This window comes from Eucalyptus grandis, chromosome 4, assembly GCF_016545825.1.
Source record: "Eucalyptus grandis isolate ANBG69807.140 chromosome 4, ASM1654582v1, whole genome shotgun sequence".
Classification (NCBI taxonomy): Eukaryota; Viridiplantae; Streptophyta; class Magnoliopsida; order Myrtales; family Myrtaceae; genus Eucalyptus; species Eucalyptus grandis.
Window position 1 is genome coordinate 25,785,118 of NC_052615.1, and position 72,089 is coordinate 25,857,206.

Below are 72,089 nucleotides of genomic sequence, written 5' to 3' on the forward strand. Positions count from 1 at the left end.
CAAAATTGGAATATCTTCCCTCCTTATATTTTGATGAATCCGGTGTATGTTGATGCCCTTGTGGTAGGTTGTAAATCGACTTTTCTCTGAATATATTGTTTCCTTTGACCAAAAAATAAAAATAAAAATAAAGAGATTCTCTAATCCTAAGAAAACGGTAAGAATACCATTAGGGTGTCGGCGAAAGACAACAAAAACATGAAAGATGTACACGATAAAAGTAAATTAGTGATCGGGTGCGCTTAACAGAAATCTACACAAAGCAATGAAAATCGCGGACATACAGAAAATAATGTAGAATACTCACGATAAAACACTCAAAAAGAGTCCAAGGCGTTTTTGCCTAACAATTCGAAGCTGCTTCAAAGATAAGTCAATAGAATAGATAATTCTCATAATGGTAATGGATAGTGCTTTCAATAATTTTGTGAGCACATATTTTATTTTGATGAAAATTGGGAAGTCAATAGAATAAGTTACGATAAATCAAATGTAGCAACCATTAAAATGATGAGTATATTCGTCGGATAGTGTTATCTCTTCCATCCCACATGAAATTGAACCGTTTCTTCTCTCACAAGATTTGGATTGGTATCTTCCATCTGAAACGGTTACAACGCAGTCAATAGAAAGAAGTCTTGTTACTTGTTAGGGATTGGACTGAAAAAATTTAAGAAAGTCAGGGAAATTTTAGAATTTCTTATTCACATCAAGGACCACTTCAGAAAAGACCATTTCTAGAACAAAGCAAGAAATTTCGAAAAAAATAATCCTGATTTAAATCCATTTAGTGGTTATAATACAATAAATTTGTCTTAAGTATATGGATTCAAGGACTTTTAAAGTTTATTGGAAAGTTTAAGATAAACCTATTCAAGAAGGCATGGCTTAGGAATTTTTCATTGGTTTTCTCAAATTGTTTTGGCGTAACTACTATCTTGACTCTTTTATTTATGAGGAATGCTTATGAAAAAAGGATCGATTTCTCATTCCGAAAATGCAGAAATTGGTATCTTATGGCAAAATTGGAAGAAAAAGAATCATATTGCAATTTTGTTTGATCAACAGAAAGTAATTGATCATGTATTTTTTTTTTTCGGAGAGAATCCAATTGGGTATTTCTACATCACAATAAGCTTATGTTGATAGAGTAGCTTTGGCGCCAGGGTTTTCCGTCGCTGATGGATAGATGGAGCGCTACTCTGAAGGTCCCGATCCACGCCAAGGGCGCCGCTCGCTGCAGAGTCGCCGTATCTCTCCGCCTCTCGCTGTCTTCCGAGACCCTACTCGTACGCCCCCCCGCCCCTCTGCTCGCCCCTCTGCTCGCCCCACTATAAAGCCCTAGTCGCACTCTTGATTGATTCGCGCTTCGCCTTGATGGGGACAGGCGCCGTCCGCCAACGCGGTCTTCTTCAATGGGGATCGAGTCGGAGGGACCGGGAACCCCGTCGTGGAGAGGCTGTCGGACCCGCAGGCGATAGCCGACGTTCTCGTCTCGAAGTTCGGCGGCGCCGTCAACGCGTGGGTCGTCGAGGCTTCCACCTTCAACGGCCCCTTTGCCGTCTATAAGGAGTTCGTCCCTTCGGCGAACAAGTATGGGAGCCGAGATCGTATAGCCACGTCGGGTTCCCTGCTTCTTCGTCGACCGTCTCGCTGTTGTCGAATTGCCTTGAGGAGGTGAAGTCATTCCTGGTGCTTATGCTCTTTGGAGCATTTGAAAAAACTGAAAAGTTGTGTCGTTTGCTGATGTCTTTGTGAAGCGATTTTGTGGATTTGTTTGATGTGATATGTTTCTGTGAATCTTGTCATAGGCAGTGTGATATGGGAGGAGCCAGTTGCTTGCTAGGATCTTTGTTTGGTTTTTCATGATTCCAAGGGGGTTTACAAGTTACAAAGAAAAATTGGAAAATCTTCCAGAAAAAAAGAATAAGATAAGGAAAATTACCCAAAAGTAAGGAAGATGACTGTACCATGAAATTGGGAAGAATTACTAATTTGCAGAGAAAATCGCTGTGTATGGGACATGGAGTCATATGATATGTGTTCTCAGGTACATGCCCTTTCACGCGTTGTCATAGTATATTATCTGTTACTTCCTTGAGTGGTCTGTTGCTGATTGAGCACATGAGGAACATGATGGATATATGAAGCATCTTGAGAAATGGTGCCTGTAACTAAATTTCTTTTCTAGGCAGGTCGACACCTGAATTTGGAAATGTATACAGCATGATAGAATGTGAGCACCAAGTAGAAAAAAAAGCTTGAAGAAAATAGCCTGGAAAGCAAGTATTTGGGGAAAAAAACGAGAAGGAATGAAGTTAGGTGACAATTAGAAGTGTACTTATTTTGCGACTTAAGAATATGACCTCTCCTTTTAGCCATTTAAGATCCTATGTGTTTGTTCTTTTTGAAACTCGAAAGTTGTCTCTGGTATGATGGTTTTCTCATGCTAACTAGTTGGGCATTTCAGGCGAAGAATGTTCTTTCAAGGAAAAAGAATCTTGTCTCCACAAGCTTATTACCACCACAGGGACATCCACCGAAAACTGTCATCCTCGGTTTTAGCAAAGGTGGCACTGTGCTTAACCAGCTTGTGACTGAGCTCAGCCATTTCGAACCTTCATCTTCTGGACATCTATCTTTTGCTGGACAAGAGCTATTGGGTCATGAAGCCCCTGATAGTCGGGTGGGGACTCAAATTTTACCTACTACAAAAGAAAGATTTCTGAACAGCATCCAAGAAATCCATTACGTTGATGTCGGCTTAAATTCCTCTGGTGCATACATCACCAATCCAAATGTGATTGGCAGACTCTCCCAACGGTTTGTACAACGAGCTCAGGCATTGCGATTCATCCTTCATGGAACTCCTAGGCAATGGTGTGACCGTAATCGCATTTGGATTCGCCATGAAAAGGATAGACTGCTGCACCTGCTTGAATCTGAACCACAGAAGGCCGGAGGCAAAATACAGGTAGCAGAGAAGTTTTATTTTGCTGACAGGCCTCCAGATCTAGAGATGCATTTTGCGATAATTGAAAATTTGGATGTGAGCATCTAACTTACAAATGTTACGGAGTGGTATCATGACTTGTACAGCGTTGTGTTTAGACAGAGTTGAGGGCTGCTTGTTTGTGCCTGTTCACTACACTTTACCCAGTTATTCTTACTCTTGTTGCCCCTTCACAGACACATAGTTTTTACTTGGCAAAATATAAAGAGTAATTCAGAGTATGTGTAAGACCTCAGTGTAATGAAAAATGATCAGAGTATGTATAAGGACTACCTCAGTGTAATGAAAAATGAAACAGTCTCATCTTTAAGGCTATCTATTTGGGTTTCAGCGCGTGTATTTCCTGATCCATGGGATAGGAAACCTTGGACTTACATTTAAGATTGAGTTTCATGTCAAAGGAGAAAGTAAAACGGTAATGGAATGTCCCCTATCTGGCGGGAAAACTTTTCCCTTCCTTACAGTCGAGCTTTAAACTATCCTCTCTCCTTGAGATGAATTTGTATGTTTAGTCACAAAGCTATTCCTTACTGGAGGTTCAGTGATCACTCCTTTTCTAACTTATCAGACACTTTAATAATAACTGAGGGATAACACAACCCATTGTCCAATAGTAACCAACAATAACCACGTTTAACCTAATAACCAACAATGAGAGCCAACGCAGACTGACTGCTCACTTTAAGCCAAGTACATGCTTGTGCGGATCGGGGCTTGATTAGTGATGGTTTCAGTTATCATCACCACACTCGTCACGGCATGATAATACTAAGTATTGCCAAGTAGGATTACAATCGGTTCATGAGGTTTCTATCGCAACTTTTCTACATATAGATCCGCGTTCAATCTCAAATTGACTAATGCAGTGGAACAATCTCAGGGGGAAATATAATTAAAGAGGTAAAAAGAGGTTAATTACGTTCCAATTTTAGATTTGGTAATTCAAGGTGTGGAAAAACCGAAAATTTGGTTGAAAAATTTTCCCTTAGTAAAAGTTTAGCCGACATCATGTTGCTGGAGATCTAAGTAAAAATTGGCTGGAGTCAAAGTCGGGGATATGATCGCAACGGATAAGCGGGCGCTTTTTGGTTCCCATATGAAATATACATGTCCACGTCCCGTTTGCTAAAATGACTAGCTTCGGCTTGTAATTGATTCCAATTATGAGTAATTTATGGACTCAAATGTTAATTTACGGTATATAAGATAATTTTGCATTTATAAATATTTACAAATCAGAAGGTAATTTTCGACGTTGAAACTAATTTTATGAACATTATTTTGTTAGTAATTATCTGAGAATTAGTACAATTACGATCGTTAAGAATCAACACTCGCTCCATTTATTTATTACAAGGTAAGATGAATTATATCTTATAAGTTATATTACTACTTTGAATTTCTTCTTATAACATACTTTGTCTTAAGAAATGTTACCACTTTGAAGGTAAATTACTCCTTTTAAAGATTATAAAAGTAATTCACTCTTTCGCATGAGGTGAATACTACAATAATAAGTAAAGTACAATAAAAATTACCAATTGTGGAAAAAGCAATTTACCATCTCACAAGAAAACATTTGCAATTAAATGGAAATTACAAAACGATGACCTTCACTACATAACTTATACTTAAACTCACTTCATAGGAAAATATATGAGAAATAATTTTGATAGGAAATTGCAACAAGGCATTTATTTTGTTATACTGTAATTTTGCTTAAATAGTCGAAATCGAGATAGTTCTTTTTGTGTCGGTCGATGCTTACTTCGACGAGTCTGGAAGTTAGTTGTCCATGGAGCAGTTGAAATTCGTCAGCAAAAAAACGCTTCAAGTGCCATAAGTTTGCACAAAGAGACACTTAAGTGTCATAACTTACGAAATGTATGCTAAAGTGCCACATTCAAAGAAAAACGGATCATAAGTGTCACTCCGGCAAAAGTTCGGCCAAAACGCCGATGTTGCATTTTCTAGCGACGAGCCCAAAACAACACTTTGTTTTGCACGTTGACGTAGTCAAATAATGCAAAAACAGCGTCGTTTTGGGCGACATCAGTAAAAAAATATAAAAATTAATTAAATTAAATTTAAGATTAAATTTATTTAAAATATTAAAAAATAATAATTTTAAAATTAAAAAAAAAAAAAAGGAAAGGGGAGGCGACTGAGGGATCAGCCCTAGTTGCCTCCCCCTTTTTTTTTTAAAAAAAAAAAAATTTAAAATTATTATTTTTTAATATTTTAACTAAATTTAGTTAATTTTATATTTTTTATCACGTTAACCCAAAACAACGTCGTTTTTGCATTATTTGGCCACGTCGGCATGCAAAATGACATCGTTTTGGGCTCGCTTCGTCAGAAAAATGTCATGTCGGCGTTTTGGCCGGACTTTGGCCAGATTGGCATCAAGTGATCATTTTTATTCCGATTTTGACACTTTAAATATACATTTCGTAAGTTATGGTACTTGTCTCTTTGTTATGGCACTCCAGGGTGCGCACGTCGAAATCCGTCATTTGGACTGCCCTGGAACAGAGATGTCTCTACCTCCTTCACCGGACCAGAAACTCTCAACCTGCTCTGCTCCAGATCCACGCCTTCATGCTTTGCCACGCTTTCGACCTCAACGTCAACCTCCTCACCAAGCTCGTCACCAGCTGCGCCTCCGTCGCCTCCGTCTCCGACCCGCTCACGGGATTACGCCATGCTTGTCTCCTGTTCGATAGAAGTCCTCACAGAGATGATGGGTTCCTCTGCAACGCCGTGATCAGAGCCCACGTGGGTCTGCGCCAGTTTGACGAGGCTCTTGTTCTTTACCGTGATCTCCGGAGGAGCACCGGCTTTTCGCCCGATAACTTCACGTTCACCGCGCTGGCAAAGTGTGGCTTGCTGGCTACGTCCTGTTGGGAAGGGCTGCAGGTGCAGAGCCATGTTGTTAAGATGGGGTTTCGGTCGGACTTTTATGTGTCCAGGGCGTTTGTGGATTTGTATGCGAAATGGGGGAGCGTGGAAGCTGCGAGGATGTTGTTTGACGACATGAGCGTGAGGAGTCTGGTCTCGTGGACAGCTCTGATAGGTGGTTATGCGAGGAGAGGGGATATGGGGAATGCAATGAAGTTGTTCGAGGAAATGCCTGAGAAGACTCTGCTGCATATAACTTAATGATTGATGGCTATGTTAAGTTGGGAGATATGGACCCAGCCAAGGATCTGTTTAATGAAATGCTGGAGAGGAATGTGGTTTCTTGGACTACAATAATTAATGGGTATTGCAATGTTGGTGACATAAAATCTGCTCGCTCACTCTTCAATCCCATGCCAGAAAAGAATCTGTATTCTTGGAACGTGATAATTAATGGATATTGCCAAAATAAACAGCCCCATGAAGCTTTGAGACAGTTTTCTGAGATGCAGTCAACTGCATTGGTTGAGCCTGATGAAGTCGCTCTTGTATGCGTTCTTCCAGCTATAGCTGATCTGGGTGCTCTAGATTTAGGCTATCAGGTTTACCATATTGCACAGAAAAAGAAGCTTGGCCGAGCAAGCAATGTGGGCACGGCACTTGCGGATATGTTTGCCAAATGTGGTGAGATTAGTAAAGCCAAATGTGTGTTTAATATGTTGCACGAAAGACAGGTAGCTCGTTATAACATGCTTTCACCCTTTATCGATGCTACAATTTGCATCCTTCTATAATTAGGACTAAATTGGATTGCAAAACAACGATGAATGTATCTAATTGATGCACTTACTTGCGGATCAAGCTTTACATCCAAGGTTGGATTGGATTAAAGACCCTGGATGAAGCTAGGAAAGTAAAGGTGTATTTGGTAACAATTCTATTTCCTAGAACAATTTTTTTTTTTATCAAAAATAGTTTTTTTTTTTCATTTTCCGGAAATAATTTCTAAGTATAAAAACACGCTTGGTAAATGTACAAAATTTTTATTCTCGGGATAAAAATGCGTTTAGTAAAATTATATAATTTTGTTGTTTCTTTTATTTTTAAATATTTTTATTATATTTTTCTTTTTTTCTTCTTTCTTTTTCCTTTTTCTTTTCTCACCTTATACCTCCTTTATGATCGGTCGCTAGCCATGGCGGCGGCCGACGATCAGCTTGGGCAAGGTTTGACAAGCTTGCCGGAGCCTCACACTGGCTGGCAAGGCTCGGCCTCGCCTTGGCTGGGCAAGCTCAAGCTTGCCTAAATCTAGCAAGGCCAAGCTCACTCAGCCATCGGTGAGGCTAAGCCTTGCTAGGCCACCACTGGGTGACGCCGTGTCGGAGCGTGTCTCGTGCTTGCGTATCGTGTCCGACACGTGTTGGAGCGTGTCGGACACCTCGACATGCTCGGATACGCGGTCAACGCATGTCAGAATTTTCGACACGTGGTCAACCTTTTCCCGACACGTTTCGACACGCGTGTCCGGGAGGGAGCAGACCACGAGCGACGGCGAGAGATGGCCTAGCTTAGACTGAGGCGAGGGTCGGCCTTGTGATGCTGCGAAGGATCCGACGAGGCTGCAGCTGCGAGGGAGAAAGGGCCAAAGGTGAGAGGAAGAGGAGAGGAAGGCGGTCGTGCGGCGAGCGGCGAGCGGCGAGGAAGGGGTCGTGCGTGCGGCGAGGAGCGGCGAGCGGCGGCGACGAGCGGCGAGCGGCGAGGAAGGGGGTTGTGCGTGCGGCGAGGAGTGGCGACCAGCGAGGAAGGAGGTCATGCGGCAAGCGGCAAGGAGGAGGAGGAGAAGAGGAAGGGTCGCGAGCGGCGAGGAGGAGGAGTAAAGGAGCTAGGGTTTCTGAGAAACTCAAAAGTAATTAAAAAAATGGGAGTCTATGGGTAACTATTTTGGGGGGAGGGAAAGTGACGGACAGATGGGGGGGAAATGGACGATTGTGGGAGGGAAAGGAAAAAAAAAAAAATTAGGTGGGGGAATGGACGATGGTGGGGACTGGGGAGGGAAAGGAAAATAAATTTGGGAGTGGGGAAATGGATAAGGAAAAGAAGAGAGTGGGGGAATTTTTTTTTTTAATCAGAAAAATAAATAAATGAGATTAAAAAATAAAAGTAAATTTGGGGGAGGGGGGATTTCGAAAATAAATATAAATTTGGGATAATGAAATAAAAAAAGTGTAAGATTTATTAATATTATTAGTATAAATTCATTGTAAACTCTTTATTTATTTATTTATTTATTTGTGAATTTGAATTTAATTAATTAAAAATAAATAAATTATTTAATATTTAACGTGTCGGAACGTGTCAAAATTCTCTACTTTTGAGAAATGACGTGTCGCGTGTCGTGTCGTGTCGTATCACGTGTCCGTGTCGCCGTGTCCGTGCTACACAGGCCACGGCGATGCTCGAGCCGACAAGCCTCGCCATGGCTTGGCGTCACTGGAGGTAGCGACGCTCCGGTGAGGTCACCGGCGCTCATCAGTCGGTCATCGGTCATGGTTGAGGTCAGTGACTAGCCAAAAGGAAGGAGAAAGAAAGGAAAGAGAAGAAGAGAAAAGAGAAGAGAAAGGAAGAGAAAAGAAAAATTGTCCCCAGAAATAAAAAGTTACTTTTTTTCTGCTTTTTATTTCTGTTCCAAATCTATTCCCAAAAACAAAAAAATAGATTTATTGTTTCTAAGAACAAAAGTTTTACTAAACACGTTTATATTCTCTTTTCGTTCATCGGAACAAAAGAACATAAATATTTGTTCTGGGAAATATAAATAAAATTTGCCAAACAGGCCCTAAATTTATTAATGTCTCTGGGAACCATCTCCAGATCTCTTGCCGACATGCGAAAATATGTAGTACCTTACTTGGTGGATGATGCAGCTTTAGCGAAGAACATGACAACAGGCACGGCTTCTAGTAGTTGGACCCCATGGGTTCAGGGTTTGCATTGAAGAATGGTTAGGCTATTTGAGGATCGGCTGCTGCCGCTTTTTGTGCATTAGCGAGTGACGTAAGTATTTGATGCACGAACATGAAAGACAAAGCAAGATGATTGTTTTTGGGCTGAGTGCGTGATTGAATTTTTATAAGTTGATACGGTGATACATTCTTGGCCATGTGTACCTAATTATTTGAGAAGTTACTTGCTGGATTGACCTCATAGTTCTGAGATCACACAAAAAGATGACATTCCCATTTATATGTAGGCTTACGAATTTTTGTGAATTTTTGGAAGGCAAGGATCTCGCATGAGCCATGATTCTCGCTCTCCATAGATGAGAATATTATGGTACTTCTTGCAGTCCTGTGCAACTATGTCATCAAAGAGCGATGCATAGAAATCTAGGCCAAGTCACAATTTAATGGCAACTTCAAATAGATAGAAAACATCACATTCTTCGGCAAAACCTTGTGCGCACTTAAAACGAAAGTTGGTGTTGGTTGCATTACGATATCGCTAACTCACTAACTTTTAACCGTTTCTACTTGTACAGCTCACAAAATGTTGGTAACTTAGTAATTCATTTGACAAATGGCATATTCATTACTATATCAATAACTTCTAATCCCTTATAAGATTTACTTGTAAAATTTAAAAATTATTGACTTACTAATCAATCTTACATCGGTAAATTCATTATGATGTCAGTTATTTATTAATCTCTACCATGTTCACCTGTAAAAGTTAAGTGAAGTTGATGACTCACAAATCAATTTAACACTGCGGATTTACATCATAAACTTTTCAAACATCTACGAAGGTTGAAGAATGTTGAAAGTAATTCATGAAAATTAAAGTAATGGCAACCAACAAGTAGAAACAAACAAAACTCAATAACGCTACGAAGAGCCATTTTTAAATTAAAATACCACCAACTCCAACACTTTCGTTTCAACCTAACGATTATCACCAAACATTTCCAACTTGACGTTCAATCGACTTGTACATCCTTCACACGCACGAGAAGTAAAACATGTTGGTCTTTGCAGCGCTCCAGTCATCTTGAGCATGGCAATTTTGCCGGCACGCAATCCAACGGGCCGGCAGTGAGAGGTTTTGAATTAGACAGCCAACATACAAGTGCTCGAACTCGACAGCTGACAAAGCAAACAGAAAATTTCACGTGCACAAGGTTACGGGACTATAGAACCCACAGGCCCAACTTATTTAGCAGCTTTCCTAGAGGATCCCATAATCAAACAATAAGCTTCGGACGTATCTTCTGGAAGGTTGCCAGTGCCTGGCCGAGGGTTCCAGGTAAACACCAATTAAATATATAATCACGAGACATCCAAGCATGACAGAAGGAACGATTCCAATCCTGACAGTTCTGGTCAAGACTACATACGTACCCAAAGCAAAGGCTAGCCCCATCGCGATTATCGCAACAACAATGCAACCTTTGGCGGTGTAAGCATACCTCATCTGTTGGCGAGCGCCCAAAATAGAAATATCAAATTGTAAGAATATCGCCAGGACGGATAAACTGAATGCAGTAGTGTTAGATATAACAAAGGCTTTGAAAGCTGCCCTGCCAGCAAGAGTAGGCATTCCTGAGTTGGGTCCATCATTGTTATAACCTCCGGGCATCGTAAAGGTCGCTGCGAAGGTAACTGTGGCTATGAGCATCGCCACTAGTACTTGAAGGTCAATTATTTTTTCTTTTGACGAATTATCATTTTCTCGGTTGGTGGTATTACTTCTTGTTGGGATAGACATAGCTGGTAGATCCTCAACAAATTGATGGTCTAACCTCTTCTTAACATGTTCAATAACCCAGCCTTGACGACCCGAGATTGCATTAGATTGTTGCAACACATGTTCAACTTTGGCAGCTTTGTAGCCGATCTAAAAAATGTACAGAAAGTATCAATTAAAGAGTGGTCTTTCCCGAAGAAATATTTGAAGACTCTCACTTTACACACCGAAAACCCATTTATAACAAAAAAGAACGCCCGAGGAGTGCTAAATATAATACTATAACTAAATGAAATGATCTAGGAGTTGGTTAAAAACCTTTTTCTAGATGGGACAGAGTGCAAGTTCTCTCTTTTACCTCAAAAACTATTTGAAAGGGGGCAGAAAAGAAACAGAAGGGTTTTAGCTAAATATTGTACAAAATATTCTGATTCTTTTGTATGAATATCACTCAATAGTCATTTTAAAGTCAAAAGGTGCGTATCAACTTTTGGATTGGGATTTTGAGAAAATTTTCTTAAGTTAAATCTTAAAGCTACCTCTTAAATGGTTGACACCTCAGCGCAGGAGCCATTAGACAGTTCAGATCTATAATGTATTATTCTTTCCTTTTCCTTTTCTCTTTTTTCCCCTTTACCTTGTCCCCTAACATTAGAGGAACCCAACCCAAAATGTTTGGCATTGCTTTCAAGATAAGTAGGACACGCTATTTCTTTTGAGCTGGTTGAAGAACCGCCTGTTGCATGTAATTTGAAATCTAAACTAATTGAATTTTGTTTTCACGATATAGTATGATCATACGAAACAATATTTACAAATGTCATAAATTATAGTTTAGACAACTAACATATATTTATTAACCAAACAACAAATTTAACTAGTACTGAACATTACTAAGTTTTTGTCTTAAACTATACCTTGTTATTGAATATTTTGTTACTAACAAAATATTCCAACTAATATTGATTCAAAATGCAGTTAACTATTGCTATTAATACGTTTTTTTTTTTTTTTTTTTGTGTATAATCAGATTTTTAAGTGGGTTTTTAATACGTGGGCATTCATTAGAAGGTTCAAGACTGTAAGTATTAACTGAATATATAAAGACTTATGTTTTTAACATTTTGACAATAATAACTACCCGAAAGATAATCAATTGGCCAACTGAAATTTGTATATGACAATGTAAATGCATAACTATGTTCTAGATTAAAAATAAAAATTTGATTGCAACTTTTTAGATTCAATATTGTGTTACTTTTGCGATACTCATAAATTTGTCTTAATAAGTTTTTCAAATAATCTAATTAATTTTACATTTCTTTTGTCTTGAACGAGCTCCTTACAGGTGATGATGGGACCATACATTTTACATTGTTCCTAACAATACCTTTCATTCACCAAAAATGAATAATTTAGAAGATTTTTTTAAATAATCGCTTATATTACTTATAGAAATAAATGAATAATTTTTTTTTATCATCCACGAAAATGTTCGGACATAAATTACCGATAATGATTATTTTTAATTACTAATTATTTCAAACGATACAAGTGATCATTTTTAGAAGAATATTTTCTAAATTATTTATTTTCTCTAAAACTCCATTTATTTTGTGAAAAATAAATGATTTGGAAAATATTTTACTAAAAATGATTGCTTATATTGCTTAAAATAATTAGTCAATAAAATATTTTTTCATTGTTGATGACAATTTATGTTTAAATATTTTCTTGAGCAATGAATTTTCTTTTGTTGATTCATTTTTATAAGCGATATAAGATAGCACTTTTAAGAAAATGCTTTTATTTATTTTCAGCTGAACAAATGCACTGGCATTTTTATGCAACATCCACTTTATAGATAAAATATTGAAAAAGAAAAAAGAGATTTGAGCCTAGACATTTAGTATATCATAAATATATACCAACTCATAAACATGAATGAACCAAAAACTTCACATGGCTATGCGAATCGATGTTGACATTCTGTTGTAGGAACATCAATTATAGATTAAACGGGATAAAAAGAGCCTTATTCTTTTTTTCCTGATTAATGTAATAGTTAGTGTGCTAATAAATCATAAGCAATGTCGGAGGGAATGAAGCTTTGCTGAACACGTGGTTTAACCATGGAGTTCAATTCTATTCAATTTTATAATTTAGATATGAAGTATGAAATGACTTCACTCTCAGTCCCTTTTCCTAAGATATGTCACCCTTAATAAAGCAATTTATGCTATGATTTGCTTGGAAAACTGAAATGCAGTCAATATGCTCAAACAATTGAATAAGCAAAACAAGTTGACTCCAGAAGATTTCAATTGGCTTGTTTGTTAGTACCTGAAATGAATATCCCCTGGGCCACAGTTTCTAAACGATAGTGAAGAAATGACTCTGCGAGTGAACAAATCTTACTATATGGTGTTCAAGCAAGCATACCTCTTCATGAACTTGAAAAATTTGAATGGCGGTCAAATGAGCCTTGTTTGTGGCCAAATGGTCCACCCTCTTGTCTCGTGCAAGTAAGTATATGATGTTGTACTGTTTATGAAGTGTAGCCAAATGGAGAGCAGTGTTTCCGTCAATGTCTTGTTCATTGATTAAATCCTCTAGGATTGGCATGTTCAATATGTACTTGACAACATTTGCTTGTCCTCCGATAACAGCTGCATGAAGAGCTGTTTGCCATTTGGTGTTCAGTATGTCACAAGGATCAGGACAGGATCTAAGAAGCTCGTCAATCACATTGACATGGCCTCGAAATGCTGCAATGTGAAGAGCTGATTGCCCCTCTTTGTCTACAACATATGCTACAGAATTATCATATTGTAGGAGTAGTCGAATTGTTTCGCCTTTGCCAAAGCAAGCGACAAAATGGAGAGGAGTCCATCCTATATCATCTTGTTCTCTGATCATTTCTGGTCTCTTGTCCAGGATTTCCCTCCAACCTTTGCAAACACAATACAAATATGTTATGATTTAGACTGTTTTTAGCATCTTGACATAGATATTTTACATTGCATTTCATTTCATTTAGCTTTCTCTTTTTTCTCCTTAATAAGGAGGAATATGTCATGGTTACTCTGAAGTTTCACTAGTGATCTAGTGTAACACATGCAGAATCTAACTACCTTCAATCTAGCATAATGCAGGACCTTGTAAAGTTTTTTTATTTTGATAAGTAAATTTGTCAGAAATTCGTAAAGTTAATTGAGAAGAATCTCATTTTTTATTCAGCAAGGCATCTGCTCAGTCAAGGGTAGAATTAAAGACCAAGGCTTTTTACTCTGATGCCAATCATTTTACTGGAGTATGGCACCTTCTACATTTTCCAATGGTAAAATCAGTGCACCTCCGTTTTTTCAAGTCGTCATAATTTTCCCTCAAGGGTTAAAAAAATCGCATTAATATACCCCGGTCTTTTGGAAATGTGTTGCAGTGTGCCCTATCATCAATTGTCAACTGAAAAGGAAGTAATCATAAGGAGAAAATGTCGAAACAAAGAAGAATACCCCAAAAAGGAAAAAAAAAAAAAAAAAAAAACGAACTGCATGAGAGAGAAAAGGGAAGACGTAGGAGTATGACGGTGATGGTGGTTGCTACCACTGCCACCACAGGAGAGTATTGATGATGATGGTGCTTGGAGAATAAGATCTAGAGAGAAATTAAGTTCTTGCGAAAAGTACAATCTTCATAACAATGATTTTTTCGAATGAAAAAGTAATCCCAAATGCACCTGGTTCCTTGGGAAATTCTGTCGGATAATACTATTATGTACAAACTCTACTCTTCTTTTAGTCCGCAAACTAAGAGAAGATGAACCAATTGGAACTTATGTAAATACTTTTAAAACATAAACCTCTAGCATAAGTGGTCAAGAGGCATGTCCTTCGAAAAAAGCATGACCTTTCACCAATCTAAAGTAATAACAAATAAATAAATGACTGCGCTTTTTTCACTCACTCTTTATTTAGACACTCCGTGTCACAGTATTTTTAATCATATCTCCCTTATGTGGCCGGTCAAATGTGTCGTCCCTCTCTTTTTTGGTCATTTCCTTTCCAGCGGGTGTCACTCTCCTACTTCTTGTCTTTCCACTCCTCTGGCGTCCCTCTCCATTCCCTCTTTTCCATTTTTGGCTTCCGACACAGCCATTGGAGCAAGTATAGACTCTAGAAGGAGCGTCGATGGAAGAGAGATTGGGCCAAAAGTTCCAGAACTTTGATGAGAAGTCGAAGTGAATATTGTTTTTCTTATTATATTTACAAAATACTAGTGCAGACGGGATCATCATTGATACCACCGGCAATCTCACCAAAGAGGAGCCTCGCGCTAGGGAGAGAACTTCGGTTATCATTTGTTAAGTGGGTTTAGAATCTCATGATACTTACCTGGTAGTTCGAAGTGCACTGCAGCATGCAGAGCTGTCAGTCCATTAGGGCCCTTGTGAGAGGATGGCGACGAGGAAGCGCATAAAATTGGCTCAATGACATCTGAACATTTTCGATGTGCTGCGAGATAAAGCGGGGACTCATCAGCAGCATTAGTAATATCACATAGTTGAGGATCTTCTTTAATCAGCAACTCCACCACCCCCTTGCAACCTCCTCTCACTGCATAGTGCAGCGAGGTATCCTTATATGAATTCGGTCTCCTAAGTAGCTCTTTGTATTCATTAGGTTGAAGCAGTGCTTTTGCCTGATCAGTGAAAACTTGAACAACTTCACGGCTTCCTACTTTAGTAGCAACATGTAAGGGGGTGTCTCCTTTGCAGTTACCTTGCTGAAGAAGGGACAATCTCGATGGATGTTGAAGAAGATCTCGGATGAAATTTATCTGCCGGTATTGAGCTGCAACGTGAAGAATGTTGTTCCCCTTTAGCGTTGTCTGGTGGAAAAGTTCCTCTCCATTTTCCAAAATTATTGTCGTTAGGGAAAGAAAGTGTCCTGACTTTGCAGCCTCATACATTTTAGGATGCATTCTCGCTCTCTCCCTCGTTCCCAGGACACAGAGTAGTTGCAAGTGAACTTGCCAATATAAACAATCAATTGAAGTAAGAGGAATTTTTTTGAGCTATTTAAGAGGACTGGTCTAAAGGGAGGATGCTAGAGAGGAAATTTAGTCGAGCTTCTCTGGAGTACTAGAAAGGAGACAACTATATATATATAGTGAACCTTCAATTGTTCCTATGAAATCGAAATAAATTTATCAAGTATATAGAATAGTTTCAAAAAAGTCAAATACGTATGCCCGTTTGGACTTTCTGTTATCCACACGCAAACAAATAATATGTGGGGGCAACTCTTGTTAGAAGGAAAGAGGACAAGTACAAACCAAAAATAATAATAACAAATAAATTATGACGACACTATTTTCACCCCTTATATTATTAAATACACCCAATTTTTACCGAGAAGACAAAATTGCCTTCAATGATTCAATTACTATTTAAAGTGGTTGTCCCAAATTTATTGACTTTCCTTTGTTTTAGTTTTTATGTTTCTATGTAAATTTAGTTACCAGAAAGACAAAATTACCATATATATCAAAAGGCATCTTTTAATGTCATATTTTACTTCCATAAAAATTAGTTCTGTCAAAAGAGAAGTTTCCAAGAATTCCAGTTCTTTTCTATATTGTCAATCAAATTTATAGATAACTTGTGGATTATATTCTAGAAATAATGTAACATGGACAATTTTTAGCACAATCATTTGTTTATAAATTTTTATTTTTGTTGTGTATATCAACATCAAATCCAATCTTATTGTCTTCTTAATAATTGAATTCTCCAAAATCAGAACCATCGCACATGCATGATTCGAACATTCTTCTTGAAGAATTGAATGTGATTGAATTCATTTACTAAAGTAATGGCATTCGTGGGCCCACTTTTAGCTGTAGTTTGTTCTTCTTCTTCTTTTTTCCTTTTATTAACTGGCAAGTCCTTTACTCTTTTCGGTCTACATGGTCCTAGTTTCTCGTGAGTTATGCATTCTCATCATGTTACACACGATGGATCCTAGCCAAACCAGGTCTCCCTCAAAGATTTACATACGTAAACTTTTTTTGGGTGCACGAACTTTGGTAATGTTAGTTGACGCGCAATTTGAGGATCACCTTTACTTCCCAATGGCAAAGTCAGAGCTCATAATCATTTGTTTTCTATTGTGATGTTTGCATAATGTACCATAACCAATAAAAATTTAAAGAAAAAAAATTAAGATAGTTCAATGGCTATCTATCAATTTTACTATGTAGAAGAGAGACGTGACAAAAGTTAAAATTAAAAAAAAAAAAGAAAAGGTGAAGGCAAGAGCGAAGCTGTTCTGCTTTGTCGGCGGGCCAGCAACCCTCATCGGACGCCTAGCAACTCCTGTTGGGGTGTCCGTGGGCTAGGGCTTGCAAGCCCTCGCCTACATCACACAAATGGTCGCCATTGTGAATATGTAGAACTGAATTCATACGACTACTCTTCCAATGTTTTGAACTTGTGCCTCTATGTAACATTAACTATAATTATGTCTGTTTATGGAATTGGTAATTATTATCCTATCTGAACCCCTTGCGACGTTATGTGTATGTAGAAATGTATACTCTGTTAAGGGCAAAACTGCATTGGCAATGGGTTATTATGTTTAACTTAACCTTTTTTTTCATGTATGTTGGTCTACACTTTGCTTCCCAATTGGTGCCATCATTTATCTTTTTTCAGTTCATTAGAAAATGGACTTATTTTTGTTGACATACACTTTCAACTGTCCCTTACTTGTAGAGAAATAGGAACGGCTCCTGGGACTTGTGGACGATACCACTTCTAAAGCAGGTAAGTTGTCACGTGACTATAGCTTGTCATCCGCAATTATTTGTATCTAATGAATCCGTAACAATCTGTCATGTACATCGCCTCTCAGACTGCCATTGCTTGCGAGAAGGTGTTGACAGTTTCTGCTGAGATAGATCATCTTCGGGTACCTGAAGTTCACTTTTTCTGGAATAATTTTGATATTACAGGTGAAGAACATGAGTGACCTTAAAGTCGTGCTTTCTCAGGTAATGACGTTGAATGTCGGATGTTGACCACATTATAAGTCGCTAACTATGCATTCCCTCATGTTAATGGAGACATTCTCCGGATTCTGTACAGTATTCCTGGACAACTGGGCAATTTGTTAAGTCTGCTAAAACAGTAATTCAATTGGACTGGAAATTGAACATATTGAGAAGTATGTGATACTTTATTTGATGCAAGAGAAAATCCGCAGCTGTCAGTCGAGTGAGTGAGCAAATTGGGTTGACAACATCAAAGGACTAGAGCCCGGACTTAAGCTCGCTTAAACTGTTAGGACAGGACTTAATTCTTGGTCATCTCTAGTATCAATGAGTTTCCCACGACATGTTAGGAAAGAGAGGCTGTTGATAATGACTGCACATGTTATTAACGCCAATCTTAGTTAAAACAAAATTTATAATTTTGAGTATATTGGGAGTAGTAAAAAAAAAATGAAAGGTGGTATCCTCGTGGAAAACTTGATGTATATCTAAAGTCTGCACAAATGCTTTTGAAAGCTTGAAAAATAACGTTATAGTAGCCATTATTTACCTACCAACATGTGGTTTAGATGCCCCAATGGTCAGCTCTTTACAATTATTATGTGCCCTTCTATGTTGTACTCCAGTACTTCTTAGGTAGTGTAACCAACATACGGTACTGATGCGGTATATTGACAATACAGTTAGCTAAATAAGGGGCGAAATGTATAAAAGATAATGTTGTAATCTGTTTATTCTTACTGTTGTCTCTGTCCTGTTGCCGGTTACCTAGTTTCTCATATTCATGATTAGAGTTATCTATCTACCATAAGTGCAACTTACCTGCCTGTTTATCGAGCACCATGATTGGTCGAGGCGTTGTTGAATTTTTGTGATGACTGGGTGAGAATAAGTTCTCCAAAGTGTGAATTACACATTTTTGTGTTATGTCTTCTTTCTTTTCGATATTGAGGTGACAACATGTCGTGAAGCACTATATATTGTTCGAAGAATTTATTCCCCTTTTTCCTTTCAAAAGTTTCATAATATTCTTTACTATAATTCACGGAAGTTCTCTTTCTTGTCTATTGTTTCTTTATAGATGTTGCAGCATAAAACTTTCAATCTGCAGAGAAAATGTGGTTCCACGTTGCAGAATGACACCTCATTAAGCCATGCCACCATGGTGTAAATTTCTACAACTTTTAGTTTGATGCTAGGAGGTAATACTTGACTTTAGTCGTGGGGCCTTTTAACAGCAATATCTTCCTAGAACATCGTGTGTGCTACTAATGCTGTGTGCCCAGACTAAGGACCTCGACTACGTTGGCATAACTCATCTTAAGCTGCTTCAATCTGTCTTCGTATTTCAATCATGAAATTGAGGAAAGAGTATATATAAAGAAGAGGACCAATATCTTGACGAATGTTTAAGGAGGAACTATTGACTGGAAAAATTTGTATGGGAGTTGGTACTAGTGGGAAATCAAAATGATTCATACCAAATATTTTTCTAGACTGCAGACATGAAACAACATAATGTCACACATTAAATCAACTGCAGAGCTTGCTAAGTTCTTTCTTGCTACAACTGAATCTAATATAATTGATGAATCTGCTACCCTATCTTCTTGATGCGACGGTCCTTTTTATTGTCACTAGAAAAGGGAGAATTTTATTGCTTAACCAGCAAAAAGAGCCACGTTCCTTTATTCTATTTCACCTGGATTGAAATTCACGATTCATTTAGTGAAAAATTTCTAATGGAAAGTGAAGAATTAGTCGACCTGTGAAAAAGAAAACGAGGATGAAAGAAAGAATAAAGTTATGTGTGCTTTTCCACTAATGAATCCTCTTTTCTAAGTGGACACTAGAGGAGGTTCGTTGCGGTGCTTCTGTTTCTTGCCATTGACACCAACTACCTATCTAAAAATTTTCAATTTGTCGTCTTATTCGAATACCAAGCAACGAGTCGTTCTCCTGAATTCTTTCATCCTTATCACCCAATTCCTAAGGAATCTAAATTACTTCTCAAGTGTGCTTTTGTTAATTGTTTTAACAGACTAGGCTTGTTTCTTTGTTCATGAAACTAGTGAAGAACTTCATATTATTAGTAGATACCCACACTCATAACGTTATAAATCTCGATGATAGATGAGCTTAAAGTTTCGAACACCTTAGCGGTAGTACCTTGAAATGGAGATATCAATGTCTTTACCTATCAATGTAGGAAAATGATACTAGAAGTACCCATAACCTTAGTAGGACACTTACTTCAATACTCAAAAATTTTGAGTGATTACTTGAGACCACTTAAACAAACAAAACAAAACAAAACAAAACGACAACTTCAGTGCTATCGACGATTTGGGTTGCCGAAAAATTCTACATGACAATATTTTATCGTATAAACTCCGACAGGCTTTCCTGGCATGGTGGAGTCAACAATTAAACCTCTAAATGATGTTGTTTAGAGATTGTTTGCCCCAAATTAAGGAATTATTCAATGTGTTCTTGAAAAACCCTAACCCTAACCCTAATTCCTCAAATTGGGGCGGAATCATCTTATCAAATCTCGTGCTAAGAAAAAGCAAAGTTAGGAAACGTTCAAAACTCGTCCACGATACGATTTCACTACAAGGCCTTATTTCCAATCCTCCACTCATGGCCTCATCTTCACTGCAAGGCCTCCTATTCCTCTTCCAAGCTAGAAGAACTGGTCCCTTCTTCACCCATTCTCCAATTTCATCGTCCGGAGCTGTAGCAAAGGACGATGGAAGCATCATGAAGACAAACGAGAGTTGAGAAAGAGGGCTCTGTTCTCTACTGAGAAAACAGAGCTCTATTTACGGAGCCCTCTTTTTCCATTGCGTTTGCTCTGTTTTCTCCTCACCGTAAGCGTGCACAAACGCAAGAACTTCGAGATTATTGTTGGTGTTATTATTTTTCTTTTGCCCTTTTGCTCATCACTTATGCAAACACTAAACTGAGTTTATCCAAAACAAACTTCCAACATGCAATTATTCCTCTCTTTGAAAACAAGACCGAACCAACCTCCCAATTTCTTTGACTTCTTCAGATCCACTCCTCATTTTACGCAAAACCAAACTCTTCTCCCAATTTTCTGTCCTGAATTCGTGATCTTCCGCTTCAATCATTTGGTTACTACAGTATATTCATTTTGAAACAGTTGTTGGTTGAACGCCGCAAAGATAATAGAGAAGAGTTTTACTTTTGCCCCCGGGGGAAGAGAAGCCCGTTGTTTTGTTCACTTTGCCATATGAAAAAATTTCCACGTTGGACTTTTTTTTAAAGCCACGTGAATAAAAATTTGTAAAAAAAAAAAAAAAAAAAACTTACGATCTGTTGGAATTTGTTGCTAGAGTGACTTAAGTAATTATTTTTTTACCAATATAACACTCAAGTAATCATTTGAAAAGTTTTGACATTATAAAGATATGGCATTTTTAATGTCCTTTTCCCCACCGATGCTTTCAGAAATAGAAATTAATAAGTGGTAAAGTATTTAAGCTAGATCATGGTAGAATGTCATTGTAATAAAAAGCATGCATTTTCAAAGGTTCCATTTTTTTCAGAATTATTTCCTATACTCAAATCAATTCCAAAATTAAGAATTCACTTGAGAACTTGTGAACTTGCCACCGATAGGTATGTGAAAAATTAGGGGATTGGAATATTTTTAATTACTGGCAACATTGACATTGACTTGAAATGAACTGTTCTATTTTTTTTTTTTTTTGGTTTATGTCATTAAAAATTTGAAACTTATATCCACATGACAAAAATATCCAAACTAAATTTCGTCTCACAAGAAACCAACAACTCATTTGCCACAAACTAATTTTTGTCTCATGAAAAATTTCAAAATTGGTAAGTTGACCGAAGATTACCCTCAATGTTAGATCCTAAACTACTAATGGATGCTAGATTTGGGTCAAGGTACCAATTTGGGGTAAATGTATCATAAAAAACTAGTTCAAGAATTTTTGTGAGATGAAAATATAGTTTGGGATATATAGTTTGGGATATATATATTATGGAATATCAGTTTAGGGATTTTTAAGATAATAACACTATTTTTATTGCCTCTTGTATGGCCAACCAAGACAGAACATATAATGAATATGAATGATTAACCATGTTGAATTAAGACCTTAAAAAAAAAAAAAAAACATGTTGAATTCAATGCTGAGGATTACAAAATCGTGTTTGCCAAGCTTCCTCCTTTACAATCTTATGGTGTAGGAGTTGTATTTTCTATGATGTAGTCCCGTGATTACATTTTGTAGTGATTAATGATTTTCATATGATCATAGAGCATTCAACTTTGGAAAGTGGGACAATTTAAGGAAATTGCATTTACATGAGAAAATGGACATAACACAATGGATGAAAAAAAATATACAATGATATATGGTGTCATCATAGTGGTGTAATGTTGCCATAACGTGCTTTTGCCCTTACTTGATGCTACAATTTGCACCCCTTTTTACCATTAAACTAGTGGAAAAAAAGAGGAATGTATCTAACCAATGCATTTCTTGTGGACCAAGCTTTATATTGATGATTGGATTAGATTGAAGACCTTAGAAGAAGCTGGGAAAGCCAAATTCATCAACATCTCTATATTGGCACCTGATTTTAGTCAACAATTTAAGTGTCGATTCTTGTAAAAATACCAAATCAAAATAAAAAATAGCAAGAAGAACCAAAAAAATAAATAGGCAAATAAGAAGCAAATCAATAAATTAAAAAAAAAAAAAGGAGTCTAATTTGGTCTTGATCTTCTATATGGCCCGCAAGAGGAGTTTTGTTCCATTCGCCAAACAGGTCAGCTTCAGCCTGGATCAGTTCGCACGGCCCATGTCCAAATTCGCTGATCACAAGAGAAAAAGAACAGAAAAATTGCCCTGGCAGAGAAGCTGCGTTCGAGAAGCTTGTGTATTCTTCACCCCGCCACCATTGGACGTCGCCTACCTCCTCCGGCCGTCGGACGGTGCTCGCCTCCTCCAGCCGTCGTTGATCCTCAGTCTCGGGAAGACACTGATCGGAGAGAGAACCATTTTTGAGGCACGCATGCACATATGAGAGAAAACACACCGGCAAGGACGATTGAAGAAGAGGGAAAAACTCGTACTCCCTCAGCGCCCTTCTTTTGAATTTCCTTTTCTTCGGTCATCCCTATCCGTTATCTGCCGGTAATTGCCATCGGTTTACCATCGCCGGCCATCAACTAACGTACGTACTGAAAGAGAACTAGAACAGAAGGCACCGGTTGAAATCGCTCGAGAGGTTTTTGAGCGTCCAGAATTCACTCTCTCAGTAATTTCTTCCGAATCCTTCCCTGCCTCTTCGTTGTCAATCGTGTTTTGGTCTTGAAGTCTTGAAGCAATTCGTCCCATACCATGCCTTGAACCCCCGACCTTGAGCTAGATTCTTATGTTAGACCCAACCACAAGGCCAACAGGCAGGCTGGTGAAAACTTCATTACCGGTGCTCATCCTGACCAGCGACGTTTTCCGGATCCGGCTCGACTAAATAACCCAAATGACCTTTAAGGCCCAGACCCCTAAAGTAGAAGTTTGACCATATGCGAATCCGGCTCATAGGCCCAGCCCATGCCCCTTTGGCGAGGGCTGTACAAGGCCGCCCCTCGCCAAATCTGACTAGGGCCCTTGCCAGCGGCCATGAAGGAAAAAGAAAAAGAAAAGAAGAAAAGAGAAGGAAAAAAATAAAAGAAAAAGAATCCAAAAAAATATTTTAAAACTTAAAAAATATTCACGTCAGCATTTACCATATCACGTAAGACTGGCATTGTTCACGTCAACAATTTTCGACTAAAATTGACCGAATTGACTCAATTGGTATTAATATGAAAATGTTTATGATTAAATTAGTCAATTAATATGTTTAAGTCTGAATTGATATCAACGCTATGACTTTTTTGGTACTTTTCTAATAAAAAATTTGTATCCATGAATGGTTACATTGTTCGAGATTGGCCACTAATCCTTCCCATGCATTAGCAAGTGATGCATATATTCCACACACGAACACCAAAGTCAAAACGAAATGATTGTATTTGCATGAGTGGGCGACTAATTTTTTATAGGTTGATATGGTGATATATCTTTTGCCTCATGTACCTAATCATTTGATGTTGTTACTTACTCACTGAATTGACTTTGAAAGTTAATCTCAGAAAGATGACGTTCCCACTTCCAAGAAGGCCTATGAAGTTTTTCAAAGAATCGGATAGGAAGGATCTTACATCGCCCACGACTCTTGCTCTTAACAGATGCTGAAAATGTTATGGCACTTTCTGTGGTTTTGCGCTACTGCGCCAAGAAGAGAGATGCATAGAAGTAAGAAGGCAAAGTCCCAAATTCAAGGGCAACTTCAACTATACGCTACCAAACAACTAAACATCACATTCTTCGACAAAACTCCGGAGGCGTGCAAACCTTCATCTTGAGCACGGCAATCTAGCGGGCGATCAACCCAACGATGGACGTTGACAGGTTTTACATTGGACAGCTGACATAAAAGTGCTCGAAATCGACGGCTGACAAAGTAAAAAAGAAAATTTCCTGTGCGCAAGGTCACCGGAATGTAGAACCGGTCCAACTCATTAGCTTTCCTCGCGACCAATCGATGAGCCTTGCTTTGAAATCAAGCAATGGCATCCCAAACTTAAACAAAAACCTTCGGATGTATCTTTTGGGAGAGCTACCTAGCACCCACGAATGAGCCTCGTGGTCTGGGTAATCATAAAGTAATGACACAGTGAAGATAACTCCCCACGCACAATAGGGAGCGATGCTTTCCCCGATTCTCTCGTTGGGTCTATGCAATACAGTATTTATCCCGAAAACATAGGACATCATCATCCCCACTGTCGCAACTGCAATGCAACATCCCACGGTCGGGATGTGTCTCGGCTCTGGGCGATAGCTGAACATAGTACTTTCACAATGCAAGATTATTGCTATGATGGAACAAAGGAACGAACAAGTGTTACACATTACAAAGGCTTTGAAACTTGCCCTCTTAGCAAAAATTGCCGTTCCTCGATTTGGTCCATCGTTGTTATAACCTCCAGGCATTGTGAAGGCTGCGGCGAAGGTTACTGTGGCTATGAGCCCCGCCACTAGTAGTTGAACGTCCATAATGCCTTTCTTCGACAAATCAAAATTATCTTGGTTGGGAATATTACTTCTTGTGGTTATAGACACAGATGGTCGATCTAGAACAAATTGCTTGTCTAACCTCTTCTTACCGTATTCAATAAACCAACCTTGAAAACCCGGGATTCCATGAGATCCTTTCAACAGGTGATGAACTTTATTAGCTTTATAGTCAACCTAAAAAAGTACAGAATATATCAATTAATGAGTGAAAGTTTCCTGGCGAAATACTTCAAAACCCTCATTTTACACACTCAAAATCCATCTATAACATACAGAACTCCCAACAAGTCCAAAAACAATACGACGAATTCATTCGAATCATCTCTATTGGATCAAAATAAATGATAGATAACAGCTGTTAATAGAGTTTCTTGGAGTAAATAATTACAGTTTCAAGTATGGTATCCCAGTCTTGATTTATTCTCTATTTTTCCTTTTGTTTTCCTTTTCTTTCTTTTGCCCATTTATGTTATCACCCAATTTTAAGGATCCCAACCCGAAATGTCTTGCATTGTTTTTGAGATGACTAAGACGGAAAATTGCTGTTGAACTATTTGAAGACCCGCTTGTCGCACGGATTTGAAACTTATTGAAATATTTTGTTCTGATAATATAATACGATCAAACGACGTAATATTTACAAACGGATATGTGTTTATCAACCAAACAACCAAATTAACTAATAGTGAAATTACTTTACTAACTGGTTTGTCTTAAACTATACCTTGCTATTTGGATGTTTTGTAGCTGAATAATTTTAATAAAGCAAAATATTCAAACTTAAAATTGTTTTTTTATTATATGCATTTTTGGCTATTAATACGATATTTGTTTGTTTCATCATGTGATCGGATCGTAAGAGGGGCTTTAATATGTGGGAATGAGCTAGATGGTTAAAAAATATAAGCATTTTTTGGATCTATAAAGAGTTCTATTTTTAAATACGACTTTTTAGCTACTGCCAAGGTAATTATTGAGTCAAATAAAATTTCTATATGACAATGCAAATTCCTGACTATGTTATAGACTACTAATAAAATTTTGAATACAACTTTTTAGCAGCAAATTTTTGTTATTTTTGCAATACGCATAAATATGGCATAACCAATTTTTTCATTTGTCTACAAATATTTTACATTTTACTTTGTCACTAGGTCGTTTGTCCACATATCCAATTTGTAGATATATTGGTATTTTAAATAAAAGAAGAAGATATGACCATACATATTTACTTAATAATAAACAAAAACATTATGTACCAACTCATATATTGAAAGAACCATAAAGACTTCAAATAATGATTTTACGTTTATTGGCTTTTATATAAAATAAGATTTTAATTATTAAGCAATGTTAATTGATGTTGATATTTTGTTGCAGGAAAATGATGGAGAAAGCCTTTGTATTTTTTGTGCAAGTAGTAATAGTTAGTTTGCTAACTAATACTAAGTGATGTGGGAGGGAACGAAGTTTTGTGATAATGTGGCTCAACCACAATGTTCAATTCTACCTAATTTTCTTATTTATTTATTATAAGATATGAAGTGCGAAATCACTTCACTCCGAGCCCCTTGAGCCCTTATTTCATATGTGTGTCACACTCAATAAAGAGATTTATGCTACTATTTGCTATGAAAATTGAAAATATTGTCAATATGCTTAAACACTCGAATAAGCAAAACAAAAGTTGATGCAAAAAGTCTTCAATTGGGTAGTTTGTTTGCACCTGCTTGGGCCACAGTTTCTAAACAATACTGAAGAAACTACTCTACGAGTGAACAAATCTGACTCTATAACGTTCAAGCAAGCATACCTCATTATGGGCAGAGAAAATGTCAAGAGCAGTGAAATGATCCTTATTTTTGGCCAAATGGTCCACCCTCTTGTCTTGTGCAAGTATGTATATGATATTGTATTTTTTATGAAGTGCAGCCAAATGCAAAGCCGTGTTTCCATTGTTGTCTTGTTCGTTGATAAGATCCTCCATGTTTGGCATCCCTAGTATGTACTTGATTACATTCTCTTGTCCACCGATAACGGCTGCATGAAGAGCCGATTGCCCTTTGGTGTTTATCAAGTCAAAAGCATCAGGACAGGATCTAATAAGCTCGACAATGACATTGACATAGCCTTGATATGCTGCAAGGTGAAGAGCTGATTCCCCCGCTTTATCTAAATCGTATGCCACAGAAGTATCGTGTTGCAAGAGTAGTCGAACTGCTTCGACTTTGCCCAAGTAAGCGACGTAATGAAGAGGGGTCCACCCCAAATCATCTCCTTCTTTGATCGTTTCTGGCCTCTTCTCCATGATCTTCTCCCAACCTTTGCAAATAAAATAGGGAAATATCATGATTTAGTCTGTTTATAGCATCTAGACATAGATACTAAAGTTGCATTTCATCCTATTAAGTTTCCCCATTTTCTCTGTACTAGGAAGGACTACGTCATGGTAATCTGAAGTTTTTTCAGGTGATCTTGTGTAACACTTGTAGAACCTTACTACCTTCAATCTGGCATAATGCATAAATTCGTAAAGTTTATCAATTTAAAAGTGAAATTGTTAGCAATTCATTAAGCAGTTTGAGAAGAAGCTTCTCAAATTTTCAGCAAGGCATCTGCGCTGACAAGGCTAGAATAAAAGACCAAATTTTTTACTCAAATGCCAATCATTTTGTGGAAAATATCCTGCCCGACTCAATTTTATAGGAGAATTTAGATAATGAAAGAGGACTCGCACCTTCTACATTTTCAAAAGTAAAATCATTGCGTCCCTTTGCTTTCAAGTCATCTTAATTTGCCCTCGAGGGCTAGGAAATTGGGCATGTATGCCCTGATCTTTTGGAAATGTATTGCAATGTGCCAGCCATCATTTGCAAACCAAAAAAAAAAAAAAAAAGCGGTATAAGTCAGAAAAATGTAAGAGAACTAGATCTTGAAAACGTGTAGAAAGAAATTAGCGGGTGAGAAAGACTATTACCCACACTGTTATCAAAATAGTGATTTTCCGCATGGATGCATAATCTAAAATTGATATCATTTTTTCGGTCCGCATTCCAAGAGAAGACGAATGGGTTTAAACTTATTTAAGAGTCAATGAATAAAACAAAAAAGAGAACGCAATGAGATAACAACTCAGATCTTTTCAAAACATAAACCTCGTGTATAACCTAATCAAGAGGCTTGTCCTTGGGAAAAAGTGTATGACCTTTCACCAAAACAAATGAAATGGTATATAAATAACTTTTGAATTTACTGTACATTTATTGAAAGCTAGGATAGATGGCGGCCGTCACTGCTGACACCATCACTCTCGTCTAAGAGAAGTCCTTCCACAACAGAGAACTTCCATTAATTTTTTCTTTTAACTGGGCTTAGTAGATCGTGATACTTACTGGTCAGTGAGAGAGAGATTCCAGCGTGTAGAGCTGTCAAACCCTTAGGACCCTTATGAGAGGATGACAAAGAGAAAACACCCAAAATTAACTCAATGGTACAAGAAAGTCCTCGATCTGCTGCAAGATAAAGCAGGGACTCATCAGCTGTATTAGTAATATCACACAGTTGAGGATCTTCTCCAATCAACAACTCTACCACCAAATCATGGCCTCCTCTTATTGCACAATGCAGCACGGTATCCTTATGTAAATTCTGCTTTCGAACTAGCTCTTTGGATGCGTCAGCTTGTCCATTCTCAACGACCCAATGAAGTGATTTCGACAAATCAATGAACATTCTAACCGCTCTGTAGCTTCCCACTTTAGCAGCGACATGTAAGGGAGTGTCTCCTTTATAGTTACTTTGCCAAAGAAGGGATGGTCCCGATGGACTTTGAAGAAGATGTTCAATGAAATTTACCTGTTTGTATTGAGCCGCAAGATGAAGAATGTTGTTCTCCTTTGGTGTTGTTTGGTGGAAAAGGTCCTCTCCGTTTCCCGAAATTATTGTGATCAGGGAATCAAAGTCTCCTGATGTTGCAGCCTCATACACTTTAGGATGCATTCTTGCTCCTTGTTTATTGTTTACAGGACAAAGAGCAATTGCACGAGAACTTATTGATATAAGCAATGAGTTTGAGCGGAAGGAACTTCTTTGAGCTCTATAAGAGGAGTTGACTAAAGGAAGAAGATTGGGGAGGAAATGTTTTTAAGCTTCTCAAGAGCACCCAAAAGGAGATTGCTATATGTGTATCTATAAAATGTGATATATCAGGCTTCTTGTTGTGAAATTTTTGTTCTCTCGAGAGCAAATTTATAATACCGAAGTAGTGGAATCAAGACAAGTTTGAAAAACAGGTAAAAATCGACGTCCAGGTAGACATGTGGTCTTCTTTGGGTAGGTAGCAAAGATAACCTCCTTCGTTAATCTTCAGCCAAGTGAATATTCTAAGGAAAATGCTTAGCTAACATTAGCTTGGAAAACGAACGGTGAATCCTTGGCCACACAATTTGGATGAGAGAGAGGGAGACTTGTGTCTTGTTTGGAAACTTCAGAGTGCTTGTGTTTTAGAAACGGCCACACAATTTGGATGAGAGAGAGGGAGACTTGTGTCTTGTTTGGAAACTTCATAGTGCTTGTGTTTTAGAAACGGCCACACAATTTGGATGAGAGAGAGGGAGACTTGTGTCTTGTTTGGAAACTTCAGAGTGCTTGTGTCTTAGAAACGGCCACACAATTTGGATGAGAGAGAGGGAGACTTATGTCTTGTTTGGAAACTTCATAGTGCTTGTGTCTTAGAAACGGCCACACAATTTGGATGAGAGAGAGGGAGACTTGTGTCTTGTTTGGAAACTTCCTAGTGCTTGTGTTTTAGAAAGGAAATTTTTGTGGACATTCTTTGACTATCACACCGTGAGACGATGATGAACCTTCAAGGATGGTGTCATCGAGATAGGAAAATCCTAACAAATCCACATTTAACGGTTAGGATTTATCCAATTACTTGACTTGATCAATATTGTCATCCAAAGATAGACAATTGATGTACAATGTCACTCTCTCTACAGTTCCCAAGACAAGAGTAGACAGAAGTGAAATTAAAGTTCAAGTGCAAGAAATGTCTTTGAGCTTGTCAAAATGACTTGACTAACAGATGGATGTTAGAAAGGAAATTTCTTTGAACTTTACAATATAACTTTTTTGAACTTTCAACTAGACTAAAGGAAAGATATCATTGGGGAGGACATTTCTTGAAACATTTCAAAGGAATTGACTAAAAAGAGGTTATTGAGAATAAATTTCTTTGAATTTTTCAACAGGACGGAATTAAAAGGAGGATGTTGGGGAGCAAATTCAATTGAGTTTCTCAAAGGAATCGAAAAAGAGACTGTCATGTGCATATGAAGGATCTATCACTGGTTTAGATAAAATATGAAATTATGAGGTTTAAGAATAGTTTCTGCAAAACCAAATTGGTCTGTCTCTAAGAATTTGCCGTTCTCCCGCACGCAAATATAGTAAGAAAGTGGGCAAATATTGCTGAACGTAAGACGGACGAGTACAAAAAACCGAAAAGAATCAACGGCCACGTCTCTCCTGCAGTTTCTTATTTTATTTTGAATTTTGTCCCATCTGCTCTTCCACTTTTGAGTTGTCTTAATTGTGTTAATCAAAAGCAAAACCGTCGCACATCCACGATTTTTTCTGAAATAGCATAACCATGCCCCCCCCTCCCGGACCCCCTCGGGGCAAATACGTAGCAATGAGAACCCTCTTCGATAGTCCTTTAACCAAGTGAACATTCTCCGAAACCTTCAAGGATGGTGTCATCTAGATAGGGAAATTCCAACAAATCAACATTCAAAGGCTAACATTTATCCAACTAGATGACTTCATCGATTATTGTCATATATAGATAAACAAATAACGGTGCACCAATATTATATTATTAGGCTACATTTGGCAATCGGAATAAAAATATAATTAGATAAAATTTATTATATCTTATATTTGTACATGCTCAAAATAAGATAAAGTCAGATACACAAGGGATATAACTAAAATAAAATTATCTCATGGGGAGGTGGGATAAAGGTTTATATGATTTTTAATATCCATAACATTAAAGTTATTTTTATTAAATAACAAACTTCTTAAAATAATAAAACTAAAATAATATTTAAATTCTAATATGAAAAATCAAAATTTCTTAAAAGTAACAACAATTTCATTTTTTTTATTTAAGTCTATATTTATTTATTTATATATATTGAATTTATATCTATCTTATAATATAAATTCAATATATATATTTAGTATTTATCTTTATTACATATTTTAGATATTTTATTATTTTAGGTATAATATAGTTTACTATTTAAAGAATTTTATTAGAGAATGATCGAAGGGGAAAAAAAAAAGAGAGGAAAAATAACTTAAAATAAGCAAATAAAAAATGAAGTAGGCAAGAGTGTCATGAGATATTCTTACCATTTCCTTTTATGCAACTTTTAGATTTATTTTCATTTATATACCGTTTACATTAAACAATATATAGGATATAGCAAAATTCTTGGATTTTATATCATATCCATCAATTTCTACCTTGACTAGAAATCTAGATGACCAAACTACCCTTGAAGTGTCCGAAAGGTAATTGAAGTGAGAAGGAAAAAAGAGAGTAAAAGGACCAATGGAGACATTATATACAAAGGACAAACTCATGAGCATCAGACCCATGATCAATTCACTTCACTCACTTTAAAATGCCTCAAATTATTCAGTTGTGACAAATTTTTATTCTAGACTATTAGAAATGGGGAAAATCAGGGTAGATTTATATATAGAGAAAAACTAGCTTAATAAAAAAGCTCATATCATTTAAAGTCATTCCACTAAATCAAGACAATCATGTTCTAAGAAATGGGCAAATTCGCATTAAATAAAAAAAAATTCTAATGCATAAGTTTTAATGTATATTTGTCATTACTATGTCTAGTAGATCCTCTATGGAATGAAAACTTACTATAGGCCATTTTTACAATGACATTGAACTAGAGGACTCCACAAATTGTTTCGATCACATAGAAATTTCTTTGAAGGATTGGTAGAAAAACTCATAGCACAGTGTATACAAGATGTTTGTGACCTCATTTTCTTCATGTGCCTTCCTTTTTGGAAAAGTGCATATGCACTAAACACATTTATGCCTAACAAGGGTTAAAAATTTGGAATTGGCACAACATCATGAACTAGCTACCTTTACTCTATTTGGGCCAAACCTTGATGCTGCCACTTGGGCATTACTCAACAGAAGTATCGAAAGAACAATAACGACTATTTCCAATTGGTAAATAAATTCTAGTAATTTAAGAAGCTGTTAATGGATTCTATGATCGAATGCCCTCAGGTAGAATTTCTCAATATGAGAAAGCGATTTCAAAAAGTGTCAAATCAGAATTACTACAACAATTCTTAGAAAAGGAAGATAACTAAGGAAAGGAAAAATAGAACTAGATGCATTCTTGAAAGAAACTGCTTTCATTTTTCCTCTGATGTAAGAATGGATAAATTTATTAGGAAAGGATGAATCCGCCCTATGATATAATATCTCGCCAAAAGGTGGGAGGTGAGGGCCCATGGATTCTACTTTACCTAGGCATTAGGTCAGAATCCTCTTACTCCCCACACGATTTCGAAAAGGAAAGTAACTGTCTATTAGTTATCATTTTGCAGATGAGGATGTGATCGATTTGGCTGATAGAAATTTGTTACTTCCCTTATGTCCGTTCCTTTTTGGACTAGCGCAATGAGAGCTAGTGTTGCACCTAGTCACTCCTCTCAACGAACAAATCAAGATACATGATCAGGGAAGGGATTCTCATCCCAAAGCTACCGGTAGTAGTCATGAGGCATACCTTTTCTGCATCAGCAAGAAACCACCATGCATCGGTCGTTCTTACAAATTGCTACTTTCACACGTCCAAAAGCTTCTGCTAAAGAAAAGGGAAAGGCAAATAGCTTTGATCCTATTTCATCTCCTTGGGTTTCTAAGGGCGCATTTGGTAACCTTTCTGTTATGGGGAATAATTTTTGAACAGAAATAATTTTTTCTATTTCTGTTCCCGAGAACAATTTATGAGCATAAGAATGCGCTTGGTAATTGTAAAAAATTTCTATTCCAGGAATATAAATGCGTTTGGTAAACTTGTATAATTTTGTTGTTTCTTTTAATTTTTCAATATTTTTATTATATTTTTTCCTTTTTTTTTCTTCTTTCTTTTTTTCCTTTTCTTTTTCTTTTAATTCTTTCTTCCTTTTATCCGGTGACCTCGCCGGAGCGTTGTCGGCCCTTGGTGAGCCTCGGCCTCACCTAGGCTAGGGAGCTCAAGCTCGCCCTGCCACCGGCCAGGCTTGGCCTCGCTCGGCCACCCGGTCGGCATTGCCCTAGTGGTGGCCCGATGAGGCCGCCCAACCAAGGCGAGGGCTTGGCCTCGCCGGCCCTCGTCGGCCAGTCGCTGGCCATGGTTGAGGCCGACGACCAGTCAAAAGGAAGAAGAAGGAAAGAATAAAGAAGAGAGAGAAAATTGTTTCTCGGAATTGTTTTCGTGAACAAGAAGCAACTTTTTCTACTTCTTATCTCTATTCCAAATTTGTTCCCAGGAACAAACGTTTTACCAAACACGTTTCTGTTATTTTTTGTTCCTCAGAACAAAAGAACAAAAAATTTTGTTCGGGAAATAGAAACATTTTTTGCCAAATATGGCCTAAGTAACAGCTGAGGCCTCCTTAGTGCCAAGATAAAAAGTTGGTGGGTCTCTCTGCTAAAATTGCAGAAGCAGAACCTCTCCTTATTCTACCAGCACTTCTTGTTATTTTTGGATGTGACTTTGCAACTTAACTCTCTAATGACCAACTTGTACATTGTCCTACATGGTGGAATTAAATCCAATTCAAGGAAGACTATTATCTAAACAAGTCCTTAGATGTTTCCAAGTGTAAAATCCCTTCGAAGAGAAAGTGTGCAAACTTCAAAAATGAACTTTTTCTTCTTTTGGATAATGCTAGTATGAACACCTAGAGGGGGGAAATAGGTGTTTAATTTTTTTTGATAAATTAAAATTTTCGAAAAAGTCTGAAAACCAAACAGAGTATGATAAGCAAGTCACCAGATTTTTTTTTCTTATTAATGTTTAGAATTAGATAAGAGATGAAATTGATTTTTGCGATACTTAAAAAATGCAATAAATTTAAATAAAAAGAGTTAAGGGAAAAGAAGATTGCACACGAAATTTATAGTGGTTCAGCTAAGATTAAGTCTACATTCACTCTCTCACACTGACAGTCTTCTGGCTGGAATTCACTATAGCATTAATAGAGAAGTACAATTTTTGAGTGCAAAGTGGAAGATCCTTTTTTTCTCACTAAATCACTCTTCTTGTGATTTCTCTCTTAAATACAATTTGTAAGGACCGCCAATGAAGGACAAGTAGTTAGGAAGATTTCAGATTTGGAATTTCAATTTTCACGCCTCTTCCTCAAATAAACCGAATGGCCTCCTTAAATACTCATTTTCACCTCATTAGCTTTTGGCATTTTCAAGAGGAGTTTATTCCAATCAATCCATTGGATAGAATCAATTAAGAAAATCTTATAGCCATTTGAAGATTGAAATGAAAATCCGTTAATTCTGGTCGCCCATATAATCAAAATCTAGGTTTCCATAAGTAGAATCTTTCCAAAAATGAACTTATCTTCAAGATTGATTTCATCAATTTGTGATTAATTCCATCAATGTATTTATAAAAAGGTAAGTAAAATTCTTCGCCAAAGAGACAAATATTGAATAATAAATTCCTAATGCATTCATTCTGAATCCTTGTTGCAAGATCAATAAATTTAAATATGATTTTATCTTTGTTTTGGACACGGTTTCAGTCTAGATTGCATCGGAATCAAAAAGAGAATAGATTTTGGAAAGAGTTTGTGATATAACTTCAAAAGTATATTTTTCTTCAAAATAAGAATAAGAACTAGAAAATTTTGTCAATTTCAAAACTTGGTATGATTTTTCTCAACAATCTCCTCATTTTTAATAGTGACAAAACTTTCATGCAGATTTAAACATAATGTGAATGTTATTATGCAAAACAGTACTTTATCGGCATGAGATAATAGATAGTGATAATAAATAGTGAGCATAACATTTTCTAAAGTCTGGTCTGCACAACAAAATTTGAATAAAACACACCACACCAGCAAAACATAGAAAACACAAACTACAAACACAACGAACAAGTCAAAGCTTCAAATCTGCAAAATTCTCCCATTTTGTCACTAGCAAGCAAAAGGAGAAACACAAAGAAAAAAAAATTGGTTTTCGAAAATGATCAGGGTTGCCTTAGAACGCGGAAAAGTTGGAAATCCTCTGAAGTCTGCATGGTCTCCTTAAGCTTAGTCAAGCACTAAGGGAAGACAATCTCAACCTTCACCAAATTTTGAGTGGCCTGCTGATTCATGTTTTGAACTTTGTTATCAAGAAATTGTACCTTTCCAGTGAGAGATTCTGAGGTAGTACCAAGAGCAACATGCAACTTTTGGATTTCAACCTCCATCCCATATTACTGTGCCTTAATCTCCAAAAGGAGTTTCACTATTCGAGGATAGTTTGAGTCTAGTTCGGTTTAGGCACTAGCTTCAGCAAAATGTACCAATGGAGTATCCAAAAGTAAAGGACCATCGACCTAAACATTAGAGGTATGTTGCTGCCCTTGAACATTCGTCTCTTTGGCCTGATCCCCAAGAGATTCTTTAGAGAAATGAGATGCATAAATGCCCTTTGCATCTGGAGAAGATCAACTTACACCATCACTTATAGCTGGTTTTGCAATTTGATCATGAAGAAGAGTTTTCTCACCTACTCCCCCTATCTAAGTGGCTTCAGTTTGAGGAAGAACTTCTTCTCCTTCCAACATTCCTTCTTCATCTGGGTCATTCTCCTTACTCTCTTTTTCTCTAATTTCCTCTCTTTCACTTTCCACTTCTAGATCTTTCTTGCTCTCATCTTCTTATTCTTCTTCAGAATTAACTATACCTCCAACATGATCTCTCATGGTGATATTTGCCACAATATCAGAGATAGTCTCGTTTTCATCATCTTTCTCTTCTTCATCTTGTAGAAGACGAACATGTCTTTTTTATTTTGGAGTTCATGAGACAACACTCTTCCCTTTGCGCTTCTTCTCGACCCCAGATCCTATTTTAGCTTTGCTAGTAGATTCTTTCTTCATAAGTTTCAAAGCTTTAGAGAAGTCCTTTAATCTCATTTTTGAGATCATTTTGAGTTCAATTTGTATGGAAAGAATGGTTATGGAGCAAAAACTAGAGGGCGGTTGAATCTCAAAGTGATGGAAAAATCTGGTCACCAAAGCTAAATAAGGAAGCTGACCTTTCTCCTTCATCACAATTTTGTACATGTGTAGTAGAATGGTATGAGGAAGTGAAAGCAACTCCATTGTAGATAACCCACATCATTTTTGCTTCAAATCTTGAAACATCAGTCTTGGAGGCAGCTTTGGGTCTAATGTAGTTAATGACAATCTTGTGGAGTAAAATGTTAGAGGTAGACGTTCTAGAATAAGTAATCCTTCCTCTAGGAATTTTATCCTTCACCAGAAACTTGATGACCTCTTCATTTGAGACATTTATGGGCAAAAATCCACTTCGGTTCACTCTCAAAATATCAGCTAACAAATCAATATCAACATCAAAAACTTTTTCACTCACAGTAAATTGAATATGAGTGAGATACAAAACTAACAAATTTGAATAGAAATAAGTAGTCAATTCAGTATAAGCATAAGATAACTCCATATAGAACCTTTCCATTTGAAGCTTGACAATTTTCTCTTGCAAATATAGCTCGATGGAATCCAAAAATCAAAGTCTACCATTCGAGGGTTGATGACCCCTCAATTTAGTATATGCACAAAGACCTTCTTATGTTCCTTCGATCGAAACAGCTTTCCTTTTGTTCAAGTGATTTCTACGGCAACACCCATTTTGGGTTGGAAATTCTTGAACACCCTCTCATCATCATCTTCCTTTTTTCCTTCAATTTGACCCTTCGTACCAAAGCAAGGATTGGTAAGAAAATGGTAAAGTCCACTTCTGCTCTTCTAGCCTTTACCAGTCATAACTTTTCCATGGTTCTCAAGAATAAAGTTTCGTTCCCATAGCCATTTTCTTTCAGAAACGAAGTTATAAAATACATGGGACTTCCTTCCTTTTTCAGAAACTCATAGTGTTTAAGAAGTACTTCGGACTTTCTTACCGAAAAAGGAGTTGCATCTTGAGTAACATCTTCCTCCACTGATGGTTGATTTGTGCTTTGTGGTGATTCATCTCTAGTAAGATCAAAGTGCGTTTGCACATCAAGCATAAACCAAGGTCCATGACTAACAATACAAGAGGACCTCCTCTAAGAAAACATCGAAATGGACTTGAAGGATTTTGACGATATGTTTGTGAGTGATTGAGAGAGAGAGATTCACAAAGAAAGTGAGGACCAATCAAGAGAAGCAAAGGTTTGAGAGATGTTAGGGTTTGCAAAGTCTCTGTGATCAGGAAAATTAAACTAAAGACTTATTTGAAGAATACGAATTAGGGCAACCGAATAGGCACAAAAGGAAAAAAAAAACTTCCTTTTTGAAAATTTTCAAAAAAGTTACGGTAAATAATTTATAAAATATTAATTTCGAAAAATCAGCAGTAATATAGCAATTTCAAAAAATATAAAAGATAAGTAATAATTTGAATATAATCATACATGTTCAAGAAGGAAAGAAACTTACGCGCTAAAATTTGAAAGATAACTACCTAAGTCTATAAGGGTTTCCAGAAGGATGTCTCTTTCAGAAGGTTGAATTGACGAGTTTGCTTTTGCATAGACCTTAACCAAATGCAAGGGTAATATTCAACTTTTCACCTCGAATGAACTCGAATGATCATTTCTCTATTTCTAAAAGAACAAAGGGGGTTTGATGAAAAATCAGCACAAAATTATGAGAATTTAGGGTCCCAACTTAATTTTGAATTCATTTAATAATTAAATTTATTTCGAAAATTAATTAAATAATAATATCCCTATATTTCACAATCCACACTTGATTAATAATATTCAATCATCAATTTCAAAATCTCGACTACACAGCAGCGATTCCGGTACGAAATTCCCGAGAATTTAGGTCTTGACAAAATTTCGGAATTTAATAAATAATTAAATTTATTCCGAAAATAATTAAATAATAATATTTTATTAATTTCGAATAAAATATATTATTAAATTATTTAATAATTTGGAGACATTTAAATAAATCAAAAGTAAATTCATTTATGTCAAATCAAGGCTTATTTCAAATAAACCTACTTACCATTAATTAAGCACACTTTAAATTAAACCACCATCTTAATCAAATCTACTCTTAATTAACCTAAACTAACAACCTAATAATACTTGACATAAACTAAACCTCCCTAAGCATAATTAACCCTCTAAGCGAGGTTTAGTGAGCTAAACTCACCGGATTAGCAAGCCGAGCGGACCAAAACGACGAGGACGACGCGAGGATCAACTTTCCTCAAAGCGGGCTGAGCATCCGGGCTCGGGAAGGCGGCCAAAACGGCCCACGAAGGGGCTGCCATACCCATTTTCTTCTTCTCTGTTTGCTGCTGGTTGGGGGTGAAGGAGGGTAGATCCGGGGCTGGTTAGGGTCGGGAGTGAGCGGAGGAGTTGAACCGGACCTAGGCGGGGCTTCACTGGGTGGCCTCGGAGGGAGTTGATTCTTTGAATCGATGAATTGAACATTGAACATTGATTTCACTATTTTGTACATGGTCTCTTATGAAGTGATGATGTATTTCAATATATTTTGCTCTTGAATGGAGAATGGGATTTTTGGTGAGGTTGAGCGCATTTTTGCTCTTGAATGGAGAATATTTTTGGTGAGGTTGTCACATCTAATTTTAGTGCAAGGCTCTTCTATTCTAAAGTCCTTTAGTTATTGCCTGATGCAAAGAATTTGTGAATAGCAACTTCCAAGAGTAATATATTCTACTTCTGCTGTTGAGAGTGCCACATTGTTATGCTTTTTAGAGAACCAAGACACTAACATTTGTCTTAAGAGTTGGTACATACCAGATGTACTTTTTCTGTCAACTTTACAACTAGCTAGATCAGCATTTGAGTATCCAAATAAGGTAAAGTCTCCTTATTTTGGATACCACAAACCTAACTCTGAAATTTTTGCAATATAATTAATAATTAGTTTGACAGCACTAAGATGAGATTCTCTAGGATCAGCTCGGAATCTAGCACACATACACATACTGAATAAAATATCAAGTCGAGAAGCAGTAAGATAGAGAAGAGCACCGATCATGCTTCCATATGACTTTTGGTCCATTGTCTTTCCATATTCATCATTGTCAAGTTTGGAAGAACTTAACATAGAAGTCTAAGTTTTTCTATAATTTTTCATCCCAAATTTCTTGGTAACATCTCTAGCATATTTCTCTAGATAAATAAAGATTTATTCCTTTGATTGTCTAACTTGTAAACCTAGAAAGAATGTTAACTTAGCAATCATGCTCATTTTGAATTCTTCCTGCATAAACTTTAAATTTTTTTTGCACAGACTTTATTAGAAGATCCAAAAATTATATCATCTATATATATTTGACCAAATATAAAGTCTTTTTCTTCCCTTTTGATAATTAGAGTTGTGTTAATCAATTCTTTTTTGAAACCACATTACTTACAAGAAACTTACTTAGTCTCTCATACCAAGCTCAAGGTGCCTGTTTCAAACTGTACAAAGCTTTCTTCAGTCTCTAGACAAAGTCTGATTTTCTAGGATCTTGAATCCTGGTGATTGTTCCACATAGATTTCTTCTTAGATGAAACCATTTAAGAATGCACTCTTAACATCCATCTGGAATAACTTGAAATTATGGAAACTTGTATATGCAAGTAATAATCTTATAGCTTATAATCTGGCTACAGGTGCATATGTCTTATCGTAGTTTATTCCTTTCTCTTGCGTATAACCTTTTGCAACAAGCGTTGCTTTGTTTCTGGTCACCTTACCATTTTCATCCATCTTGTTTCTAAACACCCACTTTGTTCCAATCACAGATTTTCCTTTTGATTTTGGATCTAACTCCCAGACATCATTGATTTTGAATTGTTTAAGTTCTTCTTGCATTGCTTCTATCCAGCTTTCATCAATTAAGGCTTCTTCTACTCCCTTTGGTTTTATCTAAAAAATAGGAGCTAAAGCACTTGAGTCTCATTTTACTTTGGATCCAGCACGAATCCCTTCTTCTATATTGCCATTAATGAGATCTTTAAGATGGCTTGATTCATGCTTCCAGTTATTATTGAATCTGTCATTATCTATAAAGGGCTTGTTAAACCTCTATTTCCTTTGAATCTTCTGACTTTCTTTAGCTTGACTTTGATTGCCAAAAGGTTGAGTTTGCTTAGGGGATTCAGACTTCATTAAGTCTGAAACTAGCTCAAACTCTTCGAGTTGAGTTTGGTCTTATTGGTTATAGATAGCTTTTTGAAACCTAACATTCATTGATTATTCGACAGTTTGTGTATTTTTGTTGAAGACCCTGTGAGCTTTGCTTGAAGTAGAATAGCCAAGAAATATTCCTTCATTCGATCTTTCTTCAAATTTGTCGGGCCAATCATTTCCATTTTTCAAAATGAAGCACTTGCAACCAAACATATGAAAATAAGAAATATTTGGTTTTTTCCCTTTGTAAACTTCGTATGGAATTTTATCTAGGATGAACTTTAAAAATACTCTGTTAATTACATAACAAGCAATGGAAACTGCTTCTGCCCAAAAAAGAAAAGAGACTCTACTTCCACTTTTTTTAGAGTTTTGGCCATTTCCTATAAAGACCGATTTTTCCTTTCTACAACCTCCCATTCGAGAGATCTCTGGATCTCAGGAATCCCTTATTTTATTCTTCCATATACTATATTCTTTTCCATCAAAATAAGGTGGCTTAGTGTTGCTTTGTCCCTCTACGAGTCCTAGTGCTAAACAACTAGCCATATAAGATCTTTAACTCAAAAGTAAAAACACTTCAACAGATGAGCACAAGGCTCTTATACCAATTGATAATACTAGTACAAATACCTTGAGGGGATGAATAGGTGTTTAAAAGAATTTTTGATAAATTAAAAATTTCGAACAAAGTCCGAGAACCAAACAGAGTTTGATAAGCAAGTCATCAGACTTCTAATGAATGTTCATAATCATATAAGAGATGAAACTAATTTTTGCGATACTTAAAAGAATGCAACATACTTAAATAAAAAGAGTTAAGGGAAGAGAAGATTATACACGAAATTTATAGTGGTTTGGCTTACATTAAGCTTGCGTCCACTTTTCCATGTTGATAGCCTTCCGGCTGGAATTCACTATAGCATCAACAAAGAAGCACAATTTTTAAGTGCAAACACTTAGTGGAAGATTCTTTTTCTCTCATAAGTCACTCTTATTGTGTTTTTCTCTCTTAAATACAATTTGTAAGGACCGCCGATGAAGAACAAATAGTTGGAAAGACTTTGAAATTTCAATTTTCACGCATCTTCCTCAAATAAACTGAATGATCTCCTTAATACTCCTTCATGCCTCACTAGCCATTGACATTTTCAAGAGGATTTTCTTTCAATCAATATGTTGGACAAAATCAATTAAGGAAATTCTATAACCATTTGAAGATTGAGATAAAAATCCGTTAATTCTGGTCGCCCATATAATCAAAATTTAGGTTTCCATAAGTAGATGCTTCCTAAAAAGGAACTTGTCTTCAAGATTGATTTCATCAATTTGTGATTGATTCCATCAATGTATTTAGAAAAAGGTAAGTGAGATTCTTTGCCAAAGAGCCAAATATTGAAGAATAAATTTCTAATGTGTTCATTATGAATCCTTGTCGCAAGATCAATAAATCTAAGTTTGATTTCATCTTCGTTCTAGACACGATTTCAGTGTGGATGTCAAAGTGAGAAAGATTTCTGGAATGAATAGACTTTGGTAAGAGTCTGAGATATAACTTCAGAAGTATACTGTTCTTCCAAATAAGAATAAGAATTAGAAAGTTTTGTCAACTTCAAAACTTATTTGGAGTTTTCTTAACACTTTCTCCTAAAAACAAACCTAAGGATAGCTGAGCATTGGGCGCTCTCTAGAGCACCAGCAGGATTTTCACAATAGATGAAGTTTAAAATGTTGTTTTAATTGGGTCCATTGAAAGCCTCCCCAGAGTTAATGAAGCATCAACCATCTCTCATCTGATAGTTATGATACCTACAAGCTCATATTTAGTTCTCCCAAAAAGCTCAAAGAAATTTCCTCCCTAACATTACCCTCTTAATGCAGTCCTCTTGGTAAATTCAAACGTAATTTCCTTCCTAACATTCTCATTTTCGTTTTAAAAAATTTCTTTCCCAATATTCTCTCTTTAATTCAGACATCTTGAAAAGTTTAAAGAAATTTCTTCCTTCAAATTCTCTCTTAATCAAGGCCTCTTGGATAGCTCAATGAGAATTTCTACCCAACATCCCCTTTTTACTCTCAAGGAATTTTTTTTTTTTAAAGCTCACAAAACTTCCCTCTGCAGCATTCCTTCAATCCAGCCTTCTTGAAAAACTCCAAGCAATTTCTTGCACTTGAAGTCTTTGCCATTATTAATCACTAGCAAATCGAAGACTTTCTCGTAACCCAAAGTCGATTTTAGGTGCTTTCTCATTGTCATCTTCTCGCAAGGGCCCCAAATATCTCACTAGTCAAAAGGAAAAACTTTACTAATTTCTGCATTATGCTAGATTGAAGGTAGTTGGGTTCTACCTGTGTCAACCACGATCACCAGAGAAGCTTCAAAATGAGATCGTATTTTCCTTCCTAGTGCAGAGGAAAAGGTAGAACAAATGGGACGCAATGCCTGTTCTATTTCAAAGTCAAGATGCTGTAAACATTCTAAATCATGACATATTCCTATTCAATTAGCAAAGGTTGGTGGAAAGTCAAGGAGAAGAGACCAAAAGTGATTAGAAGGAAATAATATTGGGTGCACTCCTCTTCATTATGCCGCTTGTATGGGCAAAGCCGAAGTAGTTCAACTACACCTTCAGCACAATCCTTTTGTGGCACACGACTGAGAAAAAGAGGGGGCTAGGTTCCTTGCATTGCAGCATTTGAACGCAAGGTCAATGTCATTGACGTGCTTGTTATATCTCATCCTGATGCTTGGGACATAATTAACACCATATGGTAAAACGCTCCTCGTGCAGCTATTATTAGTGGACCGACAAATGTAATTAACTACATACTAGGGACGACAAACCTGGATGATCTTACCAACGAACCAGACACAGATGGAAATACGGCCTTGCGTTTGGCTACACTTCATAAAGAATACGATGTCATATAAATACTTGCACATGACAAGACAGTGGATCGTTTGGCCATAAATAAGGATCGTTTTATCACCCTTAACATTCTTTGGGCTCATAAGGAGGTATGTTCGTTCTAAACACAGAGCCCGATTTGCTTGAAACTGGCCCAGGTGATACTCATTTCAGTTGCAAACAAGCAATCCATTTGGATGCATGCTTCAACTTTGTTTTACTTATCCGATTGATTAAGCATATCGAAGATAGTTTCAATTTTCGTAGCGAAGAGTAGTATAGATTGCTTTATTGAGCGTGATACACTCAACCATGCCATTAAAAAGCAGTGCATAGAAGTCAAAGCCAAGTCCCAATTTAACGGCAACTTAAAAATATATGGTAGTAAATATCACATTTTTCGGCAAGCCTTCAGCTGTATACTAACCTTTATCTGAGCCGACTTGTAAAACTTAAAGAAGAAATTTGGCGTTGGTAAATGCATTACAATAGTGCTATCTTACTAACTTTTAACTGCGCTCACTTATAAAAATTAAATGGGTTGGTAACTTAATTCATTTGACATTGATGTCTTCATTACCATGTCAGGAACTTATTAACCTATTACTCGATCTGCTCATAAATTTAAAAGTTGTTAACTTCCTTACGATGTCGATAATTTATTAATCTCTATCTTGTCCACCTGTAAAATTTAAAAGAAGTTTGTAACTTACATATCAACTTGGTGTTAGTAAATTCATTACAATATACTGGAAATTTGCTAACCAGTAACTTGATTTGGCCAATCTACCACCGTTGAAGAATGTTCAAGGAATTCATAGAAATTATAGCAATCGTAATCGACGGTAAAGACAAATAAAACTCAATATATGCCACGAAAATCATTTTTTTTTTTTAATTGAAATTCTGCAAAATCCGATACCCTTGCAACCAAACATCTATCAACAAACATTAGACAATACCAATTTGGCAGTTCAACCGCAATCGCTCAGCAGCTGCTAACCCTCTTGGCTTTCATTTGGTCAACTGAGAAGCCGTCGAGTTGTATATCCTTCACATACACGAAAAGCCTCAACTTGTTGGCCTTTGCTGCTCTCCAGACATCTTTGATAGGGTTTAAATCAGACGGCTGACATAAAAGTGCTCGAACTGACATGGCCAGAAGAAAATTTCCTGGGCACAAAGACATGGGACTGTAGAACCGACTCAATTTATTACCAGCTTCCCTGGAGTATTTTATAATTAAACAATAAGTTTCGGACATATCTTCCCGAAAAGCGAGGTGGCTGATAAAAAAAAATTATACGGTCAAGTGAAGAACCGATAATGTAAATAATCACGATACATCCGCCAATGATAAAAGGAAAGATTCCAAGCCCGATGGTTCCGGTCAATACCACATACGTACCACAAGCAAAGGCTAGCACCATTGCCCATATCGCAGTGAAAATGCAAAGTCCCACGAGGTCGGTGTATCTCACCCCGTGGCTAGGGCCCGGTAAAAAAGGATCAAATTGTATGAATAATGCTACGACTGAGAAACTGAACGCTATAATGTTTAATACCACAAAGGCTTTGAAAGCTGCCCTGTCAGCAAGAATCGCCATCCCTCGGTTGGGTCCATCGTTGTTATATCCTCCGGGCATGGTGAAGGTTGCAGCAAAGGTCACCGTGGCTATGAGCGTTGCTATTAATTGTTGAAGGTTGATCAAGTTTCTTATTGATGAATCGGAATTTTCGCGGTTGGCGATATTACTTCCGATGATTATAGATGCACCTGGTTGACCCTCAACAAATTGCTTGTCCGACATCTTCTTTATTTTTCTAATAACCCCACCTTGGAAGTCCGACATTCCGCGAGATTCTTTTAATAGATATTTAACTTTGGCAGCACTGTAGCCGACCTACAAAATTTACAAAATGTATTAATTAAAGGGTGAACTCTTCCGGCGAAATACCTTTACGTACTCAAATTTCATCTATAAACAACAGAACTCCCGGCGAGTCATAAAATATTATGAGGCAGAGTGTAGGTTCTCTCTTTTATCTCAAGAATTGTTTGAATGGGGGCAGAAAAAAAGAAAAAACAGAAGGATTATAGCTAATTATTGTTAAAATACTCTGATATTTTCATGTGAATGTGACAGAATAGTTGTTTCAAAGTCAGAAGGTGCAGATAAACTTTTTAAATTGAGATCCTCTAAAGCTACATCTAATCTAACATTTAAAGTCACCGCTGTATGGCTGACACCCTAGTACACGGGGGTCATTAGACAGCACATATTTATTCTCCATTTTTCTTTTGTACATTTTTTCCTCCCTCTAGCTTTTCCCTTAACTTTGGAGGATGTCAACCCTAATGTTTTGCATTGTTTTCAAGATAAATAAGATGACAATTATTTGTGAACTCTTTGATGACCCGATTGTCGCACACATTTGAAATTTATGCTCAATGAAAGTTTTTTATTTGATGAGATAATATGATTATAGAATCCATATTTACCAACTTCATACATTATATTGTACACAAACAATATACATTTATCAACCAAACAACATAATTAACTAATATTGAATATTACTTTATTGAATTCTTTGTTACTGGGGTCCACTCTTCCCACATGGTAAGAGAGAGGTGGGGAGTTTGATTTTCCACCTTCTCATATGAGTAAGGGGTAAGGACATTTAGTTTCAAATATGGGGTTCGACTCTCACACTTTACAAAGAAATAGAACAAAAGTCTGAAAATGAGTGAAAAGTTAAACTAAGATAGACAAAAAAAATTAATAAAAAAATTCAGACATGTATTTGTTTTAAACTATTCTTTTTATAGTGTGCAGTTAACTGTTGGCTATTAATTCATTATTCGGCTTCTTTTATGCAATGAGATTTTAAATAGGGCTTTTACATGTGCGAATGAGTTAGATGATTTCAGACTATAAGTATAAATTAAATTATGAGGACTTCAATTTTAATTTTTTACAGTAATAACTACTGGCAAGATAATTATCTTGTAAGACATAATTTCTATATGATGATGCAAATTCATCACCATGTTATAGATCAAAACTGAAAAATTGAAGACAACTTCTTTAGCTACTGCTTTTTGTTAATCTTGCAATACTCATTAATTCGGTTTAACCAATTTTTTTCAATAGTCTAAAATATTTATACTTTACTTTGTCACTAAATCGTTTGTGTGGACTTATCCAATTTATAGATTAAATGGTTGTTTGAAAGAAAGTAATTATATCCCTCCACATTTAGTTTATAATAAGTGGATATATGAAAGAACCATAAATACTTTAAATCATGAATATAGATTTATTGGCTATTGGACCAAATTACATTCAAATTGCAAGCTATGGGAATTGATGTCGATATTTTGTTGTAGGAACATTCATGATAGGATAGATGGACAAAAAAGCCTTTTAATTTTTGCCTAATTGATGTAATAGTGTATCGATTAATGTCAAGTGAAGCGGGAGGGAATGAAGCTTTGTTTGTAAGTGGCTTAACCACAAAATTCAATGCTGCCCAAATTTCTTATTTATGGTTCGATATGACATCACTTCACTCCAAGCCCCTTTTCAAATGCGTCACGCTTACTATCTATGCTACTATCTGCTCAAACAATAGACTAAGCAAAACAAAGTTGACACAAAAAAATTCCAATTGGGCTGTTTGTTTGCACCGACTATCACCTGAGCCACCGGTTCTAAACGATACTGAAGAAATTACTCTACAAGTGAACAAATCGAGCTCTATAGGGTTCAAGAAGGAAAGCATACCTCATTATGAGCCAAAAAAATGTCAAAGGCAGTCATATGATCCTTGTTTGTGATGAAACGGTCTACCCTCTTGTCTCGTGCAAGTATATCTATGATGGTGTAGTCTTTATGAAGTGCAGCCAAATGCAAAGCCGTGTTTCTGTCAATATCTTGTTCCATGATAAGACACTCCAAGTTCGGTTTCCGGAGTATGTCCTTGACTACATCTGCTTCTCCACCCATTACAGCTACGTGAAGAGCTGTTTGCCCTTTGATGTTTATGATGTCCCAAGCACTAGGACAAAATTTAACAATCTCATCAATGACAAGAGAGTAGCCTAAAAATGCTGCAATGTGAAGAGCCGATTGTCCCTCTTTGTCTAAGTCATATGCCACAGAAATATCGTGCTGTAGGAGTTGTTGAACCGCTTTGAATTTGCCCTTGGAAGCAACATAATGAAGAGGAGTCCAACCCATTTCATCTCTTTCTCTGATCAATTCCGGTCTGCTATTCAGGATTTTCTGCCAGCCTTTGCAAATACAATATGAATATGTCATGATTCAGACTGTTTTTAGCATCTTGACATAGATACTAGAATTGCATTGTCTCCCATGAAGTTTTCCCCTTTTTCTCCTTACTAGAAACGAATATGTCATGGTTATTACGAAGTTTCTCTAGTTATCCCGTGTTAATGCACGTAGAATCTGACCACCTTCAATCTAGTATAATACAGAAATCTGTAAAGGTTTTCTTTTTGATAAGTGAAATTGTTAACAAAACGGGCGCAATAAAAAAAAAAGAACTCGTTTTTTTTATTAGTTCATTTATTCATAATCATTAACTAATTCATGATAGAACTGATTATACTTCATTAGTTGGTAAAGTTGATCGACAAGAAGCTTTTCTTTTTTTCAGGAGGTCATATGCTCCGTCGAGGGTTAAATAAGGGGGTGTTTATTTGTGTTTCTTTTCTCTGTTTATGAACACACATCTTTTTTTGTTCCGGGGAAAAAAAAAGAAGAAACACGTTTATTTGCGTTTTTATTCCAAATCTATTTTTTTGTTCTCGGGAACAAATATGGAACAGAATCAAGAAACAAAAAAAAATTATTTCTTGTTTTAGGAATACTTCCGAGAAACAATTCTCCTATTTTTTTTCTTCTTTTTCTTTTCTTTTTCTTTTCTTTGGCCGGTCGCCGGCCTAGGCCATGATCGCGACTAGCTATCGAGGGCCGGCGACCTCGCCTGAGTTTCGCCAACCACTAACGAGGCCGACCTCGCCCAACCACCGGCGAGGGCCACTGCCAAGCGGCCGGATCTGGGCGAGGCCGACCTCGCATTGGCTGGCGAGGCTCAGCCTCGCCGGATCTGGGGAGCCCAAGCTCGCCCAACCAAGGCGAGGCCACTGGCCGTCGTCGGCCGTCGCGGCCATGGCCGAGGCCGGCGATTGGCCAAAAAGGAAGAAAAAAGAAAAAGAAAAAAAGAAAGAAAAAAAGGAAAAATAAAATAATTAAAAAATTAAAAGAAACTAAAAAGAACACAAATTTACCAAATATGTTTCTATTCTTTTTTTATTCTAGGAACAAGTTTACCAAACGTGTTCTTTTGGTAAAAAATTATTCACCGGAACAGAAATAGTTTTTTCTATTTCTATTTCCTGGAACAATTTTTTAACAGAAACGTTACCAAACGCACCCTAAAAGACCAATGTTTTTTTCTCGGGAAAAGTACCAAAAAAGTCATAAATCTATTGCATTGTACCAATTTAGTCCTAAACTTTTCAAATGGACCAATTTAGTCCTAAACCTTTTAATATTGGTACAAATTTAGTCCATCCGGCCAATTTTGGCTATCTGGCACTGACGTGGACGTCAACTAGTGGTCAGACGCTGAAGTGACAATTTTAAAGATTTTTTTATTATTTTTTTCTTTTTCCTTTTCTTTTCTGACGGTGGCCGGTGAGCCTCCAGTGAGGCTCGCCGACACTAGGCAAGGGCCACGAAGCCCTCGCCTACCATCAGCAAGGGTCGCGGCCCTTGCCCGGCCTCTCTCAGGCCACCGGCGAGGCGACTTCGCTCAGATCTAGGCGAGGTTGACCTCACCGGAGGGCCTTGCCATGGGTGAAGGGGCTCGCCGGTGGCTGGCGAAGCCATGGAAGCCATCGCCGGGGTGGATGCAAGGGCCGAGGGCCGCGACCCTCTCTAGTGGCTGGTGAGGGCTTCGCAGCCCTCACCTCCGCCCGGCGATGGCCGCCATAGCCTTGCCGGTGCGGGCGAGGCCACCTCCGCCCATAGCAAGCCTTAGGCGAGGCCGCCTCGCCCACGGCAAGGCACAGGCGAGGCCAACCTCGCCCAAATCTAGGCGAAACCGCCTCGCCGATGGCCTAGGAGAGGCCGGGCGAGGGCCGTGACCCTCGTCACCGGCGGGCAAGGGCTTCGCATCCCTTGCCTAGTGGCCGTTGAGGCGATGGCTGCCATGGCCTCGCCAGCCACGAGCGAGGCCGCCTTCGGCTATGGTAAGGCTGGGCGAGGCGGCCGGCCCGGATCTAGTTGAAGCCACCTCGCCCCGCCCAGGGTAGGCCGAGCAAGGGCCGCGAAGCCTTTGCCCGGTGGTGGCAAAGTAAAGGAAAAAGAAAAGAAAATCAAAAAAATAATAAAAAATCTTAAAAATTACCATGTTAGCGTCCGGCCACCGACCGATGTCCATGTCAGGTCTGGCCGGCCAAAATTAGCCGGAGGAACTCAATTGGTACAAATATTAAAAGGTTTAGAACTAAATTGGTTCAATTGAAAAGTTTAGGATTGAATTTGTACCAATACAATAGGTTTATGAATTTTGGGTACTTTTCCATTTTTTTCTCGATGCCAATCATTTTGCAGAACAATTGTGCCCAACTCAATTTTATAGAAATTTCAATATCGAATTAGGACTTAGCGCCTTGTGCATTTTCAATGGTAAAATCGTTGCCCTCCCATTTTTTCAAGTCATCATGATTTGCCTTCAAGAAAAAAAAAAATTGCATACATACCTTGATCTTTCAGAAATATAAAGGGTTAACATCACAAAAAATCCAAACTGACTCACATGTAACAAATTCATACTAAATTAATTTTTGATGATAAAAATTCTAAATTGATACACTTGTGACAAATTTATTCCAAATTAATTTTTTTACTACAAAAAACCCACATAATGATATATCCGTAACCATTTTATCCCCTGTTAGTTTCTATTAAATTGATTTAATTTCACAAAAGAATATGCAAACTAATATGTAAATGACAAACGGAGGGTAAAACCCAAAGTGGTACACCTATCCACTGTCACATATTATATAACTAATTAATTTATAATAGATGTACTAGTTTGGAGTCAAAAAACTAGTTTTAGATAGATTTGTCACAAATGTATCAATTTGGAGTTTTTCGTAGTATTAATATGTGTGCGTGTGTGTGTGTGTGCATGTTGTGTATATATTGCATGCCATGCCATTTATTGTAAAATGAAAAGCAATTAATCATAACCACAAAGAAGGACACAAGAAAGGATAATTTAAAAAAAAAAAAAGGTCAAACAACCGAACCGGAGAAGAGAGGAGAGGGAAGAGGCAGTGGTGCTACGGTAGTGATGGTGGCTGCTGCCGCTGCCACCGAAGGAGTCAAGTAAGAGTACAAGATCTAGAAAAACACTTAGAAAGAAATTAAGTGCGCGTGCAAAGTACTTTCTTAAAAGATAATGATTTTCCTGAATGGATACGTAATCCAGAATGTAGTTGAATCCTTTCAAAAACTCCTCTTTTTTCCTTGGCCCGTATGCTAAGAGAAGACAAACCAGTTTAAACTTAATTAATAGTCAATGAATATCCGACCACAAAAAATAGTCAGTGAATAAAACAATAAAGTAAAACGCAACGAGAATAACAAGTTAAAATTATTCAAAATATAACCTCCATATATAATTGCTCAAGAGCCATGTCCTTGGGAAAATGTATGGCCTTTCACCAAAATAAAAGTAGCAATCAAGAAATAAATAAATAGCGTTTGTGGCCATCACTGCTAATATCATCACGTCTCACCTAAATGAAGCGTTGCACGAGAGAGAGAACTTTCGTTAAAATTTGTTTCGGTGGAAAAAACCTGTGATACTTACCTGCCAGTGGGCGATGGATGGCAACATGCAAAGCTGTCAATCCCTTAGGGCCATTATGAGAGGATGGCAACGCGGAAGCACGTAAAATCAGCTCCATGATATACAAATGCCCTCTATCTGTTGCAAGATAAAGCGGGGACTCATCAGCAGCATTAGTAACACCACACAATTGAGGATCCTCTTCAATCAGTAACTTCACCACTAATTCATGGCCTCCTCTTACTGCATAGTGCAGTGCAGTATCCTTATGCAAATTTGGCTTTCTAAGTAGTTCTCTACATGCATCAACTTGTCCATTTTCAACAATGCAATGCAGTTTCACCATATTAATAAGGACTCGAACAGATTTCAAGCTTCCCATGGTAGCAGCAATATGTAGTGGAGTATCTTCTTTGGAGTTACCCTGCCAAAGAAGAGGCGATCCCAATGGATGTTGAAGAAGATTTTCGATGAAATTTACTTGCTCGTACTGAACTGCAACATGAAGAATGTTGTTCTCCTTTGGCGTTGTTTGGTGAAAAAGATCCTCTCCGTTTTCCGAAATTGCTGTGATCAGGGACTGAAAGTCTCCTGACTTTGCAGCCCTATACACATTAGGATGCATACTTAGGCTCTCTTTTGTTCTCAGGACAAGCAGTAGTTGCAAGTGAACTTATCAATAAAAGCAATGAGTTCAAGTATAATGAACTTCTTTGAGCTTTTTAAGAGGATTGATGTAAATGGAGGATGATGGAAAGGAAATTTAGTTGAGTTTCCCAGGAGTAGTAGAAAGGAGATATTTATATGCATATGGTGGTTCTTCAATTGTTCCCATGAAATTGAAATAAATTTATCAGGTTTAGAGAATAGTTTCCAGCAAGTCTAATTAGTATGCATTTTGGACTTCATATTTTACACATAAGCATATAATAAGGAAATGGGGCAACTCTTGTTTAAAGGAAGGAGGACGAGTACAAATAAAAAATAATAATGATAAATAAATAATAAAAGCATGAGATTGAGTTAGGACCGACCAACAAAAAAAAGAAATTGAGTTGGCGGGATGCTTTCTACTTTTCATCAAAGTCAGGACCGTCGTACATGCAAGATTCAAACATTCTTACTAAAGAATCGAAACTGATTAAACTTATTTATTAAAGTAAAGACATTCGTGGGCCCACGTTTAGCTGTAGATTTCCTTTTGCTCCTTTCGTATTTTTTAACGATAAGTCCTTTACTCTTTTCAGTCTTTATGGTCTTAGTCGGTCGTGAGTCGTGCGTTCTAATCATGTTCCATTAAGGATGCATTCTTGCTCTTTGCTTGTTGTGTACAGGACACTAAGTAGTTGCACACGAACTTATCAATATAAGAAATGAGTTCAAGCAAAAAGAACTTCTTTAAGCTTTATAAGAGGAATCAATGGAAGGAAGAATGTTGGGGAGGAAATATTTTCATGCTTCTCAAGCGTACTTGAAAGGAGACTTATATGTATGTCTATGAAACGTGAATATGCCAGGCGTGTTCCTGTGCAATTTTTATTCTCTCAAGAGCAACTTTATAATAGCGAAATGAGGGAATCAAGACAAGTTCGGAGAAAAAAAAAAGAAAACATAATAATAACCGACGTCTAGGTCTCCCCTGCAGCTTCTTTTCCTTTTTTGACTTTGGGACAATGTGATCTTCCTTGGATGGGTGATAACCTTCTTCGTTAATATTCAAATGAATCTTTGAGGATGGTGTCATCGAAATAGGAAAATCCCAACGAATCCATATTTAACGGCCGGGACTATCCAATTACTCAACTTGATCAACTATTGTCATCCAAACATCAATAATTTATGTACAATATCACTCCCTCCACCGTTCGCAGGACAAAGATTGGTCAAAAGTGAACCTATGAGTTCAAGTGCGAGGAATATATTTAATCTTATCAAGATGACTTGACTAAAGAAGCGATGTTGGATAGGAAATATCCTTCAATTTTTCAATAGAACTTTTTGTAGCTTTCAACTAGACTAAAGGAAAGATATTGTGAAAGACATTTCTCAAAACTTTTCTAAGGAACCAACTAAAGACAGGATATGGACAAGAAATTTCTTTGAACTTTCTAAAAGAATTGGATTAAAAAGAAGATGTTCGGGAGCAAATTCATTTGAATTTTTAAAAGGAATCGAAAAGGAGATTGTCATGTGCATATGAATGATCTATCAATGGTTTAGATAAAATATGAATTTTTGAGGTGGAAGAATAGTTTCCGCAAAACCAAGTCGGTCTGTTTCTCTGAATTTGCCGTTCTGCCTCCCGCAAATATAATAAGAAAGTGGGCAAATCTTGTTAAACAAAAGATGCACAAGTTAAAAAAAATCAAAACAATCAACAGCCGCGTCCCTCCTGCAGATTCCTAATTTATTTTGACTTCTATTCCACCTGGTCGCTTCTTATTTTATTTTGACTTTTGTTCCATCTGCTCTCCCACTTTTGAGTTGTCTTAACTTTTTCTTTTTGGACTTTTGAGGCTCCTGTTCTTCCATTTTTCATCAAAAGCAAAACCATCACGCTTCCACGATACTTCCTAAAGCAGGGTAACTTTAGACTTCTCTGCCTTCTCCGGGGAGTACGTAGCAATAAGAATCATTGTCAAAGGTTCTTCAGCCAAGTGAACATTCTCTAAAACCTTCGAGGATGATATCATCTAGACAGGAAAATTCCAATAAATCAATGGACATTTATCTAACTAGATGACTTCATCAATTATTGTCATTGCATAAATAGATAATATATAGTGTATTATATAAAATTATACTATTAAGTTACGTGTGGTAGTCGGGATAAAATTTAAAATATGATAATCCTAAATCAAAAGGATAAGTAAGAAAAAAACCAAAACAATCAGCCCACGTCCCTCCTGCAGTTTCTTATTGACTTTTGTCCCATCTGCTCTTCCACATTTGAGCTGTCTTAACTTTTTCTTTTTGGACTTTTGAGGCACCTGTTCTTCCATTTTTCATCAAAAGCAAAACCATCACGCTTCCACGATACTTCCTAAAGCGGCATAACTTTAGACTTCTATGCCTTCCCCGGGGAGTATGTAGCAATAAGAATCATCGTCGAAGGTTCTTCAGCCAAGTGAACATTCTCTAAAACCTTCGAGGATGGTATCATCTAGACAGGAAAATTCCAATGAATCAATGGACATTTATCTAACTAGATGACTTCACCAATTATTGTCATTGCATAAATAGATAAATTATAGTGTATCATATAATATTATACTATTAAGTTACGTGTGGTAGTCGGGATAAAATTTAAAATATGATAATCCTAAATCAAATGGATAAGTAAGAAAAAAAACCAAAACAATCAGCCCACATCCCTCCTGCAGTTTCTTATTGACTTTTGTCCCATCTGCTCTTCCACTTTTGAGTTGTCTTAACTTTTTCTTTTTGGACTTTTGAGGCACCTGTTCTTCCATATTTCATCAAAAGCAAAACCATCACGCTTCCATGATACTTCCTAAAGCGGGGTAACTTTAGACTTCTATGCCTTCTCCGAGGAGTACGTAGCAGTAAGAATCATCGTCGAAGGTTCTTCAGCCAAGTGAACATTCTCTAAAACCTTCGAGGATGGTATCATCTGGACAGGAAAATTCCAATGAATTAGTGGACATTTATCTAACTAGATGACTTCGTCAACTATTGTCATTGCATAAATAGATAAATTATAGTGTATTATATAATATTATAATATTAAGTTATGTGTGGTAGTCGGGATAAAATTTAAAATATGATAATCTTAAATCAAATGGATAAGTAAGAAAAAAACCAAAACAATCAACCCATGTCCCTCCTGCAGTTTCTTATTGACTTTTATCCCATCTGCTCTTCCACTTTTGAGTTGTCTTAACTTTTTCTTTTTAGACTTTTGAGGCACTTGTTCTTCCATTTTTCATCAAAAGCAAAACCATCACGCTTCCAAGATACTTCCTAAAGCGGGGTAACTTTAGACTTCTATGCCTTCCCCGGGGAGTACGTAGCAGTAAGAATCATCGTCGAAGGTTCTTCAACCAAGTGAACATTCTCTAAAACCTTCAAGGATGGTATCATCTGGACAGGAAAATTCCAATGAATCAATGGACATTTATCTAACTAGATGGCTTCGTCAATTATTGTCATTGCATAAATAGATAAATTATAGTGTATTATATAATATCATGTAAGAGTTTTCCTAATGTAGATTACATTAATTGATATTGTAATTTACTGTTTTTACGGTTACCGTAAAAAAGGGTTGGTCTAAGGTGAGATAGAATGTTTCTTAATAAGTCTAATATGGGCTGATTAGTGTGGGGCAAGTTGAGCCTGGCCCGTAATCAGGGGGACTGGCTGGAAACTCTATAAATAGTGCTCAAGTCTCTCCTCTAACCCTAATTCTCATATGTATCATCATCTAAGGGGTGTTTACCTAACGCTAAATGTGAGGGGGGCCGCCTCATTGAGCCAGTGATACGGAGGGCAATAGAGGAGAAGGTCTTGATGCGTGGATCCCCTTTGATATATGTGGGTAATCATTTTTCTGCTTCCGCTTTATGTTTGATGGATCCTAAAATAGGTGCATTAATCTTTCTACTCAATTATGCATGTTCTTGTTCTGGTTATGGAGATCTTGGGGTTACGCAATTTGCGTCCAACATGTGGTATCAGAGCCTCCATAACCTTAGAACTTGAATACAATTGATTTTGCCCTAATTAGTACGGATCTTCCCATAATTTGTGATTTTCGAGACTTTTTGTTCAATAAAAATTAAATTAAATCACAAATTTGGATTAGGGGAGACGAGCTGAGCAAGAGGGTCGGCGGCGCATCGCTGGAGGATGCCGCACGCGCCCTCATGCGTGGTCACGCGCCGCCTGGGCGTCGAACGCGCACCGCGCATGAGATCCACGCACCGCGAACTCAAGCGGCGCGTGTAGGTGCGTGGAGCCTCCGTTCGGCGCGTGGCTGGCGGCGTTAGATTCGTCTGGTCCTCCTCTATCTTGTGGTGAACTTTTTTTACATGTTTGATATTTTATGGATGTGAAAATACATACGGAACCCTAAGTACGTGTATTTTTAGTGTATTTTTGCGTATTTTTCTTATATTTTTTTTTGTGATTTTGGAAATATAAGTGTTGTGTTATAGGTATATTATCACATAATTATTATAAAAGTGTGATCCATCAATAAAATCAAATTTGATTATAAATTGAAGCTGGCTTAATGAGATACAATTATTATGATATAGTAATTGAATATATCTTGAGCTGATGAGAAACGGTAAAGGTTATGAAACTTTTGTTGCTCAAGTATACTCCTTGACATGCTCGTAACTTTTGAATGATGTACGTCTTAAGAATCTATGACCAAACTGATTGTACTGATTAACACATCTGCTGAATGTAGGTAATGCATGTTAGTAAAGTTATTGCATATTGTACCTAAACTCATATGGTCACTGGTTAATGTCTATCGAGTTAAATATTTTTTATGGTAAGAGAGTATGGCAATATTTATGCAGAGCAATAATATCTATTGTTGAATTTTTAGATATTTGGTTCTCTGGTTTGACTCAATTAATAGGCTACTGGTTGATTACAATGATAATTTTTTTATTTAAATATTGGCTAATAAATCAGTTTTTGGCCTTGGAGTCATGTTTTGTCGTATGAAACTCATGAGCAATAGTTGATTAGTTATCAAGTTTGTTGATTTGGTGTATCCTGTATTACTATTGATATTAATTTGTGAGAGATATTTAAGATCATCATTCTTTTTAGGTTGTTATGGTAATATATAATCGGGGTACATAAGAGATGTTTTATTCTCTGTTATGAGAAGTTTCTTGTGTTACTGTGATCAGTGATCTCATTGGAATTTGTCTTTTAGATTCGATATATATATATATATATATATATATATATATATATGTATAAATAAAGTTTTTATTAATGAATAAAGCAATATAATTAGCATGATATGTAATTTTGGTGATATGCTGCCCCTATCACTAAAGTTAAAATCACATGTATATGGTGTATGTGAGGAGTAAAGTTTATATCTCTGGTATGAGAGAATTTCAATAATTCAATTGAGTAGTGATCGCTAAAGTGGCACACTTGATTGGGTTTGAGAAATTTCTGTCTCGTATAATGATTGGGATGTCTCCTGATCTAATGCGTAGTCATACTCCCAAAGGATGTGATTGTGCATTAGTTCATAGAGGGATACATGATAGTGTGGTGGAGGAGTGGCTGATTCTAGTGATTCATATGTCCAAAGGTGATGAATTCATGAAGAATTTGAATATATTCTCATAACCGCTATCATGTGGGGAGTGTACAACTGCATGTCATGTATTATGCTCAAAGGTGATTATATGATTATGCGTGTAACTCTCTAAATGTGTACTTGTACGTTAAGTTACACAGTACTCACATGATGCTAATTATATATATTACTTGGCTTTCAGTCACCTTTTCTGTAATTAATAACTTCATTATTATTGAAGTTTTTACTGCTTCAAATTTTAAGTTGTGGACATATGATTTGTTGCTTGAAAAAAGAGCAATTGAATTTTGTTTACTGTCCATAAAGAGTTTCATTCTGGAACACTTGAAAAGAGGTTTGCCTACGGACTGCATTGTTATAAGATGATAGAAGCCTTAGTTGCTTGAAATTATATTGTCTGATATTGAAATTAGGACACATCTACAAAGATTGTGTTTAAGTCCTAATGACATATACATCTCGAAAGTTTTCTATTTAAAGAAATTGATTGAAATAAAGAATAAACTGGTTCAAATTAGTCTTGAAAATTGTCAGGCCTAATAGTAGTGGTAAGTATTTTGGCAAGTATGACAATACTAAATTGCTTAAAGGGTCATTTGTAAAATATTTGGTAAATTCTGAGGTGATAATTTAATTACTATACCTAAAAATCTTGACAAGAAGATTTGGCTAAAAAGGCATGAAGCACCGTAATGAACATGGTGATGAGTATGATCAGTAAGACCAATTTATCCGGTCTTCTATGGGCTGATATTATGAAAGCAACTTTTCACATAGAAAATGTGTCTCTTATCAAAGTTGTTTCATAAACTTCTTTTAAGTTATAAATTGGACATAAATTACTTGAATCATATGAAATTTAGAGATGTAATGCAAAAGTGAAGTTATATAATCCAATATTAAGTGCGTTGAAATTTAAATCCACTTGAAATTATTTTGCATCTTATCTAGATTGTTAAATGGGTATTGATTTTATGACCCTAAAGAAGGTACAAGAATTATGGAATCATATACTCTAAAAGTTTCTAAAGATTGACGTAATTGTAGAGGATAGCTGCTCTCAGACTATTAAAGATAATAGTATGATGGAGGTTACTATGTTTTTGTCTTTACCTATACAAATAATTATGGAATCTTCTATACCATAGACGAACTTTTTGAGGTTCAAGGTACTATTCTTGATATAGTTTATAATGAAATTTCTTAAACCTTTCAAGTGTAGAATGAAGTGGTTGCAGCTTTATTGAGGAGATTTGTTAAGGAAAAACGATCAGTTATACCATTAGACTATATAGTCTATTTGTGAGAGCATGATTACAATATCCACTATATGGTTGATGTAATGACATATTTATAAATGCCGTTTCTTATTCTCAATCAAGTATGTGATTAGATGCCATAAAAGGCGATATACAATCTATGAAATATCATAGCGTTTGGAAACTAACTTACTTGCCTAAAGATTACAAGTTCATTAGTTGCAAATTGGCGTACAAAATTAAAAGGATTTCAAAGAAAAATTATGAAGTTTAAAGCCAAATTGATAGCTAAATTTTTCACTCTGAAAGAGGGGTGGATAGTTAATAGTAAAGAAATAAATATTTCTTTCTAGTATTTTTAAAGATTCTTTCAGAGTGAATGTAGCATTAATAATTTATTTTGATATGGAGTTACGCCAAATAGATACAAAATCTATATAGTGCAACTGGATGATTTTGCAGTAGATTCAAGTAAATTTGTATGTAAACTGAAAAGTTCTAATTCATGGTCTTAAGCAAGTTTTCAGACAATATTATTAAAGTTTCATAGTGTTATTATTTTGTTCAATTGGGAACAAAATAATTCAATATACTGCAAGGTCAGTGGGAGGAAATTTATTTTTGGAGGAAATTTATTTTTTCTCATACTTTATGTACATGATGTTTTGCTTACGAGTTGTGACTTTGAGACATCTTATATCTTTTGTACTGAGGTCTGTAAGGATTGTTTTTGCCATATTATATTAGATTTTCTTGAAGGCAAGCTAGGAATTGCTCTTGTTGTTAAGGGTGATGGATTGAATCTATCACATTGTCATTATTTAGATATTGAGAAAATATAATTAAATGGTATACCTTGTGTCAGTGCATTTAAAAGTATAATATATGCTCGAATTAGCACTAGACTAAATATCGTCTTTGTGACGGGACTTCTAGGCAGATATCGATCAAATCCAAGACGCGATCACTGGGTTGTTGTCAAGAAGGTTTTAAGGTACTTAAAGAAGACAAGAGACTATATGATAATTTATAGACATGTTCAATTCTTGCAATTAGTAAGGTATTTAGATGTAAACTTTGATGGCTGTTTTGATGACATGCAATCAATAATGGAATACATATTTATGTTAACAAGAAGTGCAGTAAATAAAGTTCTATGTCATCTTCTACTATGTAAGCAGTATTAGTAACATTCTTTTAGGTTGTTACTTGGGCTTTTAGGCTCTAGAACCTCATGAAGGAATTGATTGTTTTAACTTTATGGATAGACCTAAATGATTGTATTGAGATAATAAATTTGTAGTATTTTTCTAAATATATGGTGGTCAAATTTTTTTACTAAAAGCAAACAGTACAGAAATGTGACGTTTTAATATAATATATTTTCACAGATGATATGATTACAGATCCACTAACTAAAGGCCTACGACTGTGTGTATTTGAGTGACATATCGTTAGCATGGGCCTAGGAGCATCATGAGATGTTGTTGTTTAGTGGGAGCTATTTTGGCTTTACTCTGATAAAAGTTTCATCTGTGTTCGTTACATTTTGTAAATGTTTGATATGTATCAACTTTTGCATTCAATAAAATATTTTTGAATGTATTGTTATTATATTGAATACATATTGATAAAGTCTCAAGAGATTGTATAAACCTTGAGTGAAGGCTAGGGGCATCCGGACATCCGATTATTAGCCTTGTGCATATGTCTTGTGATACATAAATAAAGGCAATAGAGGAGAAAGACTTGATGTGTGGATCCCCTTGATATATGCGAGTAGTTCTTTTTCTGCTTTCGCTTTATGTTCGATGGATCCCAAAATAGGTGCGTTAATCTTTCTATTCAATTATGCATGTTCTTGTTCTTGTTATGGAGATATTGGGGTCGCGCAATTTGCAGCCAACATATTATACTATTAAGTTACGTGTGGTAGTCAAGATAAAATTTAAAATATGATAATCCTAAATCAAATGTATAAGTAAGAAAAAAACCAAAACAATCCGCCCACGTCCCTCCTGCAATTTCTTATTTTATTTTGACTTTTATCCCATCTCCACTTGTGAGGGCTTCTTATTTTATTTTGACTTTTTGACTTTTGTCCCATCTGCTCTTCCACTTTTGAGTTGTCTTAATATTTTCTTTTTGGACTTTTGAAGCATCTTTGCTTCCACTTTTCAGCAAAAGCAATACCATTGCACTTCCACGATACTTCCTAGAACATAACTTTAGACTTCCATACCTTCCCCAGGGAGTACATAGTAATGAGAATCATCTTTGAGAGTTCTTCAGTCAAGTGAACATTCTCTTAACCTTCAAGGATGGTGTCATCTATATAAGGAAATTCCAACGAATCAATGTTCAATGGCTCCAACTAGATGTCTTCATCTATTATTGTCATCCACAAATAGACAAATTATAATGTACTATACAATTTTGTACCATTAGGTTGCATTTAGTTATCCGGATAAAATTTAAAATATGATAATTCTATCCTATATTTAATACCTACTCAAGACAGGACAAAGTCAATTAAGAGATATAACTTAGATAAAATTATCTCATGGGGAAGGTGAAATATAGGTGAATGGGATTTGTAATATCCATAAAATTAAATTAATTTTCTAGAATAAAAAACATATTAATTAATAAAATTAAAATAATATTTTAAACCTAATATAAAAATCATTTTTTTTTTGAAAAATAACAACAATTTCATTTTTATTTAATCCTTTTTATTTATATATATATTGAATTTATTTCTATCTTATAATATAAATTAAATATATAGATATATATTTATTATTTATATTTATTACATATTTTAGATATTTTAGTATTTTAGTTATATTAATATAGTTTACTATTCTTTACTTATATATATATATATAGTTGACTATTTAACCCACCCACACATGGCTGCGCTGGTTAAGGCGTACCCTCTAATTTGTCACTAAGTCAAGGGTTCGACTCCCTGAGTCGTTCACGACTCTTAGAGTAGTTCCGTGATTTAAGCGGGGGCCACAGCGGTGGATTGCTAGGCTAGTCTCTCCCAAGGTATAGTTGGTAGCGTGCTCTTGGTTGTGCTCCCGAAAGTGAGCTAGGTCGAATCCTCGGCATAAAAAAAAATAGTTTACTATTTAATGAAATTTTATTAGAGAATGATGGAAGGGAAAAATAAATAGAAAGAGAGAAGAAATAATAAAAAATAAGCACATAAAAATGAAGTAAGCAAGAGTGTCATAAGAGATTCTTACCATCTGTGGTTGTGTAGCTTTTAGTTCATTTGCACTAATATGCCGTTTATACTAAATAAAATATATGATATGATGTGATTATATATTGACTTTATTACTATAATTCATCAAATAATGAGTAGGATATAATAAAATTCCTGGATTTTATATACTTTCTTATTCAGTTTTATTGGACTAGACAATCGGACGACCAAACATAGTCTTAAAGTGTTTGAAAGGAAATTGAAGTGAGAGCTAAAAATGTAAAAAGACAAATAGAGACATCGTACATAAGGACAAACTCATCAGCAATGGACCTAAGCTCGGTTCACTTCACTCCCTTTAAAATGCCTCAAATTATTCGGCTGTGAACAAATTTTTTACTCTAGACCATCATAAATGGGGAAAATAAGCAGGGTAGATTTATATATTGAGAAAAAAGTAACTTTATACACAAGCTTATATCATTTGATGTCCTACCATTAAATCAAGACAATCATGTTCTAAGAAATGGGCAAATTCATGTAAAAAATAAAAAAGAACAAGTTGATGCGCTAGTTTCACAGTATATTTGTCATTGCAACGTCCACCAAATCCTTTGTGGATCGGAAACTTAATATGGACCATTTCTACAATGCTGTTGAATCAGAGGACTCCACAAATTACGTCAGTCATGTAGTAATTTCTTTAAAGGATTGGTAGAAAAACTCATATCACAATGTATGCAAGATATTTGTGACCATCATTTTAAAGCGATTCTAAATAGTGTCAAACTAGAATTACTACAACCCATTCTTAGAAAAAAGGGCTTAACTGATGAAAGGAAAAATAAAACTAGATGCATTGTTAAAAGAAACTACTTTTCACTTTCCTATGATGCAAAATTTGAGAAATTTCTTGAGAAAGGATGAATCCGCCCTCCAATAAAATATCTCAGCGAAAGGTGGCAGGCGGGGGCCAACAATTCTACTTTACCTAGGCAGTATATCAGAATCTCCTTACTCCTCTCATGATTTCGAAAAAGAAAGTAAATATATGTCTATCAGTTATCATTTTGCGGAGGAGGAGTGATTGCTTTGGCTGATCAAAATCTATTACTTCCCTTATGTCCGTTCCTTTTTGGGGAGTTGCGCAGAGAGAGCAAGTGCTGCGCCCGGTCACCCCTCTCAACAAAGAAATCAAGATACGTGATCAGGGAAGACATTCTCCTCTCAAAGCTAATCATAGTAGTCATGGGGCATACCTTTTCTGCATCAGCAATAAACCATCCCGCAGCGGTCGTCCTGACAAATTGCTACTTTCACGCATCCAACAACCTCTGCTAAAGAAAAGGGAAAAGCAAAAGGTTTTGGGCCCATTTTCATCTCTTTGGGCCGCTGAACCACGGCTGAACCTGCCCAGGGCCAAGATAAAAAGCTGGGCTTTCTTTGGGCCTCTCTAGGAAAAAGCTGCAGAGGCAGATCCTCTCCCTATTCTACCTGCACTTCCCGTTATTTCCGGATCAAACTTGCAACTCAACTCTCAAATTATCAACTTAGATATTGTCCTACGTTGTGAAATTGAATCCATTTCAGAAAAGACTACTATCTTAAGAAGTCCAGAGATTTTTCCAAGTCTAATTACTCTTCGAAGAGAAAGTGCGCAGACTTCAACAGTGAATCTTCTCTTCCTTCTCATAAAAACAAACCTGAGGATAGCGGCGCTATCTCTAGAAGACCAGCAAAATTTTCTTGACTGACCAACCTCTAACAACAGATGAAGGTCTAAATGTTGCTTTTCAATTGGGTCCATTGAAAGCCCCCTAGACCTGACGAAGCTCCTACCATCTTATATAATGTTGCGATATAATTGGTGTGTGCACTTTTGATCCTTTTTGCCATCAGATTTCATGCTTCATGAACCAAACCACATATTTAATTTGCCCAAATGCTCCCAATCCTCAATCCATCTTTAATTTTCGACCTATCAGTCTTTGTATTGTTCCTTACAAAATAATCTCAAAGATTTTGGGCAATTGACTCAAACTTGTCATACATCCTCTAATTTCTTGTTATTAAGGAGATATTGTGCCGGGAAATCATTTTTAATAATCTAGCTTTAGAAATTTTAAGGAAAAAAATTCATAATCTTTTGCTACACTTATACTTGACATGAGCAAAGCCTTCGACAGATTAAATTGGACATGTTCTTGGTAAGTTGGGCTTTAGGTGCCGTCACCGCCACTTCAATTGGCAATGCGTCTCAGGAGTTTCTTTCTCTCTTGTGATAAATGGCTCGCCCTCGCACCCTTTCAAGCCCTTCTGTGCTCTGCTGCAAGGTGGTCTTCTCTCATATCTTATCTGTTAATATCCTGCGCTAAGGCTCTTTCGGCTCCTCTAGTACATCTACAATCGTAGAATGTCCTGAAAGACATTTCCTTAAATAGAAATTGTTTGGGATATGTTTAGCAGAAGTCCTAAAACTTGTCAAGGAAGTGCAATTGAGTCCTAAAACTTACAAAAAGTGCAATCAAGTCCTAAAACTTGTCAAGTTGGTTCAATTGAGTCCTAAAGTTAACACCGTCAAGAAAGTTAACGGAAATTGCTGACGTGGCGTTGATGTCACATTTTAAATGAATTTTTATATTTTATATGGCTTTTTAAAATTATTTTTTATTCAAAATCTTTAAAAATTAGATTAAAAACTAAAAAGGAAAAGCTAAGTTTATTTTAAAAAAAAAAAAAAACAAAACAATTCAAAAAAAAAAAAAAAGAAGGTTGGAGCTTCCATCGCTAGAGGGGTCGACTACCGATCATTTGGAGGGGCCGGCAACGGTTGCCGGCCCTGGGCGGGGTGGCTAACCCTTGCCCGGGCGAGGCCTCGCCAGCCCCAGGTGAGGGCAGGCCACCCCCGCCAGGTTGGGCGAGGACGCCCAAATCTGGGCACGCTGGCTCTTGCGAGGGGCGCGACCATCGTCCGCCTTGGGCAAGGCCTCGCCAGCCCTCGCGGGGGTCGGCGACCATCGCACACAGGGGCAAGGCCTCGTCGGCCTTCGCACAGGTCAGCGATGCTCGCCCATTTGGCCGCCGAGGTGTCGTCTGACGAGGCCCCGTCGGACGGGTCCGAGGGGGAGGAGCAGCCGCAGCTCAATGAGCCGGTCAACAAGGAGGATGAGGAGGAGCTCAAGGTCGTCGCTCGCTCCGCCAGCTCTACCGACGAGGATGACGCCGCCCCACCACCGACGATGACGCCAACAAGAATGGCGAGGCCGAGGAGGAGGCGACCGGAGGTTGGGTTGCTTGGCGCCCGGATCCGGGCGAGCATCGCCGACCCAGGCGAGGGCCGGTGAGGCCTCGCTCGGGCGAGGGCGGCCACCCGCCGAGGGCGGCGACCGTCGCCGGCACCTCCGACGACCGTCGGCCGGCCCCTCCGGCGATGGAAGCTCCAAACTTTTTTTTTTTTTTTTTTTGAACAATTTTTTTTTAAATAAACTTAACTTTTCCAGTTTTTAATCTAATTTTTAAATATTTTGAATAAAAATAATTTTAAAAAGCCATATAAAAATAAAAAAATTATTTAAATAAAATGTGATGTCCGCAGATCCAATTTCCATTAACTTTTAGCTTTATGACTCAATTGAACCAACTTGATAAGTTTTGGTGACTTGATCGCACTTTTTGTAAGTTTTAGAACTCACCGACTTTCTTTTGACAAGTTTTAGTGACTTCTGCTGAACATATCTCAAATTGTTTTGAATTTGTCATTTTTCTTTGCACACGAAGCCCGCTCTGACTTGTTCAAACCTCCCTTACCCTCTCTCTCTCTCTCCTAACTACGGTGAAACGAAACCGCACACTTCCTGTACGACGGCTCACCAGGCCCGGGAAGCGAAAGCCAGAGAGAGATAGTGGCCACGACCAGCACCGACGGCAGAGCCTCTGGCGGAAGCCCAAATATAGTGTGGAAATGGCCCCATCAGAGGTTCAAGATGGAGGACTAGAAGGCTTTCCCCCCGGTAAGCGCTCGGACACGGTGGCACAGTGATGGACATCGTCCCCACCTTCCTCCCTACGAAGCCAGGCCTGGGCTTGGCTTCCCACCTTGCGTTTCCGCACTCCAACACGCCAAGACCAACTCCATGTCCGCCATCCCCACATGCTGTTTCGTCTGGATCCGTTTTCGAAACCCTTTGTCCTCTTTCTCTCTATGGGATTTTTCTCCTTGTCACGGAACACTACGGCCGCTAGGTGTTCGCTAGGTGTTCGATAAAATTACCCTGACGAACGAGCCGGGTTGGAGCTGGGTTTTTTAGTAGTTCCTTCCTTCGGTGTTGCTTGGTGATTGGCAGAAATGAAAGAGAAACAGAGAGAAAAAAGAGTGCGAGTGGAGCTGTGAAGGAACGAAAAGGAGTCCAAATAAGTCAGAGTGGTGCCTGTACACATGGCAACTAATGTATGGATTACTGTATATCCTACGTGTCACTAGTCAAGCACCCAATATTTTCTCGACTGGAGAGGAGACTCTCCCTCCCACAACGGATTTTTAGAGAAGTCATCTCCTTTAACCTTCACTTGAATTTAATTATGACAAAGTTCTAGTAATTATGCAATACATTTTCATTTATTGTACACTTGAGTACTCTAATGACCACAAAGCAATCATAACCATTGGAAAATGAAGAACTTTGGACAGAACTTGGTACTTCTGTCGTTTTTCCTTCTTTGCTACTCGAAAATGTCAATGATTTGTAGCAAATAATTTTCCTCCACTACAGACGCGAAACAATGTGATGTCGCAAATTAAATCAGCTACAAAGCTTGCTAAGTTCTTTCCTTCTACAGCCATACCTGATCTAATTGATGAATTTGCTAACAAAGTTCTGTGTATTTTTTTGAATAAGTGGACAAAAGAGGAGGTTTCTTTTCCGTGATTCTGTTTCTTTCCTTTGACACCAACTACCCCGTTCGAAAATTTTCAAATTGCTTTGTTTTTCACATGCCAAGCAGTGAGTCCTCCTTTCAAATTCTTCAATCTGTTCATAACGAAGCAAAATTATCTCTCTAGAGTGTTTTCGTTAACCGTTCTAACAGAGCATGCTTTTTTCTCTGTTCGTGAAGCAGGTGAAGAACTTCATATCACTGGCAGGTATCCACCCTCGAATACTCTGTACCATTTGTGGAGTAAGTAGTTCATCCCTTTCCTATTTGATCCATCCTTTTTACCAATTATTAGCAGAGTAAAGGAAGCTAGTTCTGTTTGTGACATTGTGAGCGAGAATGTTATAGTATCCTTTCGCAAAATGCGAAAGACTTCTTGGTAAGTTGATATTTTTATGTAGAGATAATCCGTTTTGCTATTTGAGAGTAGTTCTCGCCGGTACAATCGTACATGGCAAAGGCAAGAAGAAATTGTCTTTTCAAGTCTTTCCTGTGTTTACTTGCAGATGTCACTGATCTCCAAGGAGGATGTTTCTCGTAGGGTAAGGTTTGACACACGTTTCTAGCATTAGGATACACCATCCTCTAGTTGTCTCTTGGTTGAGTTCTCAAGGAGGTTGAAATTTGCTTATATCACTGCAGTTTGATTTTTTTTTTGCCTTCGTTTACATTCTGGTATCTTCTGTGTTCTTGTGGACTATTTGATCGAGCTTCTAGGAGTCTACTATGACTATGTCCGGGTTTGTCTCGATCTTCCTAGTCATTCTCTGATTCGCATTACCCTTTTGCTATATTGATACCCAAGGATATTGTTGCTCAAATGTCTTATCCAGGCTACTTTCTCTGCACCATCAACAACTTGCTTCTTTATATGTCCAATGTAGAAACATTGCACTAAATTAATTGTCTCTCTTCTTTCATAATTCACTGTTTAATCTCATCTTCTTGTTTTTTTCGCAAACCTTCATATGATCACAGGAGCACTTAAACCCGTTGATTATGCGAAGATTCCAACCGTGAGTATGATTTGGTGTTGAGAGAGAAAATATTTAGATAGGATGATTTTTCGTTTATATCTTCTTGATGATCTTAATGTTGTACATCTTACTATATATCCAGTGAAGAAATTGTATAACCATCCCAAAATGGTGTGGTTCATGATACCCTGTTTTTAGCTTCATGTGTTTGATTTTGCTGGTGACTTTTCTCAATGCAAAACCTCATTTCACTTGCTATTGTGTCACGAGGTCTAGATGTTCTTTCAATTAAGCATGGTGTGAATCGCCTATTCTTTCTATTAGGAATATATAGTAGCTCATAATGGGCATCACATCCCGAGTAGATTTAGTATGCGGTATCCTAAATCGATTGATCACATTTATATCTCTCTTATGATCTCTTTTTAAACAATGATATATTGTATTCACAATTATGATTATCCCATAAAACAATCATAATCAGTCGACCAGTGAATACAAAACTATAATGTGATTCTTCAAATTCGATCTTCCTCTTTCCTTGAAACTCTCAATTTCAATTCAACTTACTTTTCTACAAATGTTCCATTAGATCGAATCAATTCATGATTATTGGCAACATTCTAAGATAGCAAACATTGAATAGAAATCTTGAGAATAAATAAGAATTATGATGGCACTAAATTGAGAAACTTTTTTCCTCAAGAGTCTCACACGGCATAAAAGTTGAGATCAAAAACTTTTGCCACTCTTATTGGTCGTCTCATGCATACGTAATATGAAATACGTATTACGGTATTTAACTCATTTCTCATGGAGCGTATGTCTACACCTTTAATACCGTACTTAATGTCTAACTTGAGTTCACCTATCTACTCATTCACAGAATTCATCAGAACTCACATATGGCATTATAGACAGATAAAGTAAAATATGTGGATTATTTTACTTTTGGACATAGTAAATATTATGGGGATAAGTACACTAATGGTGCCATAAGTTGTGTACGGCGCTCACTTTGGTGCCAAAAGTTTCCGTCGGATCACTTAAGTGCCAAATCGGAGGAAAAACGCTCACTTTGGTGCCACCGGTGAAAGATTCCGGTCATCGGCGAAAGATTCTGGCCAAAATAATTACGTGGTTTTTTTTTTTTTATCGACAAGGCCTTAAACAACGTTGTTTTGCCGTCCTACATGGATGGCCTCACGAAAACGACGCCGTTTAACTCATTGGGGGATTGAAATTAAGGTTTCAACTTGGCCACCGAGTGGCCGTCGTTGGGGTTGGGGTCGGGGTCGAGGTCGAAACTGCGGCCGTCGAGTGGCCATCATCGAGGTCGGGGTTGGGGTTGAAGCTGCGGCTGTCGAGTGACCATCATTGGGGTCGGGGTCGGGTCCGAGCCGCAGCCGTCGAGTGGCCATCGTCGCGGTCGGGGGTCGGGGTCGGAGTTGCAGCCGCCAAGTGGCCATCGTCGGGGTTGGGGTCAGGGTCGAGGTCGAAGCCGTTGCCGTTGAGTGGCCATCGTCGGGGTTGGGGTCGAGGTCGGGGTCGAAGCCGTGGCCGCCGAGTGCAAGGACCGTCAAGGACGGCGACGGCCGGAGATTAGGGTTTTGAATTGGGGAGACACCAAACAGCGTCGTTTTGGTGTTAGGATGCTGACTTGTGTTCTCCGGTGAGCCACATCAGCTTAAAAAATTAATAAAAAAGGTGCCACGTCGGATTTCCGGCCAATCGGACCGGAGTTGGCACCAAAGTGAGCGTTTTTCAAATTTTTTGGCATTTAAGTGATCCGACGGAAATTTTTGGCACCAAAGTGAGTGCCATACTCAACTTATGGCACCATTAGTGTACTTATCCCAAATATTATGTCCTCATCTTAACACTCAGTTAAGGTGACATAGGTATTTTAAGCTTGAACTCTCAATTATCATCTAGATAATAAGCTTAAAAAGCGTCTCATATCTATTCATCACACAATAAATAGAGGCAATTACCCATGTGAGTGGGCTAAACTCTTATTTGTCTGACATACTTTCTCAATTTAATATAATGCACTAAGCATTAAGATGCATAAACGTCAAACAAAGATTCATAGGCGTTAATAGTGAAAACACAAATTCATCAAATGTGAACACTTAGGGAAATTACAATATTCAGTACATCAGCCTTTACGTAATCCCAGAGATTTCACATGGCCACAAAACACATTTCTAGGTATTGGCTTTGTCATAGGATTTGCTACCATTCTATGTGTAGACATATACTGTAAGTTCACATCATTTCATGTAACCATATCTTTGACAAAATTATATTTGATATCTATATGTTTGGTCTTGCCATGATATTTTGGATTTTTTGTGTACGCTATTGTTGCTTGGTTATGACAGTTAACCAACAATGAATCCACAGCACTTTCAATAACACCTAAATAATCCAAAAATTTCTTAAACCAAACACCTGATAATGCCACGAACTCAGCTTCCATCGTGGACAAGGCTATACATGTTTGTTTCTTACTGCTCCAACATATGGCGCAATTATTTAGTAAGAAAACAAACCCAGAGGTAGATTTCCTTTCATCTAAATCTCCTCCCCAATCAGCATCAGAATAGCCTTCAAGTCGCAGATCCTTTCCTTGATAACTCAGTGTATAATCAACAGTTCCCTTTAGATACCTCAGTATTTTCTTAACGGCTTTCCAATGTGCTTGACCTGGATTGGATTGGTATATACTCACCATTCCAACTGCAAAACATATGTTAGGTCTTGTACACATTATAACGTATATCAAGCTCCCAACAGCACTAACATAAGGAACGTGTTACATTTGTTCCCTCTCTTGTGGAGTCCTTTGGACACAATCTGTGGTTCAATCCTTCGCCTTTTGCAATGAGAGTATTTATGAGTTTACAATCTTGCATACAAAATTGTTCAAGAACCTTACTTATGTATGTTTCTTGCGAAAGAGATAATGATCTCTTCGAACAATTTCTTGAAATCTTAACTCTAAGAATGTATACAGCCTCACCCATGTCTTTCATCTCAAAGTTGGAAGATAGCCAACTTTTGAAAATATTAACAAAATCCTTATTGCTTTCGGCAATTAGTATATGTGACATCCTGAAATTCGATCCCGTTTCGATAAAGTGAAATGGGCATTTCGTCGACGTGCCTATGGCCCTTTTTCTCTGAGCTGATCACTCACGGGTTAACTAACCTATTGGGTGAAGCCGTTAAAGGATGTATCACCTGTAAAATCCCTAAAAACTACCTAATTGGTTGGATTGAGCTAAAATCACATATGATCGATTTTTAACCACGAAATTGAACTCGATTTCGGAAATCGAATTTTAAGCGCGTCATAATTCTTATTTTTAGGATCCTATCTCATTGCTCGTCAATTTATTGACGGGTCCGAAATTTCAATAAAGAAATTATCGGAAGAAAAATTGAAGACCAAAAAAAAAAAAATAGAAAGGAAAAGGAAAAGAGAAAAGGAAAATTGAAATAAAGAATTATGCATTTCCTTTTTTTCTTTTTCCTCTCTCTCCTCTCTTTTCTTTCCTTTCTTTTCTCTCTTTTCTTTCTCTCTCTCCTCTCTCCTCTCCCCTCCCCGTGCGAATTGCCCCCACCGCTCACTTTCTCTCTCTCTTTTATTGACCAGTCAATACTTATCCCTCTCTTCTCTCTCTCTTCTCTCTCCTCTCTCTTCTTCCTTCTCGCACACGACAGAACCGGCTTCTTTCTTCTCCTTCTTTTCTTCACGTGCGAACCAGAAGCCCGGAGCAGAAGCAGCGCAGCTCATCGTCGCCACCGTCCCGCCGCCGCACCGTTGCTCGCACGCCGCGACAGCCGCCCGCCCGTGCGCCCGCCGTCCCGCCGTCCGTCGCTCGCTGCAGCGCTTCCCCCGAGCAGACCCAGCTCTGTTCGCTCCTGTTCCAGCCCCATCCGGCCACCTCCGGCCACCGCCTAGCCCCGCTGGACCTTCCTCGTGACCCCCTCACCCTCCGCCGGCTTCCCCTCGCTGCCCTAGCCGCCGGAGCAGCCTTGGCCAGCTCGTCCAGCAGACCCACGAAATGGGTATCCAGCACTTCGGGCCCGCTTTTGGGCCATTTCCCGGCCCCGAACCTGAGCCGTGCTTTGGGAA

The 72,089-nt window shown here is 37.3% G+C and overlaps 4 protein-coding genes and 2 pseudogenes across 5 annotated transcripts; 2 read left to right on the plus strand and 4 right to left on the minus strand.

Annotated features, from left to right (window-relative positions):
- Window positions 1–1,149: 1,149 nt before the first annotated feature.
- On the plus strand, window positions 1,150–3,328 carry LOC120292578 (annotated as a pseudogene).
- A 2,286-nt stretch (window positions 3,329–5,614) lies between these two features.
- Window positions 5,615–6,708, plus strand: LOC104443018 (annotated as a pseudogene).
- Window positions 6,709–9,780: 3,072 nt separating this feature from the next.
- Window positions 9,781–15,786, minus strand: LOC104443017 (ankyrin repeat-containing protein ITN1). Of its 2 annotated transcripts, XM_018872171.2 has the most exons (4): window positions 15,439–15,786; window positions 15,052–15,171; window positions 13,100–13,608; window positions 9,781–10,807 (listed from the first exon to the last, which is right to left on the minus strand). In XM_018872171.2, exons 1-4 carry the CDS (start codon window positions 15,638–15,640, stop codon window positions 10,139–10,141), a joined length of 1,500 nt encoding a protein of 499 aa, XP_018727716.2. In that variant the 5' UTR covers window positions 15,641–15,786; the 3' UTR covers window positions 9,781–10,138. The 2 variants fall into 2 exon arrangements, with proteins under 2 accessions (XP_018727716.2, XP_010054685.2); XM_010056383.3 differs by having other exon boundaries at window positions 15,052–15,786.
- Window positions 15,787–23,932: 8,146 nt separating this feature from the next.
- LOC104441534 (ankyrin repeat-containing protein ITN1) lies at window positions 23,933–28,768 on the minus strand. The gene is made up of 4 exons (XM_039311375.1): window positions 28,759–28,768; window positions 28,296–28,415; window positions 26,717–27,225; window positions 23,933–25,077 (listed from the first exon to the last, which is right to left on the minus strand). Exons 3-4 carry the CDS (start codon window positions 27,209–27,211, stop codon window positions 24,316–24,318), a joined length of 1,257 nt encoding a protein of 418 aa, XP_039167309.1. The 5' UTR covers window positions 27,212–27,225; window positions 28,296–28,415; window positions 28,759–28,768; the 3' UTR covers window positions 23,933–24,315.
- Window positions 28,769–44,244: 15,476 nt separating this feature from the next.
- LOC104442891 (ankyrin repeat-containing protein ITN1) lies at window positions 44,245–47,625 on the minus strand. Its single transcript, XM_010056266.2, has 2 exons — window positions 47,122–47,625; window positions 44,245–45,234 (listed from the first exon to the last, which is right to left on the minus strand). Exons 1-2 carry the CDS (start codon window positions 47,575–47,577, stop codon window positions 44,545–44,547), a joined length of 1,146 nt encoding a protein of 381 aa, XP_010054568.2. The 5' UTR covers window positions 47,578–47,625; the 3' UTR covers window positions 44,245–44,544.
- A 3,092-nt stretch (window positions 47,626–50,717) lies between these two features.
- Window positions 50,718–51,854, minus strand: LOC120292579 (receptor-interacting serine/threonine-protein kinase 4-like). Its single transcript, XM_039310840.1, has 3 exons — window positions 51,251–51,854; window positions 50,858–50,916; window positions 50,718–50,744 (listed from the first exon to the last, which is right to left on the minus strand). The coding sequence occupies exons 1-3, from the start codon at window positions 51,852–51,854 to the stop codon at window positions 50,718–50,720; spliced, it is 690 nt and encodes a 229-aa protein (XP_039166774.1).
- Window positions 51,855–72,089: the final 20,235 nt, after the last annotated feature.

Coding starts and splice junctions, on each gene's coding strand:
- LOC104443017 (XM_010056383.3), bottom strand. CDS start 15,640: ATGCATCCTAAAATGTATGAGGCTGCAAAGTCAGGACACTTTCTTTCC. Junction 13,609..15,051: donor AGTGCACTTCGAACTACCAG/GTAAGTATCATG, acceptor GTGTTTGCAAAG/GTTGGAGGGAAATCCTGGAC. Junction 10,808..13,099: donor TTTTTCAAGTTCATGAAGAG/GTATGCTTGCTT, acceptor TACATTTTTTAG/ATCGGCTACAAAGCTGCCAA.
- LOC104441534 (XM_039311375.1), bottom strand. CDS start 27,211: ATGGAGAAGAGGCCAGAAACGATCAAAGAAGGAGATGATTTGGGGTGG. Junction 25,078..26,716: donor TTTTCTCTGCCCATAATGAG/GTATGCTTGCTT, acceptor GTACTTTTTTAG/GTTGACTATAAAGCTAATAA.
- LOC104442891 (XM_010056266.2), bottom strand. CDS start 47,577: ATGGGTTGGACTCCTCTTCATTATGTTGCTTCCAAGGGCAAATTCAAA. Junction 45,235..47,121: donor TTTTTTTGGCTCATAATGAG/GTATGCTTTCCT, acceptor TAAATTTTGTAG/GTCGGCTACAGTGCTGCCAA.
- LOC120292579 (XM_039310840.1), bottom strand. CDS start 51,854: ATGCATCCTAATGTGTATAGGGCTGCAAAGTCAGGAGACTTTCAGTCC. Junction 50,917..51,250: donor CATCCATCGCCCACTGGCAG/GTAAGTATCACA, acceptor GTCTTCTCTTAG/CATACGGGCCAAGGAAAAAA. Junction 50,745..50,857: donor TCAACTACATTCTGGATTAC/GTATCCATTCAG, acceptor CTTCGGTGGCAG/CGGCAGCAGCCACCATCACT.